We start from the raw sequence: 72,089 nt of genomic DNA, 5'->3' as shown, positions 1-72,089 counted from the left end.
GGTGTTGAGACCAGGTCCTATTGTCTCCCTTGTGTTATTGTAGTAGGTGTTGAGACCAGGTCCTATTGTCTCCCCTGTGTTATTGTAGTAGGTGTTGAGACCAGGTCCTATTGTCTCCCCTGTGTTATTGTAGTAGGTGTTGAGACCAGGTCCTATTGTCTCCCCTGTGTTATTGTAGTAGGTGCTGAGACCAGGTCCTATTGTCTCCCCTGTGTTATTGTAGTAGGTGTTGAGACCAGGTCCTATTGTCTCCCCTGTGTTATTGTAGTAGGTGTTGAGACCAGGTCCTATTGTCTCCCCAGTGTTATTGTAGTAGGTGTTGAGACCAGGTCCTATTGCCTCCCCTGTGTTATTGTAGTAGGTGTTGAGACCAGGTCCTATTGCCTCCCCTGTGTTATTGTAGTAGGTGTTGAGACCAGGTCCTATTGTCTCCCCTGTGTTATTGTAGTAGTTGTTTAGACCAGGTCCTATTGTCTCCCCTGTGTTATTGTAGTAGGTGTTGAGACCAGGTCCTCTTGCCTCCCCTGTGTTATTGTAGTAGGTGTTGAGACCAGGTCCTATTGCCACCCCTGTGTTATTGTAGTAGGTGTTGAGACCAGGTCCTATTGTCTCCCCTGTGTTATTGTAGTAGGTGTTGAGACCAGGTCCTATTGCCTCCCCTGTGTTATTGTAGTAGGTGTTGAGACCAAGCCCAACGAACAGTCAGACAGCGGTGATTGGCTTAGCAACGAACAGTCAGACAGCTGTGATCGGCTTAGCAACGAACAGTCAGACAGCTGTGATCGGCTTAGCAACGAGCAGTCAGACAGCGGTGATCGGCTTAGCAACGAGCAGTCAGACAGTGGTGATTGGCTTAGCAACGAGCAGTCAGACAGCAGTGATCTGCTTAGCAACGAGCAGTCAGACAGCGGTGATTGGCTTAGCAACGAGCAGTCAGACAGGTGTGATTGGCTTAGCAATGAGCAGTCAGACAGCGGTGATTGGCTTAGCAACGAGCAGTCAGACAGCTGTGATCGGCTTAGCAACGAGCAGTCAGACAGCGGTGATTGGCTTAGCAACGAGCAGTCAGACAGCTGTGATCGGCTTAGCAACGAGCAGTCAGACAGCGGTGATCGGCTTAGCAACGAGCAGTCAGACAGCTGTGATCGGCTTAGCAACGAGCAGTCAGACAGCGGTGATTGGCTTAGCAACGAGCAGTCAGACAGCTGTGATCGGCTTAGCAACGAGCAGTCAGACAGCGGTGATCGGCTTAGCAACGAGCAGTCAGACAGCTGTGATCGGCTTAGCAACGAGTAGTCAGACAGTGGTGATCGGCTTAGCAACGAGCATACAGGCAGTGGTGATCGGCTTAGCAACGAGCAGTCAGACAGCTGTGATCGGCTTAGCAACGAGCAGTCAGACAGCGGTGATTGCCTTAGCAACGAGCATTCAGACAGCGGTGATTGGCTTAGCAACGAGCATTCACAGCTGTGATTGCCTTAGCAACGAGCATTCAGACAGCAGTGATTGGCTTAGCAACGAGCAGTCAGACAGCTGTGATTGGCTTAGCAACGAGCAGTCAGACAGCTGTGATCGGCTTAGCAACGAGCAGTCAGACAGCTGTGATTGGCTTAGCAACGAGTAGTCAGACAGTGGTGATCGGCTTAGCAACGAGCAGTCAGACAGCTGTGATCGGCTTAGCAACGAGCAGTCAGACAGCTGTGATTGGCTTAGCAACGAGCATTCAGACAGCGGTGATTGCCTTAGCAACGAGCAGTCAGACAGCGGTGATTGCCTTAGCAACGAGCAGTCAGACAGCGGTGATTGCCTTAGCAATGAGCATTCAGACAGCGGTGATTGGCTTAGCAACGAGCATTCAGACAGCTGTGATTGGCTTAGCAACGAGCAGTCAGACAGCGGTGATTGGCTTAGCAACGAGCATTCAGACAGCTGTGATTGGCTTAGCAACGAGCAGTCAGACAGCGGTGATCTGCTTAGCAACGAGCATTCAGACAGCGGTGATTGCCTTAGCAACGAGCAGTCAGACAGCGGTGATTGCCTTAGCAACGAGCAGTCAGACAGCGGTGATTGCCTTAGCAATGAGCATTCAGACAGCGGTGATTGGCTTAGCAACGAGCATTCAGACAGCTGTGATTGGCTTAGCAACGAGCAGTCAGACAGCGGTGATCTGCTTAGCAACGAGCAGTCAGACAGCGGTGATTGCCTTAGCAACGAGCAGTCAGACAGCGGTGATTGCCTTAGCAACGAGCAGTCAGACAGCTGTGATCGGCTTAGCAACGAGCAGTCAGACAGCGGTGATTGGCTTAGCAACGAGTAGTCAGACAGCTGTGATCGGCTTAGCAACGAGCAGTCAGACAGCTGTGATCGGCTTAGCAACGAGTAGTCAGACAGCTGTGATCGGCTTAGCAACGAGCAGTCAGACAGCGGTGATTGCCTTAGCAACGAGCAGTCAGACAGCGGTGATCTGCTTAGCAACGAGCAGTCAGACAGCGGTGATTGGCTTAGCAACGAGCAGTCAGACAGCGGTGATTGGCTTAGCAACGAGCAGTCAGACAGCTGTGATTGCCTTTGCAACGAGCAGTCAGGCAGCGGTGATTGGCTTAGCAACGAGTAGTCAGACAGTGGTGATCGGCTTAGCAACGAGCAGTCAGACAGCTGTGATCGGCTTAGCAACGAGCATTCAGACAGCTGTGATTGGCTTAGCAACGAGCAGTCAGACAGCGGTGATTGGCTTAGCAACGAGCAGTCAGACAGCTGTGATCTGCTTAGCAACGAGCAGTCAGACAGCGGTGATTGCCTTAGCAACGAGCAGTCAGACAGCGGTGATTGCCTTAGCAACGAGCAGTCAGACAGCTGTGATCGGCTTAGCAACGAGCAGTCAGACAGCTGTGATCGGCTTAGCAACGAGCAGTCAGACAGCTGTGATCGGCTTAGCAACGAGCAGTCAGACAGCTGTGATCGGCTTAGCAACGAGCAGTCAGACAGCGGTGATCGGCTTAGCAACGAGCAGTCAGACAGCGGTGATTGGCTTAGCAACGAGTAGTCAGACAGCTGTGATCGGCTTAGCAACGAGCAGTCAGACAGCTGTGATCGGCTTAGCAACGAGCAGTCAGACAGCTGTGATCGGCTTAGCAACGAGCAGTCAGACAGCTGTGATCGGCTTAGCAACGAGCAGTCAGACAGCGGTGATCGGCTTAGCAACGAGCAGTCAGACAGCGGTGATTGGCTTAGCAACGAGTAGTCAGACAGCTGTGATCGGCTTAGCAACGAGCAGTCAGACAGCTGTGATCGGCTTAGCAACGAGTAGTCAGACAGCTGTGATCGGCTTAGCAACGAGCAGTCAGACAGCGGTGATTGCCTTAGCAACGAGCAGTCAGACAGCGGTGATCTGCTTAGCAACGAGCAGTCAGACAGCGGTGATTGGCTTAGCAACGAGCAGTCAGACAGCGGTGATTGGCTTAGCAACGAGCAGTCAGACAGCTGTGATTGCCTTTGCAACGAGCAGTCAGGCAGCGGTGATTGGCTTAGCAACGAGTAGTCAGACAGTGGTGATCGGCTTAGCAACGAGCAGTCAGACAGCTGTGATCGGCTTAGCAACGAGCATTCAGACAGCTGTGATTGGCTTAGCAACGAGCAGTCAGACAGCGGTGATTGGCTTAGCAACGAGCAGTCAGACAGCTGTGATTGGCTTAGCAACGAGCAGTCAGACAGCTGCGATTGGTTTATATCTTACACTCTTTACTTCCCATTTGAACATTGTTATTACACAATATGAACACTGCTTTCTCTCAGTATCAGACATCCATCTGCCTTATAAATGCATGAACAGAAGGTTTTAGTCACTGAACTCTGAACTCTGAACTCTGAACTCGGCTTGGAGCTGTCTGCTGTAGTGTTGTTGCAAATCAATTTATAACATTTTTGACATGTGTTTTTCTGGATTTTTTTGATGTTATTCTGTCTCTCACTGTTCAAATAAACCTACTATTAAAATTATATACTGATAATTTCTTTGTCAGTGGGCAAACGCACAAAATCAGCAGGGGATCAAATACTTTCTTCCCTCACTGTAGAAGGTTTTAGTCACTGAACTCTGAACTCTGAACTCTGAACTCAGCCTTGAGCTGTCTGCTGTAGTGTTGTTCTTCATTCCTATCAGGATCCTCCTTTAACAGTAGTGTACTATGTAGGGAATAGGGTGCATGGGTCCTGGTCAACAGTAGTGTACTATGTAGGGAATAGGGTGCAAGGGCCCTGGTCGACAGTAGTGTACTATGTAGGGAATAGGGTGCATGGGCCCTGGTCAACAGTAGTGTACTATATAGGGAATAGGGTGCAAGGGCCCTGGTCAACAGTAGTGTACTATGTAGGGAATAGGGTGCATGGGTCCTGGTCAACAGTAGTGTACTATGTAGGGAATAGGGTGCAAGGGCCCTGGTCGACAGTAGTGTACTATGTAGGGAATAGGGTGCATGGGCCCTGGTCAACAGTAGTGTACTATATAGGGAATAGGGTGCAAGGGCCCTGGTCAACAGTAGTGTACTATGTAGGGAATAGGGTGCAAGGGCCCTGGTCAACAGTAGTGTACTATGTAGGGAATAGGGTGCATGGGCCCTGGTCAACAGTAGTGTACCATGTAGGGAATAGGGTGCATGGGCCCTGGTCAACAGTAGTGTACTATGTAGGGAATAGGGTGCATGGGCCCTGGTCAACAGTAGTGTACCATGTAGGGAATAGGGTGCATGGGCCCTGGTCAACAGTAGTGTACTATATAGGGAATAGGGTGCAAGGGCCCTGGTCAACAGTAGTGTACTATGTAGGGAATAGGGTGCATGGGTCCTGGTCAACAGTAGTGTACTATGTAGGGAATAGGGTGCATGGGCCCTGGTCAACAGTAGTGTACTATGTAGGGAATAGGGTGCATGGACCCTGGTCAACAGTAGTGTACTATGTAGGGAATAGGGTGCAAAGGCCCTGGTCAACAGTAGTGTACTATGTAGGGAATAGGGTGCATGGACCCTGGTCAACAGTAGTGTACTATGTAGGGAATAGGGTGCAAGGGCCCTGGTCAACAGTAGTGTACTATGTAGGGAATAGGGTGCATGGGCCCTGGTCAACAGTAGTGTACTATGTAGGGAATAGGGTGCATGGGCCCTGGTCAACAGTAGTGTACTATGTAGGGAATAGGGTGCAAGGGCCCTGGTCAACAGTAGTGTACTATGTAGGGAATAGGGTGCAAGGGCCCTGGTCAACAGTAGTGTACTATGTAGGGAACAGGGTATCATCTGGTGTGTGGTCCCCAGTACTACACAGTATACAGTACAGTACTACACCACACAGTATACAGTACAGTACTACACCACACAGTATACAGTACTACACTACACCACACAGTATACAGTACTACACCACACAGTATACAGTACTACACCACACAGTATACAGTACTACACCACACAGTATACAGTACAGTACTACACCACACAGTATACAGTACTACACCACACAGTATACAGTACTACACCACACAGTATACAGTACTACACCACACAGTATATAGTACAGTACTACACCACACAGTATACAGTACAGTACTACACCACACAGTATACAGTACATCACTACACAGTATATAGTACAGTACTACACCACACAGTATACAGTACATCACTACACCACACAGTATACAGTACTACACCACACAGTATACAGTACTACACCACACAGTATACAGTACAGTATGACACCACACAGTATACAGTACAGTACTACACCACACAGTATACAGTACTACACCACACAGTATACAGTACTACACCACACAGTATACAGTACTACACCACACAGTATACATCACTACACCACACAGTATACAGTACTACACCACACAGTATACAGTACAGTATGACACCACACAGTATACAGTACAGTACTACACCACACAGTATACAGTACAGCACTACACCACACAGTATACAGTACAGTACTACACCACACAGTATACAGTACAGTACTACACCACACAGTATACAGTACAGTATGACACCACACAGTATACAGTACAGTACTATACCACACAGTATACAGTACAGCACTACACAGTATACAGTACAGTACTACACCACACAGTATACAGTACAGCACTACACCACACAGTATACAGTACAGTACTACACCACACAGTATACAGTACTACACCACACAGTATACAGTACTACACCACACAGTATACAGTACAGTACTACACCACACAGTATACAGTACAGTACTACACCACACAGTATACAGTACTACACCACACAGTATACAGTACTACACCACACAGTATACAGTACAGTATGACACCACACAGTATACAGTACAGCACTGCACCACACAGTATACAGTACAGTACTACACAGTATACAGTACAGCACTACACCACACAGTATACAGTACTACATCACACAGTATACAGTACAGTACTACACAGTATACAGTACTACACCACACAGTATACAGTACAGTACGACACCACACAGTATACAGTACAGTACTACACCACACAGTATACAGTACAGTACTACACCACACAGTATACAGTACAGTACTACACAGTATACAGTACAGTATTTCACCACACAGTATACAGTACTACACCACACAGTATACAGTACTACACCACACAGTATACAGTACTACACCACACAGTATACAGTACAGTACCACACAGTATACAGTACAGTATTTCACCACACAGTATACAGCACTACACCACACAGTATACAGTACAGTACTACACAGTATACAGTACTACACCACACAGTATACAGTACTACACCACACAGTATATAGTACAGTACTACACCACACAGTATACAGTACAGTACTACACCACACAGTATATAGTACAGTACTACACCACACAGTATACAGTACTACACCACACAGTATACAGTACTACACCACACAGTATACAGTACAGTACTACACCACACAGTATACAGTACAGTACTACACCACACAGTATACAGTACTACACTACACAGTATACAGTACAGCACTACACCACACAGTATACAGTACTACACCACACAGTATATAGTACAGTACTACACCACACAGTATACAGTACTACACCACACAGTATACAGTACTACACCACACAGTATACAGTACTACACCACACAGTATACAGTACAGTACTACACCACACAGTATACAGTACTACACCACACAGTATACAGTACAGTACTACACCACACAGTATACAGTACTACACCACACAGTATACAGTACAGTATTTCACCACACATCACAAGATGCAGAGCCAAGCACATATCATTCACTGCTCGTGATTGGCCAGGGACTTAAACGCAAGGAAACTGAAATACTTTTAACTTCATTTCTACCAGCATGTTACATTTGCAACCAGACGGGGGAAAAAAAACCTCTAGACCACCTTTACTCCAGACACAGAGACGCGTACAAAGCTCTCCCTCGCCCTCCATTTGGCACATCTGACCATAATTATATCCTCCTGATTCCTGCTTACAAGCAAAAAACTAAAGCAGGAAGCTCCGGTGACTAAGTCAATAAAAAAGTGGTCAGATGAAGCAGATGCTAAACTACAGGACTGTTTTGCTAGCACAGACTGAAATATGTTCCGGGATTCTTCCGATGGCATTGAGGAGTACACCACATTAGTCACTGGCTTCATCAATAAGTGCATCGATGACGTTGTCCCCACAGTGACTGTACGTACATACCCCAACCAGAAGCCATGGATTACAGGCAACATCCGCACTGTGCTAAAGGGTAAAGCTGCCGCTTTCAAGGAGTGGGGCTGTAATCCGGAAGCTTATAAGAAATCCCGCTATGCCCTTGGATGAACCATCAAACAGGCAAAGCGTCAATACAGGACTAAGATTGAATCGTACTACACCGTCTCTGACGCTCGTCGGATGTGGCAGGGCTTGAAAAATATTACTGTCTACAAAGGGAAGCATAGCTGAGAGCTGCCCAGTGCCACGAGCCTACCAGACGAGCTAAATTACTTATGTTCTCGCTTCGAGGCAAGCAACACTGAAACATGCATGAGAGCATCAGCTGTTCCGGACGAGTGTGTGATCACGCTCTCCGTAGCCGATGTGTGTAAGACCTTTAAACAGGTCAACATTCACAAGGCCGCTGGGCCAGACGGATTACCAGGACGTGTACTCCGAGCATGTGCTGACCGACTGGCAAGGGTCTTCACTGACATTTTCAACCTGTCCCTGACTAACTCTGTAACATGTTTCACGCAGACCACCATAGTCCCTGTGCCCAAGAACACCAAGGTAACCTGCCTAAATGACTACCGACCCGCAGCACTCATGTCTGTGGCCATGAAGTGCTTTTAAAGGCTGGCCATGGCTCACATCAACACCATCATCCCAGAAACCTATACCCCCTCAGGCTGAAAAGATTTGTCATGGGTCCTTAGATCCTCAAAAAGTTCTACAGCTGCAACCTCGAGAGAATCCTGACTGGTTGCATCACTGCCTGGTATGGCAACTGCTCGGGCTCCGACCGCAAGGCACTACAGATGGTAGTGCGTACGGCCCAGTACACCACTGGGGCCAAGCTTCCTGCCATCCAGGACCTCTATACCAGGCGGTGTCAGAGGAAGGCCCTAAGAATTGTCAAAGACTCCAGCCATCCCAGTCATAGACTGTTCTCTCTGCTACCGCACAGCAAGCGTTTACCGGAGCGCAAGTCTAGGTCGAAAAGGCTGCTTAACAGCTTCTAACCCCAACCCATAAGACTCCTGAACAGCTAATCAAATGACTGCCCAGACTATTTGCTTTGCCCCCCCCCCCTTTTACGCTGCTGCTGCTCTCTGTTATTATCTATGCATAGTCATTATGCATGTTATTATCTATGCATAACTCTACCTACACATACATATTACCTCAATAACCTCGACTAACCGGTGCCCCTGCACATTGACCAGTACTCCCTGTATAAAGCCTCAATAACCTCCACTAACCGGTGCCCCTGCACATTGACCAGTACTCCCTGTATAAAGCCTCAATAACCTCCACTAACCGGTGCCCCTGCACATTGACCAGTACTCCCTGTATATAGCCTCAATAACCTCGACTAACCGGTGCCCCTGCACATTGACCAGTACTCCCTGTATAAAGCCTCAATAACCTCGACTAACCGGTGCCCCTGCACATTGACCAGTACTCCCTGTATATAGCCTCAATAACCTCGACTAACCGGTGCCCCTGCACATTGACCAGTACTCCCTGTATAAAGCCTCAATAACCTCGACTAACCGGTGCCCCTGCACATTGACCAGTACTCCCTGTATATAGCCTCAATAACCTCGACTAACCGGTGCCCCTGCACATTGACCAGTACTCCCTGTATAAAGCCTCAATAACCTCCACTAACCGGTGCCCCTGCACATTGACCAGTACTCCCTGTATAAAGCCTCAATAACCTCCACTAACCGGTGCCCCTGCACATTGACCAGTACTCCCTGTATAAAGCCTCGCTATTGTTATTTAACTGCTGCGCTTTAATTATTTCTTACTTACATTTCTTACTTGACACTTATTTCTCTTAAAACTGCATTGTTGGTTAAGGGCTTGTAAGTAAGCATTTCACTGTAAGGTTGTTGTCGACCTCCCGAGTGACGCAGTAGTCTAAGGCACTGCATCGCAGTTGCTAGCTGTGCCACTAGAGATCCTGGTTCGAGTCCAGGCTCTGTCGCAGACGGCCGCGACCGGGAGACCCACGGGCCGGCACACAATTGGCCCAGCGTCGTCTGGATTAGGGGAGGGTTTGGCCGGCAGGGATGTCCTTGTCCCATCGCGCTCTAGCGACTCCTGTGGCGGGCCGGGCGCATGCACACTGACACAGTCGCCAGGTGTACGACGTTTCCTCTGACACATTGGAGTGGCTGGCTTCCGGGTTAAGCGGGCATTATGTCAAGAAGCAGCGCGGCTTGGTTGGGTTGTTTTTCGGTGGACGCATGGCTCTCAACTGTCGCCTCTCCTGAGTCCGTACGGGAGTTGCAGCGATGAGACAAGACTGTAACTACCAATTGGATACCATGAAAAAGGGGTAAAAATAAATAAACAGTTGTCACGTGTTGTAATCGGCGCATGTGACAAATAAAATTTGATTTCATTAAGAGATACTGCATCACTCTATCCCTGGTCCTTTAGGAAACCTCTGAACAAGAGCAGAGATACTGCTTCACTCTATCCCTGCTCCTTAGGAAACCTCTTGACTAGAGCAGAGATACTGCTTCAATCTATCCCTGGTCCTTTAGGAAACCTCTGGACTAGAGCAGAGATACTGCTTCAATCTATCCCTGTTCCTTTAGGAAACCTCTTGACTAGAGCAAAGATACAGCATCACTCTATCCAAGACTTTCCTCTATCCCTCTTGATTTGTTTTTCAGCTTTACATTAGCTGATGGCGTATCACTATCCAGATAGACAACTTCTTCTCAATGTGAAAGAGAGTGTTTGTTAGTGGTGTTCCACTTCAACAAGGCAGCCATCTTGTCCATGGTGGTCCACTTCCACCAGGCAGCCATCTTGTCAGTGGTGGTCCACTTCAACCAGGCAGCCATCTTGTCCATGGTGGCCCACTTCAACCAGGCAGCCATCTTGTCCATGGTGGACCACTTCAACCAGGCAGCCATCTTGTCCATGGTGGACCACTTCAACCAGGCAGCCATCTTGTCCATGGTGGTCCACTTCAACCAGGCAGCCATCTTGTCCATAGTGGTCCACTTCCACCTGGCAGCCATCTTGTCAGTGGTGGTCCACTTCCACCTGGCAGCCATCTTGTCAGTGGTGGTCCACTTCCACCAGGCAGCCATCTTGTCCATGGTGGTCCACTTCCACCAGGCAGCCATCTTGTCAGTGGTGGTCCACTTCCACCAGGCAGCCATCTTGTCAGTGGTGGTCCACTTCCACCTGGCAGCCATCTTGTCCATGGTGGTCCACTTCAACCAGGCAGCCATCTTGTCCATGGTGGTCCACTTCAACCAGGCAGCCATCTTGTCAGTGGTGGTCCACTTCCACCTGGCAGCCATCTTGTCCATGGTGGCCCACTTCAACCAGGCAGCCATCTTGTCCATGGTGGTCCACTTCAACCAGGCAGCCATCTTGTCCATGGTGGTCCACTTCAACCAGGCAGCCATCTTGTCCATGGTGGTCCACTTCAACCAGGCAGCCATCTTGTCCATGGTGGTCCACTTCCACCAGGCAGCCATCTTGTCAGTGGTGGTCCACTTCCACCAGGCAGCCATCTTGTCAGTGGTGGTCCACTCCACCTGGCAGCCATCTTGTCCATGGTGGTCCACTTCAACCAGGCAGCCATCTTGTCCATGGTGGTCCACTTCAACCAGGCAGCCATCTTGTCAGTGGTGGTCCACTTCCACCTGGCAGCCATCTTGTCCATGGTGGCCCACTTCAACCAGGCAGCCATCTTGTCCATGGTGGTCCACTTCAACCAGGCAGCCATCTTGTCCATGGTGGTCCACTTCAACCAGGCAGCCATCTTGTCCATGGTGGTCCACTTCAACCAGGTAGCCATCTTGTCCATGGTGGTCCACTTCAACCAGGCAGCCATCTTGTCCATGGTGGTCCACTTCAACCAGGCAGCCATCTTGTCCATGGTGGTCCACTTCCACCAGGCAGCCATCTTGTCCATGGTGGTCCACTTCAACCAGGCAGCCATCTTGTCCATGGTGGTCCACTTCAACCAGGCAGCCATCTTGTCCATGGTGGTCCACTTCAACCAGGCAGCCATCTTGTCCATGGTGGTCCACTTCAACCAGGCAGCCATCTTGTCCATGGTGGTCCACTTCAACCAGGCAGCCATCTTGTCCATGGTGGTCCACTTCAACCAGGCAGCCATCTGGTGATGCCAAGAAGAAAAAGATTCACATCTTCTGCATCCCGTTTGGCACCCTAAATTGCACCCTAAATGGCACCCTATTCCCTATGACACCCTAAACGGCACCCTATTCCCAATGGCACCCTAAATGGCACCCTAACCGGCACCCTATTCCCTATGACACCTTAAACGGCACCCTATTCCCTATGACACCTTAAACGGCACCCTATTCCCTATGACACCCTAATCGGCACTCTAAACAGCACCCTATTCCCTATGACACCCTAAACGGCACCCTAAACGGCACCCTATTCCCTATGACACCCTAAATGGCACCCTAAATAGCACCCTAACTGGCACCCTATTCTCTATGGCACCCTAAATGGCACCCTAAACGGCACCCTATTCCCTATGACACCCTAAATGGCACCCTAAATGGCACCCTATTCCATATGACACCCTAAATGGCACCCTATTCCCTATGACACCCTAAATGGCACCCTAAATGGCACCCTATTCCATACGACACCCTAAATGGCACCCTAAACGGCACCCTATTCCCTATGACACCCTAAACGGCACCCTATTCCCTATGACACCCTAAATGGCACCCTAAATGGCACCCTATTCCATATGACACCCTAATCGGCACCCTAAACGGCACCCTATTCCCTATGGCACCCTAAACGGCACCCTAAATGGCACCCTATTCCCTATATTCCAAATAGGGCTCTTGTCAAAAGTAGTGTACTATATAGGGAATAGAATACCATTTGGGACATAAGTGTCCACTTTAGCTTTAACTGTATCCAAGATAAACAGACCTGCTAAGTACTGTTTCTCCTGTCTCTGTTTGTTTAAAGATCTGCTTGATGAGAGAAGGGCATTTACAAAGACAGTAAGGAAGTGAACAGCTTATCTCTCGATGCTGCAGTCCCCTGGGAAGTAAATACTGGATACATCCCAAGGCAGCAGCTACTCTTCCTGGGGGTCCAACAAAATTAAGGCAGTTTATACCATTTTAAAAACATTACAATACATTCACAACACACTGTGTGCCCTCAGGCCCCCTACTCCACCACTACCACATATCTACACTACTAAATCCATGTGTGTATAGTGTGTATAGTGCGTATGCTAGTGTGTGTGTGTGTGTGTGTGTGTGTGTGTGTGTGTGTGTGTGTGTGTGTGTGTGTGTGTGTGTGTGTGTGTGTGTGTGTGTGTGTGTGTGTGTTTGTATTGCTTCACAGTCCTCGCTATTCCATAAGGTGTATTTTTAATCTGTTTTTTAAATCTGATTCTCCTGCTGTCATCAGTTACCTGATGTGGAATAGAGTTCCATGTAGTCATGGCTCTATGTAGTACTGTGCACCTCCCATAGTCTGTTCTGGACTTGGGGACTGTGAAGAGACCTCTGGTGGCATGTCTTGTGGGGTATGGATGGGTGTCTGAGCTGTGTGCCAGTAGTTTAAACAGACCTCTGGTGGCATGTCTTGTGGGGTATGGATGGGTGTCTGAGCTGTGTGCCAGTAGTTTAGACAGACCTCTGGTGGCATGTCTTGTGGGGTATGGATGGGGTGTCTGAGCTGTGTGCCAGTAGTTTAAACAGACCTCTGGTGGCATGTCTTGTGGGGTATGGATGGGTGTCTGAGCTGTGTGCCAGTAGTTTAAACAGACCTCTGGTGGCATGTCTTGTGGGGTATGGATGGGTGTCTGAGCTGTGTACCAGTAGTTTAAACAGACCTCTGGTGGCATGTCTTGTTGGGGTATGGATGGGTGTCTGAGCTGTGTGCCAGTAGTTTAAACAGACCTCTGGTGGCATGTCTTGTGGGGTATGGATGGGTGTCTGAGCTGTGTGCCAGTAGTTTAAACAGACCTCTGGTGGCATGTCTTGTTGGGGTATGGATGGGTGTCTGAGCTGTGTGCCAGTAGTTTAAACAGACCTCTGGTGGCATGTCTTGTGGGGTATGGATGGGTGTCTGAGCTGTGTGCCAGTAGTTTAGACAGACCTCTGGTGGCATGTCTTGTGGGGTATGGATGGGTGTCCGAGCTGTGTGCCAGTAGTTTAGACAGACCTCTGGTGGCATGTCTTGTGGGGTATGGATGGGTGTCTGAGCTGTGTGCCAGTAGTTTAGACAGACCTCTGGTGGCATGTCTTGTGGGGTATGGATGGATGTCTGAGCTGTGTGCCAGTAGTTTAGACAGACAGCCCTGTTCTGAGCCAGCCGTGCTGCCCTGTTCTGAGCCAGCCGTGCTGCCCTGTTCTGAGCCAGCCGTGCTGCCCTGTTCTGAGCCAGCCGTGCTGCCCTGTTCTGAGCCAGCCGTGCTGCCCTGTTCTGAGCCAGCCGTGCTGCCCTGTTCTGAGCCAGCCGTGCTGCCCTGTTCTGAGCCAGCCGTGCTGCCCTGTTCTGAGCCAGCCGTGCTGCCCTGTTCTGAACCAGCCGTGCTGCCCTGTTCTGAGCCAGCCGTGCTGCCCTGTTCTGAGCCAGCCGTGCTGCCCTGTTCTGAGCCAGCCGTGCTGCCCTGTTCTGAGCCAGCCGTGCTGCCCTGTTCTGAGCCAGCCGTGCTGCCCTGTTCTGAGCCAGCCGTGCTGCCCTGTTCTGAGCCAGCCGTGCTGCCCTGTTCTGAGCCAGCCTTGCTGCCCTGTTCTGAGCCAGCCGTGCTGCCCTGTTCTGAGACAATTGCAATTTTCCTTAAGCCCTTTTTTTGTGGCACCTGACCACACGACTGAACAGTAGTCCAGGTGTGACAAAACTAGAGCCTGTAGGACCTGCCTTGTTGATAGTGTTGTTAAGAAGGTAGAAACTAGGGCCTGTAGGACCTGCCTTGTTGATAGTGTTGTTAAGAAGGTAGAAACTAGGGCCTGTAGGACCTGCCTTGTTGATAGTGTTGTTAAGAAGGTAGAAACTAGGGCCTGTAGGACCTGCCTTGTTGATAGTGCTGTTAAGAAGGTAGAAACTAGAGCCTGTAGGACCTGCCTTGTTGATAGTGTTGTTGAGAAGGTAGAAACTAGGGCCTGTAGGACCTGCCTTGTTGATAGTGTTGTTAAGGTAGAAACTAGGGCCTGTAGGACCTGCCTTGTTGATAGTGTTGTTAAGAAGGTAGAAACTAGGGCCTGTAGGACCTGCCTTGTTGATAGTGTTGTTAAGAAGGTAGAAACTAGGGCCTGTAGGACCTGCCTTGTTGATAGTGTTGTTAAGAAGGCAGAGCAGTGCTTTATTATGGACAGACTTCTCCCCATCTTAGCTACTGTTGTATCAATATGTTTTGACCATGACAGTTTACAATCCAGGGATACTCCAAGCAGTTTAGTCACTTCAACTTGCTCAAGGGTTTAGTGAATGATTTGTCCCAAATACAATGCTTTTAGTTGTAGAAATATTTAGGGCTAATTTATTCCTTGCCACCCACTCTGAAACTAACTGCAGCTCTTTGTTAAGTGTTGCAGTCATTTCAGTCGCTGTAGTAGCTGACATATATAGTGTTGAGTCATCACAATACATAGACACTCTGTGTCACGTCCTGACCATAGAAAGATGTTATTTTCTATTTTCCGCGTTTGCCGGGCGAAAGTAAGCATCCAGCCAGGACGGGTTGTGCCAGCTATACGCTTGAGACCTCCGGTGCGCCTCCACGGCCCCAGTATATCCTGTGCCTGCCCCACGTACCCGGCCTCCAGTGAGTCTATCCAGCCTGGTACGTCCTGTGCCTGCTCCTCGCACTCGCCCTGAGGTGCGTGTTACCAGTCTGGCGCCACCTGTGCCAGCCCCACGCATCAGGCCTCCAGTGCGCATTCCCAGTCCAGCGCTTCCGGCGACAGTTCCCAGTCCGGAGCTTCCGGCGACAGTTCCCAATCCGAAGCTTCCGGAGACGGCCTACAGCCTGCAACCTCCGGCGGCGGCCTGCAGCCCGGAGCCTCCGATGACGATCCACGGTCCGGTGGTACTGAAGTAGAGGGATCAGCGGGCGGAGCGGTGGTTACGCCCCGAACCGGAGCTGCCTCCTCTGTGGGAGGATCCGCTGGATGATAGGGTTCTGGGTACTGCACCAGAGCCGCCATAGTCAAGTTACCCACCCTGCCCTTCCTTTTTTTGGGGGGGGGGGGGTTGTTGTTGTTTTGTCTAGGTGCGGTTGAAGTCTGCACCTTTAGGGGGGGGGGGGTACTGTCACGTCCTGACTATAGAAAGATGTTATTTTCTATGGTAGAGTAGGTCAGGGTGTGACAGGTTTTTTTTCTCTCTCTATGTTTTCTATTTCTATGTTTAGGTTCTAGTTTTGTATTTCTATGTTGGTGTTTTGTTTGGGATGATCTCCAATTAGAGGCAGCTGGTCCTCGTTGTCTCTAATTGGAGATCATACTTAAGTAGGGGTTTTTCCACCTGGGTTTTGTGGGTGATTTATTTTGAGTTGTGTATGTGTTCATCTCTGCGTCACGGTTTGTTGTTTTTTCATTCAGTATATTTATGTATTGCGTAGTTTCACAGTATAAATAAAATGTGGAACGAGACACACACGCTGCCCTTTGGTCCGCTCATTTCTACGACAACCGTGACACTCTGGCTTTACTCAAAGCCAATGGCAATTCATTAGTAAAGATGGAACAAAGTGATGAGCCTAAACAGCTGCCCTGGGGAATGCCTGATTCTACCTGGATTATGTTGGAGAGGCTTCCAATTAAATAACCCCCCTCTGTGTTCTGTCAGACAGGTAACTCTTTATCCACATTATAGGGGGGATGCAAAGTCATAACATATACGTTTTTCCAGCGGCAAACTAAGCCCAATAAATGTCCAAATCCACACGGAAGTCTAACAAAACAGCCCCTCACAATTTTTATTTTTTTAATCATCAATTTCTCTCAGCCAATCATCAGTCATTTGTGTAAGTGCTGTGCTTGTTGAATACTGTCGAACCCTACTGTTAGTGGTCAGAAGAAATGCACTGTGGGAATCGGTGCCATTTAGCTAGCATCCAGAGTGTAATTGTATCACTATGGAAATGGTTTTGGCTTTGTCCACAAAATTACATTCGCCTCTAAAAATAAACAATTGTGGTTCGTTGAATCTCAGCACTCTCATTGTAAAAACCTTGTATTGTTCAGTCCTGGTGAGAAAAAAATCGCATGTGGAGATATACTGAATCTTGGTTTTTACTGTGTCCCCAAAATGGTGCCCTATTCCCTATATAGTGCACTACTTTTGACCCGGACCCATAAGGCTCGTGTCAAAAGTAGTGCACTATATAGGGAATGTGTTGCCATTTGGGACTGATCCTTTCTAGTGACTCACTGTTATTCTGAACTTCAAGAACAATTTATGAAGGAAAAATCTCCTGCTGTCTGTTTATTGTCTGTGACTCTGCTCTCTTTTTTTTGCCTAGCTGGGGAGAGAGAGGAACGCCGATGTTTTCTCTTCTCAGCACACAAAGGGAAGTGAATTAAATTCTTATCAGGGAAAACAACAAACCCTCCTGCATAGAGGCAAATGTTTTGTGGATAACGTTTTAGTCTCATCAAGTACAAAACACAAACTCAACTAACAACACCACGCTCATCAGGAACAGGCTGCGTCTGAAATGACAACTCGTTCCCTATATAGTGCACTACTTTTAACCATAGGACTCTGGACAAAAGACACTAATTAAGGGGACTAGGAAGCCATTTCAGACTCAACCCAGGTGATTAGTATGTAAAGAGTTTTTTTTTTTAAAGACAACCAGGAATGTTAATTATCAAACTTCATAGAAGTTTGTGTTAGTATCATAACTATGGACCTTTAAATAACAAGTCATGTCCATTTGTAAACCCCGTGGTTGGTGTAATGTATGCATAATCTGGATGGATGAGGAAACAGGAAGTACCACTGTCATAATGTAATGTATGTTTAATCTGGATGGATGAGGAAACAGGAAGTACCGCTGTCATAATGTAATGTATGTATAATCTGGATGGATGAGGAAACTGTCACGACTGATTTGGACTGGCGGATAGGCGGAATCAAATGCAGGAGACAGAGGTGCTGGAGGTGAGTGTCTTTTAATATAACTGACACAAACGCCGAAAAACACAGGGCGCTATACAAAGTTCCAGTATTTTGAACTGCGCCCATAAAACACAAACTATAATTACAATGCGCAAGGAGCGCAGCCGGTAAGTCGCTCGACAAAACTGTCGGTAACACAATGTAGACAATAAACAATCCCGCACAAAATCCCAACTGAAAAACACACATTAAATAAGTCCCCACTAATGACATACACAAAACAGGTGCGGAACAGACAGACAAAACTAAACGACACAGAAACAATGATCGGTGGCAGCTAATAGGCCGGCGACGACGACCGCCGAGCGCCGCCCGACCGAGGAGGGGCGCCACTCTCGTTGGAACCTGTGACAGTACCCCTCCCCTGACGCGCGGCTCCAGCCGCGCGCCGACGCCGGCCTCGGGGACGGCCCGGAGGGCGAGGCGCCGGCCGATCCGGTCGGCGACGGTGGAAGTCCAGCAGCATAGAGGGGTCCAGAACGTCCGCCGCCGGAACCCAGCACCTCTCCTCCGGACCGTACCCCTCCCAGTCCACGAGGTACTGCAGGCCCCCTATCCGACGTCGGGAGTCCAGGATGGCTCGGACTGTGTACGCCGGGCTCCCCCCGATGTCCAGGGGGGGCGGGGGGGCCTCCAGCACCTCACTGTCCTGCAGCGGACCAGCTACCACCGGCCTGAGGAGAGACACATGAAACGAGGGGTTAATACGGTAATACGAAGGAAGTTGTAACCTGTAACACACCTCGTTTATCCTCCTCAGGACTTTGAACGGCCCCACAAACCGCGGACCCAGCTTCCGGCAGGGCAGGCGGAGAGGCAGGTTCCGGGTCGAGAGCCAGACTCTATCCCCCGGGTTAAACACGGGGGCGTCACTGCGGTGGCGGTCAGCGCTCTCCTTGTGCCGTTCGCTCGCCCTCCTTAAACATTCCTGGACCGTGCTCCAGGTCTCCTGAGAGCGCTTCACCCATGCCTCCACCGCAGGAGCCTCTGTCTGGCTCTGTTGCCATGGCACCAGGACCGGCTGATAACCCAGCACCACCTGGAAGGGTGACAGATTAGTGGAGGAGTGGCGCTGAGAGTTCTGGGCCATCTCAGCCCATGGCACGAACTGCGCCCACTCCCCTGGCCGGTCCTGGCAATACGACCGCAGGAACCTGCCCACATCCTGGTTGATGCGCTCTACCTGCCCATTACTCTCGGGGTGGAACCCCGAGGTCAGGCTGACCGAGACCCCCAGCCTCTCCATAAACGATTTCCATACCCTGGATGTAAACTGGGGACCCCGATCAGATACGATGTCCTCGGGCACCCCATAGTGCCGGAAGACGTGAGTGAACAGGGCCTCCGCGGTCTGCAGGGCCGTAGGAAGACCGGGCAAAGGGAGCAGACGGCAGGACTTAGAGAACCTGTCCACAACGACCAGGATCGCCGTGTTCCCCTGAGACGGCGGGAGATCCGTAAGGAAATCCACCGAGAGGTGAGTCCATGGCCGCTGTGGAACAGGGAGGGGCTGTAATTTCCCTCGAGGTAGGTGCCTAGGAGCCTTACACTGAGCGCATACTGAACAGGACGAGACATAACGCCGGACATCCTCAGCCAAGGTGGGCCACCAGTACCTCCCCTTCAGGCCCCGCACTGTCCGTTCCACCCCAGGATGACCCGAGGAGGGTAGAGTATGGGACCATCGGATCAGGCGATCGCGAACACCAAGCGGAACGTATTTCAGGCCCACGGGACACTGCGGTGGAGTAGGTTCTGACCGACCCGCCCGCTCGATGTCCGCATCCACCTCCCATACCACCGGTGCCACCAGACAGGAGGCGGGAAGTATGGGAGTAGGATCGATGGTCCGCTCCTCGGTGTCGTAGAGACGCGACAGTGCGTCAGCCTTCCGGTTCCGGGAACCTGGAATGTACGAGAGAGTGAAGTTAAACCTCGTGAAAAACATGGCCCACCTTGCCTGACGGGGATTAAGCCTCCTCGCTGCCCGAATATACTCCAGGTTACGGTGGTCGGTCCAGATGAGAAAAGGGTGACGTGCCCCCTCAAGCCAATGTCTCCACACCGTCAAAGCCCTGACCACGGCTAACAGCTCCCGGTCCCCCACATCATAATTGCGCTCCGCCGGGCTCAGCTTCTTAGAAAAGAACGCGCATGGGCGGAGCTTCGGTGGAACGCCCGAACGCTGCGAAAGCACAGCTCCTACCCCAGCCTCGGACGCGTCCACCTCCACTATAAATGGCAAAGAGGGGTCCGGATGCGCCAGGACAGGTGCATTGGTGAACAGAACCTTCAGACGATGGAAGGCTCTGTCCGCCTCTGCTGACCATCGTAGCCGCACCGGCCCCCCTTTCATCAGTGAGGTAATGGGAGCTGCCACCTGGCCAAAACCCCGGATAAACCTCCGATAATAATTAGCGAACCCCAAGAACCGCTGCACCTCCTTCACAGTGGCTGGGGTTGGCCAATTACGCACAGCCGTCACGCGGTCACACTCCACCTCCACCCCCGAGGTGGAAATGCGATATCCTAGAAATGAGACGGCTCTTTTGAAGAACTCACATTTCTCAGCCTTGACGTATAGGTTATGCTCCAGCAGCCGCCCAAGCACTCTACGCACCAGGGACACATGCTCGGCGCGTGTGGCGGAGCAGATCAGGATGTCATCGATGTACACCACCACACCCTGCCCGAGCATGTCCCTAAGGACCTCGTCCACAAAGGATTGGAAGACAGCGGGAGCATTCTTTAACCCATACGGCATGACGAGGTACTCATAATGGCCCGATGTGGTACTAAATGCGGTTTTCCACTCGTCTCCATCTCGGATACGCACCAAGTTATACGCACTCCTGAGATCCAATTTCGTGAAGAAGCGCGCCCCGTGAAATGACTCCACTGCCGTAGCAATGAGAGGTAGCGGGTAACTGAAACCCACTGTGATAGCATTTAGACCTCTATAGTCAATGCACGGGCGCAGACCTCCCTCCTTCTTCTTCACGAAAAAGAAGCTCGAGGAGACGGGGGATTTAGAGGGCCGAATGTATCCCTGTCTCAAGGACTCAGTGACGTATGTATCCATAGCCACTGTCTCCTCCTGAGACAGAGGATACACGTGACTCCTCGGAAGGGTCGCGTCGGCCTGGAGGTTTATCGCACAATCCCCTCGTCGATGGGGTGGTAATAGAGTCGCCTTCGTCTTACTGAAGGCGATAGCCAAATCGGCATACTCTGAGGGAATGTGCACGGTGGAGACTTGGTCTGGACTCTCCACCGTAGTCGCACCGATGGAAACTCCTATGCACCTACCTGAGCACTCCCTCGACCACCCCGTAAGAGCCCTCTGTCTCCACGAAATCTGGGGGTTGTGTGTGGCTAGCCAGGGGATTCCCAGTACCACTGGGAACGCTGGGGAGTCAATGATGAACAGGCTGATACGCTCCACATGACCCCCCCACGTCTGCATAACCAGTGGCACGGTGACCTCCCCTACTTGGCCTGACCCTAGCGGTCGACTATCTAGGGCGTGCACAGGGAAGGGGTGGTCCAGCTGAACCCGGGGAATCCCTAACCTCTCAGCTAACCCATGGTCCATAAAACTCCCAGCTGCACCTGAATCGACTAGCGCCTTATACTGGAAGTGAGGGGAAAAATTAGGAAAACAAACGGAGGTGTACAAGTGGTCGACAGGGGGCTCTGGGTGTGGTTGGTGCGGACTCACCTGGGGGGCCGAAGCAGTGCTCTGCCTGCCCTCCGAACTCCCGGAGGGACCTCTCCAGCACCGGTCCACAGTGTGTCCTCTGCGTCCACATCGGGTGCAGGAGAGACCCCCACCTCCGGTCCTCCTCGGTGCAGCCCCCCCTATCTCCATGGGCTGTGGAGCGGGAGGACTGGTAGGTGGAACGAACAGGCCCCGACTGGAACGTCCCCGGGCAGCCAGCAGGTTGTCCAATCTAATGGACAAATCCACCAGTTGGTCCAGAGTGGAGGTGTTGTCCCTACATGCCAGCTCCCGGCGGACGTCCTCACGAAGGCTGCACCTATAGTGGTCTATTAGGGCCCGCTCGTTCCACCCCGATCCAGCGGCGAGAGTCCGGAATTCCAACGCGAAATCCTGAGCGGTCCTCGTCTCCTGTCTCAAATGGAATAGGAGCTCACCCGCCGCCCTGCCCTCCGGGGGATGATCGAAAACCGCCCGGAAGCGGCGGGTGAACTCAGGGTAGTCACCCCGGGCCGAGTCTGGACCATCCCAGACCGCATTGGCCCATTCCAGGGCTCGACCCGTGAGACACGAGACGAGGACGCTCACCCTCTCTTCGTCGGAGGGAGGTGGGCGGACGGTCGCCAGGTACAGTTCCAATTGGAGGAGGAACCCCTTGCACCCAGCGGCCGTCCCATCGAACTCCCTGGGAGGTGAAATCCGGATCCCGCTGGCACCCGCTTCAGTGGATGTAGGTAGGGGCGCAGGGTGAGGGACCGGAACTGGTCCTGCTGGGGAGGCACTTCTCTCCCATCTCTCCAACCGGGCCAACACCTGATCCATGGCCGAGCCTAGGCGGTGGAGGAGGCCGGCATGCTGGGAGACCTGCTCAGCCATGGATGGCGCTTCTGCTCCTGCTGACTCCATCAGTTTTTGGTGCGGGATTCTGTCACGACTGATTTGGACTGGCGGATAGGCGGAATCAAATGCAGGAGACAGAGGTGCTGGAGGTGAGTGTCTTTTAATATAACTGACACAAACGCCGAAAAACACAGGGCGCTATACAAAGTTCCAGTATTTTGAACTGCGCCCATAAAACACAAACTATAATTACAATGCGCAAGGAGCGCAGCCGGTAAGTCGCTCGACAAAACTGTCGGTAACACAATGTAGACAATAAACAATCCCGCACAAAATCCCAACTGAAAAACACACATTAAATAAGTCCCCACTAATGACATACACAAAACAGGTGCGGAACAGACAGACAAAACTAAACGACACAGAAACAATGATCGGTGGCAGCTAATAGGCCGGCGACGACGACCGCCGAGCGCCGCCCGACCGAGGAGGGGCGCCACTCTCGTTGGAACCTGTGACAGAAACAGGAAGTACCGCTGTCATAATGTAATGTATGTTTAATCTGGATGGTTGAGGAAACAGGAAGTACCGCTGTCATAATGTAATGTATGTATAATCTGTATGGTTGAGGAAACAGGAAGTGACAGAGGTCTATAATGTAACCCTGTACAGTAGGTGGTCTATACCGCTGTCATAATGTCGTTGAGGCAGTGGCCAAATGAAATTCCCATCATGCCTTTCAGCAGCGTTCTCCAGTCTAGCTGTTGTACTCATTCATGTTTGCCAGAGAATAATGATAGCAGCTTAAGGCTGTGTGTCTAAACAGTTGAGGGACAGGCAAACCGTATGTTGAAGTCAGAGGGGGCGGGGGGGTCCCAAATAGCACCCTATTCCCTATATAGTGCATTTATTCTGACCAGGGCCCCTAGGGTTTTGATCAACAGGAGTGCACTATGTAGGGAATAGGGTGCCAGAGTCCTACTGACCCTGGTCTAAAGTAGTGCACTATGTAGGGAATAGGGTGCCACAGTCCTACTGACCCTGGTCTAAAGTAGTGCACTATGTAGGGAATAGGGTGCCACAGTCCTACTGACCCTGGTCTAAAGTAGTGCACTATGTAGGGAATAGGGTGCAGGTTGGGATGCAGACAGAAAACCATGAGAAGAATCAACAGTGATGCTTAATGTGATTATTTTTAATTAAAATGGTAAAAGAGAAACACAAATAGCTTCTTAGCAAAAAGCAATTTCTCAAGCAAGTATTTTCCTAGGACTGTCTCTGGGAGTGGTCTGAGTGGGGAGGGGAAAACTAAAAACTAGCTGTTATTGGCAGAGAGGTTTGGAACTCTCTTTCTTATTGGTCTATTAACTAACGAACCAAAACAGGCTGACATTTCAGGCAGTCTTTCCAAACAGCTCTTATACTAAAACAGCATTATCATCATTTTTCACAGTATTATTCCAACCTCATAGTGTGGAAATATATATATATAAAACATAAGAAAATCATGTTTTTGAGTGCACTGGGCCTTTAATACTGCAGGACCTGAGATGTTGTGGGGGAGTTAATAAGAGAGACTCGTGTTGATTGTCTCTTTCATGAGAGGAAACAAAGATCCCTGGTTTCATTTCTGCTTCTATTTTTCATTTAATTTCCTTTTACTCCTTTCCAACCCACATGGTTTGGTACACAGTGATATCAGGCTTGGTACACAGTGATATCAGGTTTAGTACACAGTGATATCAGGCTTGGTACTCAGTGATATCAGGCTTGGAACACAGTGATATCAGGCTTGGTCCACAGTGATATCAGGCTTGGTCCACAGTGATATCAGGTTTGGTACACAGTGATATCAGGTTTGGTACACAGTGATATCAGGTTTGGTACACAGTGATATCAGGTTTGGTACACAGTGATATCAGGCTTGGTACTCAGTGATATCAGGCTTGGAACACAGTGATATCAGGCTTGGTCCACAGTGATATCAGGCTTGGTCCACAGTGATATCAGGTTTGGTACACAGTGATATCAGGTTTGGTACACAGTGATATCAGGTTTGGTACACAGTGATATCAGGTTTGGTACACAGTGATATCAGGCTTGGTACACAGTGATATCAGGCTTGGTACTCAGTGATATCAGGCTTGGTACACAGTGATATCAGGTTTGGTACACAGTGATATCGGGCTTGGTACACAGTGATATCAGGTTTGGTACACAGTGATATCAGGTTTGGTACACAGTGATATCAGGTTTGATACACAGTGATATCAGGTTAGGGTACACAGTGATATCAGGTTAGGGTACACAGTGATATCAGGTTTAGTACACAGTGATATCAGGTTTAGTACACAGTGATATCAGGCTTGGTCCACAGTGATATCAGGCTTGGAACACAGTGATATCAGGTTAGGGTACACAGTGATATCAAGCTTGGTACACAGTGATATCGGGCTTGGTACACAGTGATATCAGGCTTGGTGCACAGTGATATCAGGCTTGGTACACAGTGATATCGGGCTTGGTACACAGTGATATCAGGTTTGGTACACAGTGATATCAGGCTTGGTACTCAGTGATATCAGGCTTGGTACACAGTGATATCAGGCTTGGTACACAGTGATATCAGGCTTGGTACACAGTGATATCAGGCTTGGTACACAGTGATATCAGGTTTGGTACACAGTGATATCAGGTTTGGTACACAGTGATATCGGGCTTGGTACACAGTGATATCGGGCTTGGTACACAGTGATATCAGGTTTGGTACACAGTGATATCAGGCTTGGTACACAGTGATATCAGGCTTGGTACACAGTGATATCAAGCTTGGTACACAGTGATATCAGGTTTGGTACACAGTGATATCAGGTTTGGTACACAGTGATATCAGGCTTGGTACACAGTGATATCAGGCTTGGTACACAGTGATATCAGGTTTAGTACACAGTGATATCAGGCTTGAGGATACATTTGACTTTCATTTAACATCAGAGTATAGGAATATATAACTTTTTTAAACATTTAATTTGTCATTTCTATAAAGCCATATACCACTAAAAGATTTTCTTCTGTACCCTCCCTAACAGCCAATAGGACACAGCTTTCTGCATCCTCCCCTGTCACTAGTTAGTACCCTTCCCAGTCACTAGTTAGTACCCTTCCCTGCCACTAGTTAGTACCCTCCCCTGTCACTAGTTAGTACCCTCCCCTGCCACTAGTTAGTACCCTTCCCTGTCACTAGTTAGTACCCTCCCCAGTCACTAGTTAGTACCCTTCCCTGTCACTAGTTAGTACCCTCCCCTGTCACTAGTTAGTACCCTTCCCTGCCACTAGTTAGTACCCTTCCCTGTCACTAGTTAGTACCCTCCCCTGCCACTAGTTAGTACCCTTCCCTGTCACTAGTTAGTACCCTTCCCAGTCACTAGTTAGTACCCTGTAACTATTACTAGGAGAGAAATACACATTAATTCCACAGTTAGCGTTTATATTCCTAGGGGAGAAATACACATTAATTCCACAGTTAGCGTTTATATTCCTAGGAGAGAAATACACATTAATTCCACAGTTAGCATTGTAGTTCTCGTTTCTTTTGATATTGGTGATTGTGTTGAATCATGAAATTAATTTGTCACTCTACTAATTACTGTGTAACGCCGCCAAACTAATTGGGTGTAATTCTACTTCAGCGATTTGCATAGCGCCTGATTGACATTTAAATATGGCACGCGCGTCCCAAACGGAACCCTGCTATTCGCTACGGAAGTGCACTGACGTTAACAACCAGAGCCCTGTGAGCCCTGGTCCAAAGTAGTGCACTAGATAGTGAATAAGGAGGCCATTTTGGATGTGGTTAATGTCATGATGAGAACAGACCAGCTATTAGAGATGGCTGCTGTAGGAATTATGATTAAGACCTCTGGATATTAATTCCAGAACATCACTAAAAGAGATGGGGATGTTTTCTATGAGACAGATAGCGAGTGTGTTATAAAGCATAGAGATGCTACAGTTCACTCTCGTTCATTAAGACCTCTGGATATTAATTCCAGAACATCACTAAAAGAGATGGGGATGTTTTCTATGAGACAGATAGCGAGTGTTTTATAAAGCATAGAGATGCTACAGTTCACTCTAGTTCATTAAGACCTCTGGATATAATTCCAGAACATCACTTAAAGAGATGGGGATGTTTTCTATGAGACCAATAGCGAGTGTGTTATAAAGCATAGAGATGCTATAGTTATATGGAATTATATGGTTTAAAGAAGCTGTTTATATCTTTAAAATATTGTACCGGATTTATCTGTGTATCCAATTTCAATTCTTTGCTCTGAACGAAGCTCTGAAATAACAAACTTGTGGTTGAACATGTATTGTCCTTGTCCTGATGTACTGACGCCGTGTTAGAATCAGAAACCCATCGGCAATAATCACTGGGGGTCTGACATCCTCTCATAGTGACTAAAACAGTCTCTGTGTGTCCAGGGAATAACAAGCCTGTGATTCTAACCAGTCTCTGTCTGTCCAGGGAAATAACAAGCCTGTGATTCTAACCAGTCTCTGTCTGTCCAGGGAATAACAAGCCTGTGATTCTAACCAGTCTCTGTCTGTCCAGGGAAATAACAAGCCTGTGATTCTAACCAGTCTCTGTCTGTCCAGGGAAATAACAAGCCTGTGATTCTAACCAGTCTCTGTCTGTCCAGGGAAATAACAAGCCTGTGATTCTAACCAGTCTCTGTCTGTCCAGGGAAATAACAAGCCTGTGATTCTAACCAGTCTCTGTCTGTCCAGGGAATAACAAGCCTGTGATTCTAACCAGTCTCTGTCTGTCCAGGGAATAACAAGCCTGTGATTCTAACCAGTCTCTGTCTGTCCAGGGAATAACAAGCCTGTGATTCTAACCAGTCTCTGTCTGTCCAGGGAATAACAAGCCTGTGATTCTAACCAGTCTCTGTCTGTCCAGGGAATAACAAGCCTGTGATTCTAACCAGTCTCTGTCTGTCCAGGGAAATAACAAGCCTGTGATTCTAACCAGTCTCTGTCTGTCCAGGGAAATAACAAGCCTGTGATTCTAACCAGTCTCTGTCTGTCCAGGGAAATAACAAGCCTGTGATTCTAACCAGTCTCTGTCTGTCCAGGGAAATAACAAGCCTGTGATTCTAACCAGTCTCTGTCTGTCCAGGGAATAACAAGCCTGTGATTCTAACCAGTCTCTGTCTGTCCAGGGAAATAACAAGCCTGTGATTCTAACCAGTCTCTGTCTGTCCAGGGAATAACAAGCCTGTGATTCTAACCAGTCTCTGTCTGTCCAGGGAAATAACAAGCCTGTGATTCTAACCAGTCTCTGTCTGTCCAGGGAAATAACAAGTCTGTGATTCTAACAGTTGGTGTGTGTGGTGTGTGTGGTGTGTGTGTGTGTGTGTGTGTGTGTGTGTGTGTGTGTAACTCTTAACCTGTCTATGGAAGTGCTTCCCCCCATAGTGCCCAGTAGGGCTCCTCCATTTTGTCAGCCTGGCTGGTAATCTCCTCCACCCAGCAGGCAGGCAGAGGGCCTCCTTTTGTTACCCCATCTACGCCCCTTCTCCCTGGGCTGGAGAATAGCCTACCAAGGCCCTCTATGGATGACTGAACCTAATGCACTTCACTGGTGCTCTGAATACCAGTAAGACAAATGAATATCATTATCAAGTTGAAAAGTAAACAGTCAATTTAAAAAACAATACAGCAAGCTAGATGGCTTCCCAGCATGCATTTCACTCCACTGACCCATGGTAGATGGCTTCCCAGCATGCATTTCACTCCACTGACCCATGGTAGAAGGCTTCCCCAGCATGCATTTCACTCCACTGGCCCATGGTAGATGGCTTCCCAGCATGCATTTCACTCCACTAACCCATGGTAGATGGCTTCCCAGCATGCATTTCACTCCACTGACCCATGGTAGATGGCTTCCCAGCATGCATTTCACTCCACTGACCCATGGTAGTTGGCTTCCCAGCATGCATTTCACTCCACTCACCCATGGTAGTTGGCTTCCCCAGCATGCATTTCACTCCACTGACCCATGGTAGTTGGCTTCCCAGCATGCATTTCACTCCACTGACCCATGGTAGCTGGCTTCCCAACATGCATTTCACTCGACTGACCCATGGTAGTTGGCTTCCCAGCATGCATTTCACTCCACTGACCCATGGTAGTTGGCTTCCCCAGCATGCATTTCACTCCACTGATCCATGGTAGTTGGCTTCCCAGCATGCATTTCACTCCACTGATCCATGGTAGTTGGCTTCCCCAGCATGCATTTCACTCCACTGACCCATGGTAGATGGCTACCCCAGCATGCCTTTCACCCCAATGACCCATGGTAGTTGGCTACCCAGCATGCATTTCACTCCACTGGCCCATGGTAGTTGGCTTCCCCAGCATGCATTTCACTCCACTGACCCATGGTAGTTGGCTTCCCCAGCATGCATTTCACTCCACTGATCCATGGTAGTTGGCTACCCCAGCATGCATTTCACTCCACTGACCCATGGTAGTTGGCTTCCCAGCATGCATTTCACTCCACTGACCCATGGTAGTTGGCTTCCCAACATGCATTTCACTCCACTGACCCATGGTAGTTGGCTTCCCAGCATGCATTTCACTCCACTGACCCATGGTAGTTGGCTTCCCAACATGCATTTCACTCCACTGACCCATGGTAGTTGGCTTCCCAGCATGCATTTCACTCCACTGACCCATGGTAGCTGGCTTCCCCAGCATGCATTTCACTCCACTGACCCATGGTAGTTGGCTTCCCAGCATGCATTTCACTCCACTGACCCATGGTAGTTGGCTTCCCAGCATGCATTTCACTCCACTGATCCATGGTAGTTGGCTTCCCAGCATGCATTTCACTCCACTGATCCATGGTAGTTGGCTTCCCCAGCATGCATTTCACTCCACTGACCCATGGTAGTTGGCTTCCCCAGCATGCATTTCACTCCACTGACCCATGGTAGTTGGCTTCCCCAGCATGCATTTCACTCCACTGACCCATGGGAGTTGGCTACCCCAGCATGCATTTCACTCCACTGACCCATGGTAGTTGGCTTCCCCAGCATGCATTTCACTCCACTGACCCATGGGAGTTGGCTACCCCAGCATGCATTTCACTCCACTGACCCATGGTAGAAGGCTTCCCCAGCATGCATTTCACTCCACTGGCCCATGGTAGCTGGCTTCCCAGCATGCATTTCAATGATTTTATAGGTCCTCTTTGCTTCATGCAACTTACATTTATATTCACCTTGAATTCTCCTCAATGACCTTTTGTTGTCCCTGCTCTCTCCACGTTGGAACAGCCTTCTCTTTCTAGCAGTGCCCAACCAACCCAAGGCTCCCCGGCCTACTGTATTCTCCTCCTGGTCAGACCAGCTGCTCCGGGCTGAAGTTTCCCCTGGTCAAGGGCCTCTAGAGCCCCCAGCTCACTTTCTCCTTTTCTCCAGCACCTGTTCCTGCCTTGTCAAGACCCTGGCACTGGACTGGAGAATCCTGGGAGCTTGGAGACCAGCCATCTGCTCTGCTTCCCAACTCTACACTATTCTATAGTTCTACCTCCCTAGTCCCTGGAGCCTCTGTAGTCTGCAATCAGACCTACTGCAGCCAGATCTACTGCAGTACTGGAGCCATTCTACCTCCCAGTCCCTGGAGCCTCTCTAGTCTGCAGCCTGGTCTACTGCAGCCTGGTCTACTGCAGCCTGGTCTACTGCAGCCATGGCCTACTGCAGCCATGGCCTACTGCAGCCATGGCCTACTGCAGCCTATCCTACTGCAGCCTGGTCTACTGCAGCCATAGCCTACTGCAGCCATGGCCTACTGCAGCCTATCCTACTGCAGCCTGGTCTACTGCAGCCATGGCCTACTGCAGCCATGGCCTACTGCAGCCTGGTCTACTGCAGCCTGGCCTACTGCAGCCTGGTCTACTGCAGCCTGGCCTACTGCAGCCATGGTCTACTGCAGCCATGGTCTACTGCAGCCTGGTCTACTGCAGCCTGGCCTACTGCAGCCATGGCCTACCGCAGCCTGATCTACTGCAGCCTGATCTACTGCAGCCATGGTCTACTGCAGCCATGGCCTACTGCAGCCTGGTCTACTGCAGCCAGGGCCTACTGCAGCCTGGTCTACTGCAGCCATGGCCTACTGCAGCCTGGTCTACTGCAGCCATGGCCTACTGCAGCCTGGTCTACTGCAGCCTGGCCTACTGCAGCCATGGTCTACTGCAGCCTGGTCTACTGCAGCCTTGTCTACTGCAGCCTGGTCTACTGCAGCCATGGTCTACTGCAGCCTGGTCTACTGCAGCCATTGTCTACTGCAGCCTGGTCTACTGCAGCCATGGCCTACTGCAGCCTGGTCTACTGCAGCCTGGCCTACTGCAGCCTGGTCTACTGCAGCCTGGCCTACTGCAGCCTGGTCTACTGCAGCCATGGCCTACTCCAGCCTTGTCTACTGCAGCCTGGCCTACTGCAGCCATGGTCTACTGCAGCCATGGTCTACTGCAGCCTGGTCTACTGCAGCCTGGCCTACTGCAGCCATGGCCTACCGCAGCCTGATCTACCGCAGCCTGATCTACTGCAGCCATGGTCTACTGCAGCCATGGCCTACTCCAGCCTGGTCTACTGCAGCCAGGGCCTACTGCAGCCTGGTCTACTGCAGCCATGGCCTACTGCAGCCTGGTCTACTGCAGCCATGGCCTACTGCAGCCTGGTCTACTGCAGCCTGGTCTACTGCAGCCATGGCCTACTGCAGCCTGGTCTACTGCAGCCATGGCCTACTGCAGCCTGGTCTACTGCAGCCATGGTCTACTGCAGCCTGGTCTACTGCAGCCTGGTCTACTGCAGCCATGGTCTACTGCAGCCTGGTCTACTGCAGCCATGGTCTACTGCAGCCATGGTCTACTGCAGCCATGGTCTACTGCAGCCTGGTCTACTGCAGCCTGGTCTACTGCAGCCTGGTCTACTGCAGCCAGGGCCTACTGCAGCCTGGTCTACTGCAGCCTGGCCTACTGCAGCCTGATCTACTGCAGCCTGGTCTACTGCAGCCTGGTCTACTGCAGCCTGGCCTACTGCAGCCTGGTCTACTGCAGCCTGGCCTACTGCAGCCTGGTCTACTGCTGCTCTGGAGCCCAGATATTTTCATTTTGTATTATTTTTATTTAACCTTTATTTAACTTGGCAAGTCAGTTAAGAACAAATTCTTATTTACAATGATGGCATACCAAAAGGCAAAAGACCTCCTGCGGGGACGGGGGCCTGGGATAAAATATAAATATAGGACAAAACACACATCACGACAAGAGAGACACCACAACACTACATAAAGAGAGACAACACTACATAAAGAGAGACAACACAACACTACATAAAGAGAGACAACACTACATAAAGAGAGACAACACAACACTACATAAAGAGAGACAACACTACATAAAGAGAGACAACACAACACTACATAAAGAGAGACAACACTACATAAAGAGAGACAACACAACACTACATAAAGAGAGACACCACAACACTACATAAAGAGAGACAACACAACACTACATAAAGAGAGACAACACTACACTACATAGAGACACCACAACACTACATAAAGAGAGATGACACAACACTACATAAAGAGAGACAACACAACACTACATAAAGATAGACAACACTACATAAAGAGAGACAACACAACACTACATAAAGAGAGACAACACTACATAAAGAGAGACACCACAACACTACATAAAGAGAGACGACACAACACTACATAAAGAGAGACAACACAACACTACATGAAGAGAGACAACACAACACTACATAAAGAGAGACACCACAACACTACATAAAGAGAGACACCACAACACTACATAAAGAGAGACAACACAGCACTACATAAAGAGAGACAACACTACACTACATAAAGAGAGACACCACAACACTACATAAAGAGAGACACCACAACACTACACTACATAGAGACAACACAACACTACATAAAGAGAGACAACACTACATAAAGAGAGACAACACAACACTACATAGAGAGAGACACCACAACACTACATAAAGAGAGACACCACAACACTACATAAAGAGAGACACCACTACACTACATAAAGAGAGACACCACAACACTACATAAAGAGAGACAACACAACACTACATAAAGAGAGACAACACAACACTACATAAAGAGAGACACCACAACACTACATAAAGAGAGACACCACAACACTACATAAAGAGAGACAACACTACATAAAGAGAGACAACACTACATAAAGAGAGACACCACAACACTACATAAAGAGAGACACCACTACATAAAGAGAGACAACACAACACTACATAAAGAGAGACACCACAACACTACATAAAGAGAGACAACACAACACTACATAAAGAGAGACACCACTACACTACATAAAGAGAGACAACACAACACTACATAAAGAGAGAGACCACAACACTACATAAAGAGAAACAACACAACACTACATAAAGAGAGACAACACAACACTACATAAAGAGAGACAACACTACATAAAGAGAGACAACACTACATAAAGAGAGACAACACAACACTACATAAAGAGAGACAACACAACACTACATAAAGAGAGACAACACAACACTACATAAAGAGAGACACCACAACACTACATAAAGAGAGACACCACTACATAAAGAGAGACAACACTACATAAAGAGAGACAACACAACACTACATAAAGAGAGACAACACAACACTACATAAAGAGAGACATCACAACACTACATAAAGAGAGACAACACAACACAACACTACATAAAGAGAGACAACACTACATAAAGAGAGACAACACTACATAAAGAGAGACAACACAACACTACATAAAGAGAGACAACACAACACTACATAAAGAGAGACACCACAACACTACATAAAGAGAGACAACACAACACTACATAAAGAGAGACAACACAACACTACATAAAGAGAGACACCACAACACTACATAAAGAGAGACACCACTACATAAAGAGAGACAACACTACATAAAGAGAGACAACACAACACTACATAAAGAGAGACAACACAACACTACATAAAGAGAGACATCACAACACTACATAAAGAGAGACAACACAACACAACACTACATAAAGAGAGACAACACTACATAAAGAGAGACAACACTACATAAAGAGAAACCTAAGACAACAACACAACATGGCAGCAACACAACATGGTAGCAACACAGCATGGTAGAAACACAACATGGTAGCAACACAGCATGGTAGAAACACATGACAACACAGCATGGTAGCAACACAACATGGTAGCAACACAACATGGTAGAAACACAACATGGTAGCAACACAGCATGGTAGAAACACAGCATGGTAGCAACACAACATGGTAGCAGCACAAAAACAGGGTACAAACATTGTTGGACACAGACAACAGCACAAAGGGCAAGAAGGTAGAGACAACAATACATCATGCGAAGCAGCCACAACTGTCAGTAAGAGTGTCCATGATTGAGTCTTTGAATGAAGAGATTTGAGATAAAACTGTCCAGTTTGAGTGTTTGTTGCAGCTCGTTCCAGTCGCCGGCTGCAGCGAATGGAAAAGAGGAGCGACCCAGGGATGTGTGTGCTTTGGGGACCTTTAACAGAATGTGACTGGCAGAACGGGTGTTGTATGTGGAGGATGAGGGCTGCAGTAGGTATCTCAGATAGGGGGGAGTGAGGCCTAAGAGGGTTTTTTATAAATAAGCATCAACCAGTGGGTCTTGCGACGGGTATACAGAGATGACCAGTTTACAGAGGAGTATAGAGTGCAGTGATGTGTCCTTTAAGGAACATTGGTGGCAAATCTGATGGCCGAATGGTAAAGAACATCTAGCCGTTCGAGAGAGCACCCTTACCTGTCGATCTATAAATTACGTCTCCGTAATCTAGCATGGGGTGGAGCCATAATGAGTTGAAGAAAGACACCATCTCATGCCATAAGTATCACAAGCACATTCTGTGTCTATTTTGAATCATACAGTATGAATATTGTACACGCCTCAAAAGCCTCACTGGCAAGATATATAGTGTGGCACAAGTCTAAGAGGGTGTGTGTGTGTGTGTGTGTGTGTGTGTGTGCGTGTGTGTGCGTGCGTGCGTGCGTGTAAATCTCCTCATCACAAGGCTCTTGAGGAAGTGAGTTTTAGGGATATTTTTTTTTGGGGGGGGGGCATTTCAGTAGAAATATTTTAAAACATCCAAGACAAACAGACACCGAGCTCAGAAGGAATCTCAAACTCTGCTACAGGACTACAACTCCCATGAATGGTCCATATATTTCGCACTTGCGCATTGGGCCATCGGAGACGAGACGCGCGGAGATTCCGTTTTGTGAAATGGCGGCGTGAAAAAGGCCTGGAGAATTTGACTAAACTAAACCGAAGACTTTCTATTATAGTGACAAGATAATCAAGTGACCGCTCTAACGATGGAAATACATGTTGTCAAAGATGAAATGCAGGCAGGAAGTAGAGACATTACTGAGCACGGTTACATGCACACTATAATGCGATTATTGTAGACAGGTTAATATAATAGTTAATTTAAAAACGTTTACATGCTTTGCAAGAAGAACGATTTCCCTAATAATCCTGTTTACATGGACACGTCTGAAATCAAGCTACCTGATGGGACTTTTGACAAATCCCCCCAAAAAAACATTCTTACCACAGTGACTGTTATTTTTGCCAAGACTATTTGATTCTGAGTTCGGACATATACAGTTTGTATGTTAAAACTATTTATAAGATACACACTTTCAGTTTTTCCAAACTCATATATACCCGTTCAAAAGAGAAAGGCTTGCTTTACCAAGTGCTGAATTTGGTCAGTTTAATATCAAATTATTATTGTACTCAGTATGTTTCCATGCACACTAATACTTTGATATTAAATGGATTATGGCAGTAGTCTGATTATGCAATAGTCATGTAAACACCTTCGTCTGTTTATCTTAATAATCGGCGTACGGTCAAAATCATAAGCCGATTAAAACATCTGTTTTTCTGATTAGGACGTGTAAACACAATCGTCATTCCAGAAGTGTATTTGACCTCAGCATGAGCTAGTGAACACCCCTCTTTAGCAGGAGTCAGTTTGGAACGGATTCTATACTTCTTATAAGTAATTCTTTTCACATACAAACTCAGAATCAAATATTCTTCCCCCCCAAAAACAATACCATGTTGGCTGTGTTGGTAGAACGTTTCTTTTTGATTGCGTTTATCAGTTCCAACAGATATACTTTTCAGATGTGTCCATGTCAACAGGATTATTAGACAAATCGTTCTTCTTTCAAAGCATGTAAACGTTTTTAATCGGAACTATTATATGAATCCGACTGTCCATAATAACCTCATTATTGTGTGCGTGTAAACGCAGTCTGAGGTCTGAGAGGGAAGATACACATATAAATAACATAAAGTCGTTGTTTTTTTTAATTTATTTTTAATTAATCAAGTTCACGAAATATTAAATCCGTCCACTTTTATCAGTGCATCCGTTACAGCCTAACCATTACGAAACGTATATTCGGCCAAAATAAATAAAAGCTCATGTAGCAAATTAGCAATTACATTTTAATACGTTTATTAAACCCAAATTCTACACCTCTCTCTCATTGACCCCCATAACAACAAAATAAATCACTATTTCCGTGGGTGGAGTAAAACCTCTCGCTTTGCTTCTTCCTCGCTGATCGGACACCCAGCGACAATTCAAAGTTTAATAGCAATTCGGACTTGTTTTTACTATCAAGGGGGTTGTTTTACCGAAAACATTTTAATTAATTAGGGGAAAGGTATGTTAACTTTTATATGTAATGATATCGGAGCAGTAGTTAGCCTATCAAACACAGCTAGCAGGAGACTTCATGGTTGTTCATGTTATTGACGGTGATGCTACAGTAGCTAGCATGGAATAATATGTTGTTTATAAGGCCATGCTAAAACACACAAAGTACACTTTTTTTAAACGTTACTCTACACGACGGTGCCTAAAAGATACCGATCTATAATGCTAAAAAAAAACTAGCTAAATTGCTAAATTGGTTAGCGAACTAGCTAGTTAGCTTGCTAGCTAAATGCTACCGGCAGTTGATGTTCGCCAACTTTAGTCGGCTAGCTACTTTTGTCTTTTGAAATTGACACACGTTTTTATTACAGTTTGCTAACATTAGGGAAAGGAAATCCACCCACAGATGGTTGGTCAAATAATCCTTAAAAACCAAAAAGAGAAAATACGTACTGTATTATATGTAACGTTAGTTAGCTAACTAGTAGTACATCTAGCTAGCTGGAGCTAGTTTCAGCATTTAGCCATAGTAATGGTACAAGCTAAAGTTACCTGTGGTGATATTTCAGAATTAGCAGCTCATAACTATTCACTAAACGAGAACATATACGTGCTCTTTATGTCCTCAACTTTCACTCTCTTGTACAACAATTTGTGTGATTTTTAAATCAGTATCAACGCTAGTTAGTTACTAGTAACTAGCTACATTAACTCAGTCTTAACAGGACATGGGGGGGGGGGGGGAAATCACTCACCTTAATTAACTAGTTACTGTAGTTAACTTTAGTTTACTGTAGTTCACTAGTTCATCCAGGTCCCTGATGTTGAAATATTGTTATTGACATTCTCTAGTGTTTTATTGTATTTTGTTTTATAGTATAGTTGTATCATGTACCACTAGAACTCACTTAAATAACTCTACATTTTTTTAAAGTGTACATGTTAATAATCACAGTTGGATTAATGTGTGTGTGTGTGTGTGTGTTGACTATCTCTTGTGTTGTCTTCCAGAGAGCAGCGTTGTCATGGCGAAGAGGATTGCTGATAAAGAACTGACTGACCGGAACTGGGACCAGGAAGATGATGGAGAGGAAGTGGGTTGTTTCACTGTGTTTCTACTGCCTCACTGATTTATTTATTTCACCTTTATTTAACCAGGTAGGCTAGTAGAGAACAAGTCCTTTATTTAACCAGGTAGGCTAGTAGAGAACAAGTCCTTTATTTAACCAGGTAGGCTAGTAGAGAACAAGTCCTTTATTTAACCAGGTAGGCTAGTTGAGAACAAGTCCTTTATTTAACCAGGTAGGCTAGTTGAGAACAAGTCCTTTATTTAACCTGGTAGGTTAGTAGAGAACAAGTCCTTTATTTAACCAGGTAGGCTAGTAGAGAACAAGTCCTTTATTTAACCAGGTAGGCTAGTTGAGAACAAGTCCTTTATTTAACCAGGTAGGCTAGTAGAGAACAAGTCCTTTATTTAACCAGGTAGGCTAGTTGAGAACAAGTCCTTTATTTAACCAGGTAGGCTAGTAGAGAACAAGTCCTTTATTTAACCAGGTAGGCTAGTTGAGAACAAGTCCTCATTTACAACTGCGACCTGGCCAAGATAAAGCAAAGCAGTTTGACAACATACAACAACACAGAGTTACACATGGAGTAAAACAAACATACAGTCAATAATACAGTAGAAAAACAAGTCTATATACAATGTGAGCAAATGAGGTGAGATAAGGGAGGTAAAGGCAATAAAAAGGCCATGGTGGCAAAGTAAATACAATATAGCAAGTAAAACACTGGAATGGTAGATTTGTAGTGGAAGTGCAAAGTAGAAATATAAATAATATGGTGCAAAGGAGCAAAATAAAATAAATAAATGCAGTAGGGGAAAAGGTAGTAGTTTGGGCTAAATTATAGATGGGCTATGTACAGGTGCAGTGATCTGTGAGCTGCTCTGACAGCTAGTGAGGGAGATAAGTGTTTCCAGTTTGAGATTTTTGTAGATTTTTTTTCTGATAATACTATACAGACTGTATAATAATACACAGCCTGCAGGCACATGTCCCAGGGGTTTAGGCTTTTAACACATCTGCCAAGTAACTAGTATAAAGGTATTAGTCTCCCTTTCTGTTGTTGGCTGTTTTCAATAGTTTCAGCATCCCCACTAAATTATAATCAATAGACAACTGCATGTGGTGTAAAAACAGTTATCTGATTTAGTATGGAGGGGCTTGGATAGGTCTTCAGTGATTGGTATGGAGGGGGTTGGATAGGCCTTCAGTGATTTAGTATGGAGGGAGTTGGATAGGTCTTCAGTGATTGGTATGGAGGGAGTTGGATAGGCCTTCAGTGATTGGTATGGAGGGGGTTGGATAGGCCTTCAGTGATTGGTATGGAGGGGGTTGGATAGGCCTTCAGTGATTGGTATGGAGGGGGTTGGATAGGTCTTCAGTGATTTAGTATGGAGGGGGTTGGATAGGCCTTCAGTGATTGGTATGGAGGGGGTTGGATAGGCCTTCAGTGATTGGTATGGAGGGGGTTGGATAGGTCTTCAGTGATTGGTATGGAGGGGGTTGGATAGGCCTTCAGTGATTGGTATGGAGGGGGTTGGATAGGCCTTCAGTGATTGGTGTGGAGGGGGTTGGATAGGCCTTCAGTGATTGGTATGGAGGGGGTTGGATAGGCCTTCAGTGATTGGTATGGAGGGGGTTGGATAGGCCTTCAGTGATTGGTATGGAGGGGGTTGATAGACCTTCAGTGATTTAGTATGGAGGGGGTTGATAGACCTTCAGTGATTTAGTATGGAGGGGGTTGGATAGGCCTTCAGTGATTGGTATGGAGGGGGTTGGATAGGCCTTCAGTGATTGGTGTGGAGGGGGTTGGATAGGCCTTCAGTGATTGGTATGCAAGGGGTTGGATAGGCCTTCAGTGATTGGTATGGAGGGGGTTGGATAGGCCTTCAGTGATTGGTGTGGAGGGGGTTGGATAGGCCTTCAGTGATTGGTATGCAAGGGGTTGGATAGGCCTTCAGTGATTGGTATGGAGGGGGTTGGATAGGCCTTCAGTGATTGGTGTGGAGGGGGTTGGATAGGCCTTCAGTGATTGGTATGGAGGAGGTTGGATAGGCCTTCAGTGATTGGTTTGGAGGGGGTTGGATAGGCCTTCAGTGATTGGTGTGGAGGGGGTTGGATAGGCCTTCAGTGATTGGTGTGGAGGGGGTTGGATAGACCTTCAGTGATTGGTGTGGAGGGGGTTGGATAGGCCTTCAGTGATTGGTGTGGAGGGGGTTGGATAGGCCTTCAGTGATTGGTGTGGAGGGGGTTGGATAGGGCTTCAGTGATTTAGTATGGAGGGGGTTGGATAGGCCTTCAGTGATTGGTGTGGAGGGGGTTGGATAGGCCTTCAGTGATTGGTGTGGAGGGGGTTGGATAGGCCTTCAGTGATTGGTGTGGAGGGGGTTGGATAGGTCTTCAGTGATTGGTGTGGAGGGGGTTGGATAGGCCTTCAGTGATTGGTGTAGAGGTTTGGATGATGGCCAAATGACAGCGGTCTACGTATGAGTTTTATTTTTTAAACACATTTTCTCTCCTCTGCTCCTGACTGCATGTGCTGCCATAGAAATAGAATGACTAGAACGGATGGTGGCATAATGGGAGGACTGGCGGCCATGTTGAGTGTCCCCCCCCCATAGGAGCAAAGCTATGTTATAAAATGGGAAGGTTAAAGACATCGGCTTCACAGTAATGTTTGAGGTTCTACCTCTCTGAATCAACCATGGGACCAGCTCCAGTATTGGAGCTACGCTGCCTCGGCAGAAGGCAAGCTCTCTGAAACAGATCAGGAGGTTGGTAAGGAAATAAAATAGTTTAGTTTATCGGTTAGCCCCGAGTCACTGCGGTTACAAAGAAGCTTGTCAAAACAACATGTTGATTCAATGTTGTAGAACCCCCCTCTTCAAAGGGGGGGGACACTCTAGACCCAAACTGTTACAGACCTATATCCATCCTGCCCTGCCTTTCTAAAGTCTTCGAAAGCCAAGTTAATAAACAGATCACCGACCATTTCGAATCCCACCGTACCTTCTCCGCTGTGCAATCTGGTTTCTGAGCTGGTCATGGGTGCACCTCAGCCACGCTCAAGGTCCTAAACAATATCATAACCCGCCATCGATAAAAGACATTACTGTGCAGCCGTCTTCATCGATCTGGCCAAGTCTTTCGACTCTGTCAATCACCGTATTCTTATCTGCAGACTCAATAGCCTTGGTTTTTCTAATGATTGCCTCGCCTGGTTCACCAACAACTTCTCAGATAGAGTTCAGTGTGTCAAATCGGAGGGCCTGTTGTCCGGACCTCTGGCAGTCTCTATGGGGGTGCCACAGGGTTCAATTCTCAGGACGACTCTTTTCTCTGTATATATCAACGATGTCGCTCTTGCTGCGGGTGATTCCCTGATCCACCTCTATGCAGACGACACCAATCTGTATACATCTGGCCCTTCTTTGGACACTGTGTTAACTAACCTCCAAACAAGCTTCAATGCCATACAACTCTCCTTCCGTGGCCTCCAACTGCTCTTAAAACGCAAGTAAAACCAAATGCATGCTCTTAAACCGATCGCTGCCCGCACCTGCTCGCCCGTCCAGCATCACTACTCTGGACGGTTCTGACTTAGAATATGTGGACAACTACAAATACCTGGGTGTCTGGATAGACTGTAAACTCTCCTTCCAGACTCATATTAAACATCTCCAATCCAAAATCAAATCTAGAATTGGCTTTCTATTTCGCAACAAAGCCTCCTTCACTCACGCCGCCAAACTTACCCTCGTAAAACTGACCATCCTACCGATCCTCGACTTCGGCGATGTCATCTACAAAATAGCCTCCAACACTCTAGTCAGCAAACTGGATGCAGTCTAGCACAGTGCCATCCGTTTTGTCACCAAAGCCCCATATACTACCTACCACTGCGACCTGTATGCACTCGTCGGCTGGCCCTCGCTACATATTCGTCGCCAAACCCACTGGCTCCAGGTAATCTATAAGTCTCTGCTAGGTAAAGCCCCGCCTTATCTCAGCTCACTGGTCACGATAACAACACCCACCTGTAGCACGCGCTCCAGCAGGTATATCTCACTGGTCACCATAGCAACACCCACCTGTAGCACGCGCTCCAGCAGGTATATCTCACTGGTCATCCCCAAAGCCAACACCTCCTTTGGCCGTCTTTCCTTCCAGTTCTCTGCTGCCAGTGACTGGAACGAATTGCAAAAATCGCTGAAACTGGAGACTTATATTTCCCTCACTAACTTTAAACATCAGCTATCTGAGCAGCTAACCGATCGCTGCAGCTGTACATAGTCCATCTGTAAATAGCCCACCCACCCAATCTACCTACCTCATCCCCATATTGTTTTTATTGACTTTTCTGCTCTTTTGCACACCAGTATCTCTCCTTGCACATCATCATCTGCTCATCTATCACTCCAATGTTAATCTGCTAAATTGTAATTACTTCGCTACTACGGCCTATTTATTGCCGTACCTCCTCACACCATTTACACCCACTGTATATAGACTTTCTTTTTTTTCTCTATTGTGTTATTGACTGTACGTTTGTTTATTCCATGTGTAACTCTGTGTTGTTGTATGTTGTCGAACTGCTTTGCTTTATCTTGGCCAGGTCGCAGTTGTAAATGAGAACTTGTTCTCAACTAACCTACCTGGTTAAATAAAGGACTTGTTCTCAACTGGCCTACCTGGTTAAACAAAGGACTTGTTCTCAACTAACCTACCTGGTTAAATAAAGGACTTGTTCTCTACTAGCCTACCTGGTTAAATAAAGGACTTGTTCTCAACTAGCCTACCTGGTTAAATAAAGGACTTGTTCTCAGCTGGCCTACCTGGTTAAATAAAGGACTTGTTCTCAACTAGCCTACCTGGTTAAATAAAGGACTTGTTCTCTACTAACCTACCTGGTTAAATAAAGGACTTGTTCTCAACTAGCCTACCTGGTTAAATAAAGGACTTGTTCTCAACTAGCCTACCTGGTTAAATAAAGGACTTGTTCTCTACTAACCTACCTGGTTAAATAAAGGACTTGTTCTCAACTAGCCTACCTGGTTAAATAAAGGTGAATCACAGTAAGGATGGACTATATTACACAGTGAGGATGGACTATATTACACAGTGAGGATGGACTATATTACACAGTGAGGATGGACTATATTACACAGTGAGGATGGACTATATTACACAGTGAGGATGGACTATATTACACAGTGAGGATGGACTATATTACACAGTGAGGATGGACTATATTACACAGTGAGGATGGACTATATTACACAGTGAGGATGGACTATATTACACAGTAAGGATGGACTATATTACACAGTGAGGATGGACTATATTACACAGTAAGGATGGACTATATTACACAGTGAGGATGGACTATTACACAGTGAGGATGGACTATATTACACAGTGAGGATGGACTATATTACACAGTGAGGATGGACTATATTACACAGTGAGGATGGACTATATTACACAGTGAGGATGGACTATATTACACAGTGAGGATGGACTATATTACACAGTGAGGATGGACTATATACACAGTGAGGATGGACTATATTACACAGTGAGGATGGACTTACACGTGAGATGGACTATATTACACAGTGAGGATGGACTATATTACACAGTGAGGATGGACTATATTACACAGTGAGGATGGACTATATTACACAGTGAGGATGGACTATATTACACAGTGAGGATGGACTATATTACACAGTGAGGATGGACTATATTACACAGTGAGGATGGACTATATTACACAGTGAGGATGGACTATATTACACAGTGAGGATGGACTATAATACACAGTGAGGATGGACTATATTACACAGTGAGGATGGACTATAATACACAGTGAGGATGGACTATATTACACAGTGAGGATGTATTGTACATATTTGATCCTATTTCTAATAGTTTTCTGATGGTGTTCATCAGGCGGGGACGTTTTCCATCGCTAGTGACGATGTGATGAAGAGCAGGCCCATCAAGAAGGCCAAGCGTCGTGCTGCTGGTTCAGAGGTAGGCTTCCTGACTGACTAACCAACAGGAACTAGCTCACTGCATGCTGTCTTAGTCTGTCAGGGGGGGGGGAACCTGGGTCATGTTCATTAGATGAAGGAACAAGCGTTTCTTATTGCATAAGTTCAGGTGGTAACTGCATCCCTGTTTTCACGTTTTCGTCAGTTTTAGTGGCTACTGAACACAACCCAGCTTGACTTTAACCCAATTCAGCAGTCCTTCCTTCCTTCCTTCCTTCCTTCCTTCCTTCCTTCCTTCCTTCCTTCCTTCCTTCCTTCCTTCCTTCCTTCCTTCCTCCCAGCTTGACTTTAACCCAATTCAGCAGTCCCTTCCTTCCTTCCTTCCTTCCTTCCTTCCTTCCTTCCTTCCTTCCTTCCTTCCTTCCTTCCTTCCTTCCTCCCAGCTTGACTTTAACCCAATTCAGCAGTGCTTCCTTCCTTCCTTCCTTCCTTCCTTCCTTCCTCCCAGCTTGACTTTAACCCAATTCAGCAGTGCTTCCTTCCTTCCTTCCTTCCTCCCAGCTTGACTTTAACCCAATTCAGCAGTGCTTCCTTCCTTCCTTCCTTCCTCCCAGCTTGACTTTAACCCAATTCAGCAGTGCTTCCTTCCTTCCTTCCTTCCTTCCTTCCTTCCTTCCTTCCTTCCTTCCTTCCTTCCTTCCTTCCTTCCTTCCTTCCTCCCCGCTTTACTTTAACCCAATTCAGCAGTCCTTCCTTCCTTCCTTCCTTCCTTCCTTCCTTCCTTCCTTCCTTCCTTCCTTCCTTCCTTCCTTGGATGCCAGAAGTCCTTTTTAAAGCGCCCCCCTCCGGTGATGTTTTAGCCTAATGGAGGGAGATGGGAGCATCCAGTTCCCTAGTGAATCATTTGCTTCCTTCCTGTCTTTTCTGCCTACAGGGGCAGAGTGGAGGAGCGTTCAAAGTGTTTAAAGGTTTCTCCCTGGCCCCTACGTCTGGAACCGGGCCAGCCGCTGGGGGGGTCGCGACCTTCTCCGGGTTCGGGAACGGGGTAGGGTTTAAACCCCTGTCTGGACTGTCCAATGGGAACAGCGTCAAACCCGTCACTCCAGCCTTCACTGGGTTCACCTCGTCTACTGCCACCAAGACCACCACCACACCAGGTAAGAGACTGATTGATTGTTTTGTGCAGTTAATGTGCAAGTCCGATAGCATAACTTTTGAAAATCCTCCATTGTTGAGCGGGATCTGGTATTACAGGATAATGGAGCTGAATCAGTGGGGTTCCCTCTGTGGATCTGGTATTACAGGATAATGGAGCTGAATCAGTGGGGTTCCCTCTGTGGATTTGGTATGAGGATAATGGAGCTGAATCAGTGGGGTTCCCTCTGTGGATCTGGTATTACAGGATAATGGAGCTGAATCAGTGGGGTTCCCTCTGTGGATCTGGTATTACAGGATAATGGAGCTGAATCAGTGGGGTTCCCTCTGTGGATCTGGTATGAGGATAATGGAGCTGAATCAGTGGGGTTCCCTCTGTGGATCTGGTATTACAGGATAATGAAGCTGAATCAGTGGGGTTCCCTCTGTGGATCTGGTATTACAGGATAATGGAGCTGAATCAGTGGGGTTCCCTCTGTGGATGTGGTATTACAGGATAATGGAGCTGAATCAGTGGGGTTCTCTCTGCGGATCTGGTATTACAGGATAATGGAGCTGAATCAGTGGGGTTCCCTATGTGGATCTGGTATTACAGGATAATGGAGCTGAATCAGTGGGGTTCCCTCTGTGGATCTGGTATTACAGGATAATGGAGCTGAATCAGTGGGGTTCTCTCTGCGGATCTGGTATTACAGGATAATGGAGCTGAATCAGTGGGGTTCCCTCTGTGGATCTGGTATTACAGGATAATGGAGCTGAATCAGTGGGGTTCCCTATGTGGATCTGGTATTACAGGATAATGGAGCTGAATCAGTGGGGTTCCCTCTGTGGATCTGGTATTACAGGATAATGGAGCTGAATCAGTGGGGTTCCCTCTGTGGATCTGGTATTACAGGATAATGGAGCTGAATCAGTGGGGTTCCCTCTGTGGATCTGGTATTACAGGATAATGGAGCTGAATCAGTGGGGTTCCCTCTGTGGATCTGGTATTACAGGATAATGGAGCTGAATCAGTGGGGTTCCCTCTGTGGATCTGGTATTACAGGATAATGGAGCTGAATCAGTGGGGTTCCCTCTGTGGATCTGGTATTACAGGATAATGGAGCTGAATCAGTGGGGTTCCCTCTGTGGATGTGGTATTACAGGATAATGGAGCTGAATCAGTGGGGTTCTCTCTGCGGATCTGGTATTACAGGATAATGGAGCTGAATCAGTGGGGTTCCCTATGTGGATCTGGTATTACAGGATAATGGAGCTGAATCAGTGGGGTTCCCTCTGTGGATCTGGTATTACAGGATAATGGAGCTGAATCAGTGGGGTTCCCTCTGTGGATCTGGTATGAGGATAATGGAGCTGAATCAGTGGGGTTCTCTCTGTGGATCTGGTATTACAGGATAATGGAGCTGAATCAGTGGGGTTCCCTCTGTGGATCTGGTATTACAGGATAATGGAGCTGAATCAGTGGGGTTCCCTCTGTGGATCTGGTATTACAGGATAATGGAGCTGAATCAGTGGGGTTCCCTCTGTGGATCTGGTATTACAGGATAATGGAGCTGAATCAGTGGGGTTCCCTCTGTGGGTCTGGTATGAGGATAATGAAGCTGAATCAGTGGGGTTCCCTCTGTGGATCTGGTATTACAGGATAATGGAGCTGAATCAGTGGGGTTCCCTCTGTGGATCTGGTATTACAGGATAATGGAGCTGAATCAGTGGGGTTCCCTCTGTGGATCTGGTATTACAGGATAATGGAGCTGAATCAGTGGGGTTCCCTCTGTGGATCTGGTATTACAGGATAATGGAGCTGAATCAGTGGGGTTCCCTCTGTGGGTCTGGTATGAGGATAATGAAGCTGAATCAGTGGGGTTCCCTCTGTGGATCTGGTATTACAGGATAATGGAGCTGAATCAGTGGGGTTCCCTCTGTGGATCTGGTATTACAGGATAATGGAGCTGAATCAGTGGGGTTCCCTCTGTGGATCTGGTATGAGGATAATGGAGCTGAATCAGTGGGCTTCGCTGTGTGTGTCTTCTCCTCTCCCAGTGTGGTGCCTGAGGGCAGAATGACAGAACAGAGATGCTCCAGTAGTCAGTCAGTCTAGGACGTGCTCGTTCTCCGTCTCTCGCTGTCCGTCTCTCTCTCTCCGTCTCTCGCTGTCCGTCTCTCTCTCTCCGTCTCTCGCTGTCCGTCTCTCGCTGTCCGTCTCTCGCTGTCCGTCTCTCGCTGTCCGTCTCTCTCTCTCCGCCTCTCGCTCTCCGTCTCTCGCTCTCCGCCTCTCGCTCTCCGCCTCTCGCTGTCCGTCTCTCGCTGTCCGTCTCTCGCTGTCCGTCTCTCTCTCTCCGCCTCTCGCTGTCCGTCTCTCGCTCTCCGCCTCTCGCTGTCCGTCTCTCGCTGTCCGTCTCTCTCTCTCCGCCTCTCGCTCTCCGTCTCTCGCTCTCCGCCTCTCGCTCTCCGCCTCTCGCTCTCCGCCTCTCGCTCTCCGCCTCTCGCTCTCCGTCTCTCGCTCTCCGTCTCTCGCTCTCCGTCTCTCGCTCTCCGTCTCTCGCTCTCCGTCTCTCGCTGTCCGTCTCTCGCTGTCCGTCTCTCGCTGTCCGTCTCTCGCTCTCCGCCTCTCGCTCTCCGCCTCTCGCTCTCCGCCTCTCGCTCTCCGCCTCTCGCTCTCCGCCTCTCGCTCTCCGCCTCTCGCTCTCCGCCTCTCGCTCTCCGCCTCTCGCTCTCCGCCTCTCGCTCTCCGCCTCTCGCTCTCCGCCTCTCGTTCTCCGTCTCTCGCTGTCCGCCTCTCGTTCTCCGTCTCTCGCTGTCCGTCTCTCTCTCTCCGTCTCTCGCTGTCCGTCTCTCTCTCTCCGTCTCTCGCTCTCCGCCTCTCGCTCTCCGCCTCTCGCTCTCCGCCTCTCGCTGTCCGCCTCTCGCTGTCCGTCTCTCGCTGTCCGCCTCTCGCTGTCCGTCTCTCGCTGTCCGTCTCTCGCTGTCCGTCTCTCGCTGTCCGTCTCTCGCTGTCCGTCTCTCGCTCTCCGTCTCTCGCTCTCCGCCTCTCGCTCTCCGCCTCTCGCTCTCCGCCTCTCGCTCTCCGCCTCTCGCTGTCCGTCTCTCGCTGTCCGTCTCTCTCCGTCTCTCGCTCTCCGTCTCTCGCTCTCCGCCTCTCGCTCTCCGCCTCTCGCTCTCCGTCTCTCGCTGTCCGTCTCTCTCTCTCCGTCTCTCGCTGTCCGTCTCTCTCCGTCTCTCGCTCTCCGTCTCTCGTTCTCCGTCTCTCGCTCTGGGTGGTGCTGTCACTGCCACATAGCTCTCCTTCTCTACCGTCAAACACAGGGCATACTGAGGGCGTCCGCGTGCTTCCCATCTGAAACACAGGGCATACTGAGGGCGTCCGCAGGCTTCCCATCTGAAACACAGGGCATACTGAGGGCGTCCGCAGGCTTCCCATCTGAAACACCAGGGCATACTGAGGGCGTCCGCAGGCTTCCCATCTGAAACACCAGGGCATACTGAGGGCGTCCCCAGGCTTCCCATCTGAAACACAGGGCATACTGAGGGCGTCCGCAGGCTTCCCATCTGAAACACAGGGCATACTGAGGGCGTCCGCAGGCTTCCCATCTGAAACACAGGGCATACTGAGGGCGTCCGCAGGCTTCCCATCTGAAACACAGGGCATACTGAGGGCGTCCGCAGGCTTCCCATCTGAAACACAGGGCATACTGAGGGCGTCCGCAGGCTTCCCATCTGAAACACCAGGGCATACTGAGGGCGTCCGCAGGCTTCCCATCTGAAACACCAGGGCATACTGAGGGCGTCCGCAGGCTTCCCATCTGAAACACAGGGCATACTGTGGGCGTGAGTGTGCTTCCCTTCTGAAACACAGGGCATACTGAGGGCGTCCGCAGGCTTCCCATCTGAAACACCAGGGCATACTGAGGGCGTCCGCAGGCTTCCCATCTGAAACACCAGGGCATACTGAGGGCGTCCGCAGGCTTCCCATCTGAAACACCAGGGCATACTGAGGGCGTCCGCAGGCTTCCCATCTGAAACACAGGGCATACTGAGGGCGTCCGCAGGCTTCCCATCTGAAACACCAGGGCATACTGAGGGCGTCCGCAGGCTTCCCATCTGAAACACCAGGGCATACTGAGGGCGTCCGCAGGCTTCCCATCTGAAACACAGGGCATACTGAGGGCGTCCGCAGGCTTCCCATCTGAAACACAGGGCATACTGAGGGCGTCCGCAGGCTTCCCATCTGAAACACAGGGCATACTGAGGGCGTCCGCAGGCTTCCCATCTGAAACACCAGGGCATACTGAGGGCGTCCGCAGGCTTCCCATCTGAAACACAGGGCATACTGAGGGCGTCCGCAGGCTTCCCATCTGAAACAGTTTGTCCATATATGGATGCCGCCATTTTGTGATGTTTTGGGCTTCGGCATGATTCTTCACAGATCTGTTTGTCACTCGGTGACAGGCTAGTTTTCATCCAAATCTTTTCACTTGAGAAATTCTGCACCAAACATCCTAGTCAGATGTAGAAATATATGGTATGTCTTGAGTTATCTTAGATGAAATCTGGACTGTTTTTTGAGGAAGTGTTTACAGGCTACAGCGTCTCAAAATGGACAAACGGTGCTATTGCCTTTTCTTCCTTGTTTTGTGAAGCGAAGGAGGAAGGTATTGGAACACAGTCGTTGTGTTCGCTAGATGCCAGCCGACGTGACTCGTGCTGAAGCCTTAAGGCTCTACTCTGAGGTATCACTGCTTCTCTCTCTGCTGTAACGTTTACATTCTGGTTCTCTCTTCACCTCCTCCTCCTCTCTATCCCACCTCCTCCTCTCCTCTATCCCTCCTCCTCCTCTCCTCTATCCCCTCTCCTCTATCCCCTCTCCTCTATCCCTCCCCCTCCTCTCCTCTATCCCTCCCCTCCTCTATCTCCTCTCCTCTATCCCTCCCCTCCTCTATCTCCTCTCCTCTATCCCCTCTCCTCTATCCCTCCCCCTCCTCTATCCCCTCTCCTCTATCCCTATCCCCTCTCCTCTATCCCTCCCCCTCCTCTATCCCCTCTCCTCTATCCCTCCCCCTCCTCTCCTCTATCCCTCCCCTCCTCTATCTCCTCTCCTCTATCCCCATCTCCTCCTCTCCTCTGTCCCCCTCCTCTCCTCTCCTCTATCCCCCCTCCTCCTCTCCTCTATCCCCCTCCTCTCCTCTATCCCCCTCCTCTCCTCTATCCCCCTCCTCTCCTCTATCCCCCTCCTCTCCTCTATCCCCCTCCTCTCCTCTATCCCCCCTCCTCCTCTCTATCCCCCCTCCTCCTCTCTATCTCCTCACCCCCCCTCCTCTCCTCTCCTCTATCCCCCCTCCTCCTCTCCTCTCTATCCCCCCTCCTCCTCTCCTCCTCCTCCTCTCCTCTATCCCCCCTCCTCCTCTCCTCCTCTCCTCTATCCCCCCCTCCTCCTCTCCTCCTCTCCTCTATCCCCCCTCCTCCTCTCCTCCTCTCCTCTATCCCCCCTCCCCCTCCTCTCCTCTATCCCCCCTCCCCCTCCTCTCCTCTATCCCTCCTCTCCTAGGTTCATTAACATTCAGCGGTCCCTCCTCCAGTGCTGTCATCGCGGGGCAGCGGTCTAATGGTTCCTCCCCCGTGGTTTCCAGTCAGTCTCTCATCTCCAGCTCCCCTCTCTCCTCTAACAGCGGTAACAACCAGGAATACAGTAGGCAGCTCACAGCTCTCAACTGCTCCGTCAGGGACTGGATCACCAAGCACGTTAACGGAAACCCCCTCTGTGACCTGAACCCCATCTTCAGGGACTATGAAAAGCACCTGGCCAGCATCGATAAGAAATACGGAGGGAGTGGAGCTGTGATAGGAGCTGCGGTGGCGGTGGCGGACGAGAGCTCAGAGAGCCGTAGCGGCGCAGGGGGACCAGAGGAGAAGCCACCACCCTCCTCCTCCGGTACCGCTGGCTCGACAGCCACGGCGCCGCTGTTCTCCTTCAGTAAGGACGAGGACGGCAGCGCCGCGGCCCCGGTGGAAAGCTCAGCCGTCGCTCTCGCTCCGATCCCCGCTGGCATCAGCTTCAACTTGGGCCAGAAGGGGAGCAGCTCAGCGTTGGGGTCTCGGAGCTCCGGAGAAGCTCCCAGTGTCTTCTCCACCTCTCTGTTCGGAGGTGCTGCACCTCCTGCCTTCTCCTTCAGTGGGGCCAAAGCTGAGGCTGCCCCCACCCAGACAACAGGTACAATATAAATATTATACTTTACTGTCCTGACAGCTGTGATATCATGTGGCAAGATATTATATATGGTGCTGCCAGACAACACACCCAGAATGTTACCTGGTGATATGGTGCTGCTAGACAACACACCCAGAATGTTACCTGGTGATATGGTGCTGTTAGACAACACACCCAGAATGTTACCTGGTGATATGGCGCTGCTAGACAACACACCCAGAATGTTACCTGGTGATATGGTGCTGCCAGACAACACACCCAGAATGTTACCTGGTGATATGGTGCTGTTAGACAACACACCCAGAATGTTACCTGGTGATATGGTGCTGGTAGACAACACACCCAGAATGTTACCTGGTGATATGGTGCTGGTAGACAACACACCCAGAATGTTACCTGGTGATATGGTGCTGCTAGACAACACACCCAGAATGTTACCTGGTGATATGGCGCTGCTAGACAACACACCCAGAATGTTACCTGGTGATATGGTGCTGGTAGACAACACACCCAGAATGTTACCTGGTGATATGGTGCTGGTAGACAACACACCCAGAATGTTACCTGGTGATATGGCGCTGCTAGACAACACACCCAGAATGTTACCTGGTGATATGGCGCTGCTAGACAACACACCCAGAATGTTACCTGGTGATATGGCGCTGCTAGACAACACACCCAGAATGTTACCTGGTGATATGGTGCTGTTAGACAACACACCCAGAATGTTACCTGGTGATATGGTGCTGTTAGACAACACACCCAGAATGTTACCTGGTGATATGGCGCTGCTAGACAACACACCCAGAATGTTACCTGGTGATATGGCGCTGCTAGACAACACACCCAGAATGTTACCTGGTGATATGATGCTGCTAGACAACACACCCAGAATGTTACCTGGTGATATGGTGCTGCTAGACAACACACCCAGAATGTTACCTGGTGATATGGTGCTGCTAGACAACACACCCAGAATGTTACCTGGTGATATGGTGCTGGTAGACAACACACCCAGAATGTTACCTGGTGATATGGCGCTGCTAGACAACACACCCAGAATGTTACCTGGTGATATGGTGCTGGTAGACAACACACCCAGAATGTTACCTGGTGATATGGTGCTGCTAGACAACACACCCAGAATGTTACCTGGTGATATGGTGCTGCTAGACAACACACCCAGAATGTTACCTGGTGATATGGTGCTGCTAGACAACACACCCAGAATGTTACCTGGTGATATGGTGCTGTTAGACAACACACCCAGAATGTTACCTGGTGATATGGTGCTGCTAGACAACACACCCAGAATGTTACCTGGTGATATGGCGCTGCTAGACAACACACCCAGAATGTTACCTGGTGATATGGTGATGCTAGTGATGGACAACACAACTTCTATTAGATCTCACATTCAGGTTTTTAATCCCAGATTAAACCTCTATTAGATCTCACATTCAGGTTTTTAATCCTAGAGATTAAACCTCTATTAGATCTCACATTCAGGTTTTTAACCCCAGATTAAACCTCTCTTAGATCTCACATTCAGGTTTTTAATCCTAGAGATTAAACCTCTATTAGATCTCACATTCAGGTTTTTAATCCTAGAGATTAAACCTCTATTAGATCTCACATTCAGGTTTTTAATTCCAGATTAAAACTCTATTAGATCTCACATTCAGGTTTTTAACCCCAGATTAAACCTCTATTAGATCTCACATTCAGGTTTTTAATCCTAGAGATTAAACCTCTATTAGATCTCACATTCAGGTTTTTAATCCTAGAGATTAAACCTCTATTAGATCTCACATTCAGGTTTTTAATCCTAGTGATTAAACCTCTATTAGATCTCACATTCAGGTTTTTAACCCCAGATTAAACCTCTCTTAGATCTCACATTCAGGTTTTTAATCCCAGATTAAACCTCTATTAGATCTCACATTCAGGTTTTTAATCCCAGATTAAACCTCTATTAGATCTCACATTCAGGTTTTTAATCCCAGATTAAACCTCTATTAGATCTCACATTCAGGTTTTTAATCCTAGAGATTAAACCTCTATTAGATCTCACATTCAGGTTTTTAACCCCAGATTAAACCTCTCTTAGATCTCACATTCAGGTTTTTAATCCTAGAGATTAAACCTCTATTAGATCTCACATTCAGGTTTTTAATCCTAGAGATTAAACCTCTATTAGATCTCACATTCAGGTTTTTAATCCTAGAGATTAAACCTCTATTAGATCTCACATTCAGGTTTTTAATCCTAGAGATTAAACCTCTATTAGTCTCACATTCAGGTTTTTAGTCCTAGAGATTAAACCTCTATTAGATCTCACATTCAGGTTTTTAATCCCAGATTAAACCTCTATTAGATCTCACATTCAGGTTTTTAACCCCAGATTAAACCTCTCTTAGATCTCACATTCAGGTTTTTAATCCTAGAGATTAAACCTCTATTAGATCTCACATTCAGGTTTTTAATCCTAGAGATTAAACCTCTATTAGATCTCACATTCAGGTTTTTAATCCTAGAGATTAAACCTCTATTAGATCTCACATTCAGGTTTTTAATCCTAGAGATTAAACCTCTATTAGTCTCACATTCAGGTTTTTAGTCCTAGAGATTAAACCTCTATTAGATCTCACATTCAGGTTTTTAATCCCAGATTAAACCTCTATTAGATCTCACATTCAGGTTTTTAATTCCAGATTAAATCTCTTTTTATTAGATCTCACATTCAACGGTCTGAGCTCACATGTAAGGTCATTGTGGAAAATAAATAGTGAATATTCTCAGTGTAAAGGGGATTTAAGCCGTATGTTTGTTTCATCTGTACATTTGCTTATCAGACACTTTTTTTCATTAATGAAATAATGTTTCGTGCTCTTCATAACGTCTGTCCGTCTCTTCCTTGTCGCCCCGTAGATGAAAACGGGGAGGAATCGGACGAACCACCCAAAGTGGAAGTCCAGGAGATCAAGGAGACTGACGCCTTCTACTCCAAAAAGTAGGTCTTCGTTTACAGAAACATTTAAAAAAATAAATATAATAATAATAATAATAATAAATATGGCTCTAATACATCTGTAGGATCTGCTTTATACGTGTTAGACATTTCCAATGGAATGTATTATGGGTCACATTTACCAAAACGTTTTACAATGTTATATTTTACCAGTGCGTCGCTTCAAAAACCTTTTCAACTCGCTGGAAAAGACTGACTATATTAGATAACATAACGAAAGTTTACAGTTATTCTATGCTTACGAAACAGTCCATTATTCTACGCTTTTTTTTGTATTTGTTACACATGTCCGGTATTTTTCAGAAATGTGTTTGTTCCAAAACGAGGAGATTGACGTTATAGGTGTGTTCCAGGTGTAAACTCTTCTATAAGAAGGAGACGGAGTTCAAGGAGAAGGGAGTCGGGACGCTGCATCTGAAAACGACGTCGGACGGAAAGACACAGCTGTTGGTCCGCGCTGACACCAACCTGGGTATGTTTTTAAAATATTAACCCTTATTAAACCTTATTAAACCTTATTAAACCTTTCCTTATTAAAAATGTCCTTATTAAACCTTATTAACCCTTTCCTTATTAAACCTTATTAAACCTTATTAACCCTTATTAAACCTTATTAACCCTTATTAAACCTTATTAACCCTTTCCTTATTAAATCTTTCCTTATTAAACCTTATCTAGAGACCTAGACTGTACTCAGTGGTGTGAAAGATACCAACCTGGGTATGTTATTAAAATATAGAACTTTACCTTATTAAACCTTACCGCATTAAGCCTTATTAAACCTTACCACATTAAGCCTTATTAAACCTTACCGCATGAAGCCTTATTAAACCTTACTGCATTAAGTCTTATTAAGCCTTATTAAACCTGACCCTTTACCTTATTAAACCTTATCGCATTAAGCCTTATTAAACCTTACAGCATTAAGCCTTATTAAACCTTACCACATTAAGCCTTATTAAACCTTACAGCATTAAGCCTTATTAAACCTTACCGCATTAAGCCTTATTAAACCTTATCGCATTAAGCCTTATTAAACCTTACCGCATGAAGCCTTATTAAACCTTACCACATGAAGCCTTATTAAACCTTACTGCATTAAGTCTTATTAAGCCTTATTAAACCTTACCGCATTAAACCTTACCCTTTACCTTATTAAACCTTACAGCATTAAGCCTTATTAAACCTTACCGCATTAAGCCTTATTAAACCTTACCACATTAAGCCTTATTAAACCTTACCACATTAAGCCTTATTAAACCTTACCCTTTACCTTATTAAACCTGACCACATTAAGCCTTATTAAACCTTACCCTTTACCTTATTAAACCTTACCACATTAAGCCTTATTAAACCTTACAGCATTAAGCCTTATTAAACCTTACCACATTAAGCCTTATTAAACCTTACCCTTTACCTTATTAAACCTGACCACATTAAGCCTTATTAAACCTTACCCTTTACCTTATTAAACCTTATCGCATTAAGCCTTATTAAACCTTACCGCATTAAGCCTTATTAAACCTTACCACATTGAGCATACTTTTAAGGCTGTGTTGAAGATGGCTTTAGGCCTCCTGTTTGGCTGCTGTGGAACTATAGAGCTGTAGCCAACATGAGGAATTTACTGAACTCATCTCCTCCCTCTAGTGGCCAGACTGAGGTATTACTGTGGATATCTGAGGTATTACTGTGGATATCTGAGGTATTACTGTGGATATCTGAGGTATTACTGTGGATATCTGAGGTATTACTGTGGATATCTGAGGTATTACTGTGGATATCTGAGGTATTACTGTGCATATCTGAGGTATTACTGTGCATATCTGAGGTATTACTGTGGATATCTGTAGTCTCGCCCCTCTAGTGGCCATACTAAGGTATTACTGTGGATATCGGAGGTACTACTGTGGATATCGGAGGTAGTACTGTGGATATCGGAGGTAGTACTGTGGATATCGGAGGTAGTACTGTGGATATCGGAGGTAGTACTGTGGATATCGGAGGTAGTACTGTGGATATCGGAGGTAGTACTGTGGATATCGGAGGTAGTACTGTGGATATCTGCAGTCTCATCCCTCTAGTGGCCATCTGAGGTATTACTGTGATACCTGCAGTCTCATTCCTCTAGTGGCCATACTGAGGTAGTACTGTGGATATCTGAGGTAGTACTGTGGATATCTGAGGTAGTACTGTGGATATCTGAGGTAGTACTGTGGATATCTGAGGTAGTACTGTGGATATCTGAGGTAGTACTGTGGATATCTGAGGTAGTACTGTGGATATCTGAGGTAGTACTGTGGATATCTGAGGTAGTACTGTGGATATCTGAGGTATTACTGTGGATATCTGAGGTAGTACTGTGGATATCTGTAGTATCGTCCCTCTAGTGGCCATACTAAGGTATTACTGTGGATATCTGAGGTACTACTGTGGATATCGGAGGTACTACTGTGGATATCGGAGGTACTACTGTGGATATCGGAGGTACTACTGTGGATATCGGAGGTACTACTGTGGATATCGGAGGTACTACTGTGGATATCGGAGGTAGTACTGTGGATATCGGAGGTAGTACTGTGGATATCGGAGGTAGTACTGTGGATATCGGAGGTAGTACTGTGGATATCGGAGGTAGTACTGTGGATATCGGAGGTAGTACTGTGGATATCGGAGGTAGTACTGTGGATATCGGAGGTAGTACTGTGGATATCTGCAGTCTCATCCCTCTAGTGGCCATACTGAGGTATTACTGTGGATATCTGAGGTATTACTGTGGATATCTGAGGTATTACTGTGGATATCTGAGGTAGTACTGTGGATATCTGAGGTAGTACTGTGGATATCTGAGGTATTACTGTGGATATCTGAGGTATTACTGTGGATATCTGAGGTATTACTGTGGATATATGCAGTCTCATCCCTCTAGTGGCCATACTGAGGTATTACTGTGGATATCTGAGGTATTACTGTGGATATCTGAGGTATTACTGTGGATATATGCAGTCTCATCCCTCCTCCTCTCTCTCTCTCCTCCAGGTAACATCCTGGTCCAGACCTCATCAATAACAACTCTCTCTCTCTCTCCCTCCCTCTCTCTCTCTCTCTCTCCTCCCCCCCCTCTCTCTCCTCCAGGTAACATCCTGTTGAACATCCTGGTCCAGCCCTCCATACCCTGTTCCAGGATGGGGAAGAACAACGTGATGGTGATTTGTGTTCCTAACCCTGTCGTGGACCACAACAACCCTAGCAACCCTGTCGCCATGCTCATCAGGGTCAAAACAGCAGAGGATGCTGATGAACTGCACAACATACTGGAGGAGAAGAAAGCTTAGATAACTAACCCCAGTCCTGTGCCCCTCCGCCCCAGGTCCAGTCCTGTGCCCCTCCGCCCCAGGTCCAGTCCTGTGCCCCTCCACCCAAGGTCCAGTCCTGTGCCCCTCCGCCCAAGGTCCAGTCCTGTGCCCCTCCGCCCCAGGTCCAGTCCTGTGCCCCTCCGCCCCAGGTCCAGTCCTGTGCCCCAGGTCCAGTCCTGTGCCCCTCCGCCCCAGGTCCAGTCCTGTGCCCCTCCGCCCCAGGTCCAGTCCTGTGCCCCTCCGCCCCAGGTCCAGTCCTGTGCCCCTCCGCCCCAGGTCCAGTCCTGTGCCCCTCCGCCCCAGGTCCAGTCCTGTGCCCCTCCGCCCCAGGTCCAGTCCTGTGCCCCAGGTCCAGTCCTGTGCCCCAGGTCCAGTCCTGTGCCCCAGGTCCAGTCCTGTGCCCCTCCGCCCCAGGTCCAGTCCTGTGCCCCTCCGCCCCAGGTCCAGTCCTGTGCCCCTCCGCCCCAGGTCCAGTCCTGTGCCCCTCCGCCCCAGGTCCAGTCCTGTGCCCCTCCGCCCCAGGTCCAGTCCTGTGCCCCTCCGCCCCAGGTCCAGTCCTGTGCCCCCCAGGTCCAGTCCTGTGCCCCTCCGCCCAGGTCCAGTCCTGTGCCCCTCCGCCCCAGGTCCAGTCCTGTGCCCCTCCGCCCCAGGTCCAGTCCTGTGCCCCTCCGCCCCAGGTCCAGTCCTGTGCCCCTCCGCCCCAGGTCCAGTCCTGTGCCCCTCCGCCCCAGGTCCAGTCCTGTGCCCCTCCGCCCCAGGTCCAGTCCTGTGCCCCTCCGCCCCAGGTCCAGTCCTGTGCCCCTCCGCCCCAGGTCCAGTCCTGTGCCCCCAGGTCCAGTCCTGTGCCCCTCCGACCCAGGTCCAGTCCTGTGCCCCAGGTCCAGTCCTGTGCCCCCAGGTCCAGTCCTGTGCCCAGGTCCAGTCCTGTGCCCCAGGTCCAGTCCTGTGCCCCTCCGCCCCAGGTCCAGTCCTGTGCCCTCCGCCCCAGGTCCAGTCCTGTTCCCCAGGTCCAGTCCTGTGCCCCTCCGCCCCAGGTCCAGTCCTGTGCCCCTCCGCCCCAGGTCCAGTCCTGTTCCCCCCGTCCAGTCCTGTGCCCCTCCGCCCCAGGTCCAGTCCCTTTCCCCAGGTCCAGTCCTGTGCCCCTCCGCCCCAGGTCCAGTCCTGTGCCCCTCCGCCCCAGGTCCAGTCCTGTGCCCCTCCGCCCCAGGTCCAGTCCTGTGCCCCTCCGCCCCAGGTCCAGTCCTGTGCCCCTCCGCCCCAGGTCCAGTCCTGTGCCCCTCCGCCCCAGGTCCAGTCCTGTGCCCCAGGTCCAGTCCTGTGCCCCAGGTCCAGTCCTGTGCCCCTCCGCCCCAGGTCCAGTCCTGTGCCCCTCCGCCCCAGGTCCAGTCCTGTGCCCCTCCGCCCCAGGTCCAGTCCTGTTCCCCAGGTCCAGTCCTGTGCCCCTCCGCCCCAGGTCCAGTCCCTTTCCCCAGGTCCAGTCCTGTGCCCCTCCGCCCCAGGTCCAGTCCTGTGCCCCTCCGCCCCAGGTCCAGTCCTGTGCCCCTCCGCCCCAGGTCCAGTCCTGTGCCCCTCCACCCCAGGTCCAGTCCTGTGCCCCTCCACCCCAGTCCCAGGCCCCTAGCTCCTGTGTACTCAAGGTCATGTTTATTTGAACCCTCTTTATCCTTGCCTGTCTCGCTGACAGCTCTCCAATCTGGAATGGCCCCTGTTCCCTATCTAGTGCACTACTTTAGACCAGGCCCCTATTCCCTACCTAGTGCACTACCTTGACCAGCTTGATGGTCTGAACTAGTGAACTAGAAAGGGAATAGGAGGACATTTTGTCATGTGATGCCAGAGGGGTCGTCTACAACGAGGTTTATCTTCACACACCTGGACTAGACACACACCTGGACTAGACACACACCTGGACTAGACACACCTGGACTAGACACACTGTAACAGAGACACACCTGGACTAGACATGCAGTAACAGAGACACACCTGGACTAGACACACCTGGACTAGACACACTGTAACAGAGACACACCTGGACTAGACACACCTGGACTAGACACACTAACAGAGACACACTGTAACAGAGACACACCTGGACTAGACATGCAGTAACAGAGACACACCTGGACTAGACACACCTGGACTAGACACACCTGGACTAGACACACCTGGACTAGACACACTGTAACAGAGACACACCTGGACTAGACATGCAGTAACAGAGACACACCAGGACTAGACACACCAGGACTAGACACACTGTAACAGAGACACACCTGGACTAGACACACCTGGACTAGACACACTAACAGAGACACACTGTAACAGAGACACACCTGGACTAGACACTGTAACAGAGACACACCTGGACTAGACACACCTGGACTAGACACACTGTAACAGAGACACACCTGGACTAGACTCACCTGGACTAGACACACCTGGACTAGACACGCCTGTAACAGAGACACGTGACAGTTGAAATGAAATGTTTTATTTTGCCTGCGTTGCGTAGCAACACATTTTTAGTTATAAAACATGGTTCATTTGTGATTTTATTTTGTATTACTGTGAAAGTTCAACAGGCTCCGCTGTCTCTTTGCTCCTAACAGGCGTGAGACTCGTTGAATGACCCCCCCATATTCACCTTCCTGTGTGGATTCAGTAACATTCCGTCTAGATTGAATACTACTGCTGCTATAGTTTTAATTAAACATGAGAAGCAGGCTGATCTTTTTAACGGTTAGCGATCCTGTTACGATGTGGTTCTTCTGGTTGTGGACGAGAGAAGACATTTTTAAAGTGTTGGTAGATCTAGTTATGAAGAGGGTGTGTTTTTCTCCCTGCTCTGTCCAGCTCTCTGAGGAACAAACATGAAGAACAAATATTGTTTTTGAAAAGGGTGTGTTGAGGATTCATTTCAAATGGCTCCCTATTCCCTATCTAGTGCTCTACGTAGGGAATAGGGTCCCCCATAGGGGCTTTGGTTAAAAGTAGTGGTCCTGTCTGTCTGTGTGTTTCTACTGAATGTGTGTTCACAATCTTTTTGCTTTGTAAGACTGTATTTATTGTAAAAGATAAATGGAAAATATGTTGTGCTTGAGTGAGATTAATTATTTTACCCGTCTTGAGTAAATGGGACTCCAATTCCCTTCTCCCCCCCCCCTCGTGGAATTACACTCACTCAATATGGCCGCCGGGTTCACCCATAACTGTGTACCTGTCTGAGTAAATGGACTCACACTCACTCAACATGGCCGCCGGGTTCACCCATAACTGTCTCATTGAGTTGAAAGGGAACGTCTGCTTCAGTAATTGTCTTTCTATGGGAATATGTCTCCCTTCTCACAGCCTCTCAGACATTATAGATATATCTCTTTCTAGCGCCGGTCAAAAGTAGCGCACCATTTTTGGATGCAGGGAGAAGGTCCTGTTAGTCGGGTCACAGTCTGTTTCCCACAAGGCATCAGTTGGTGTGAAAGGAGGCTCTTTTCATTCATCTCTCGGTTTGGTTGTTGTCCAAGTGTCCTTTTTGTCTGTCGCTGAGGTGAAGCACTGCAGCCAATCGCCTGTCTGATACATCTGTAGTCGTTTTGATTCAAATGGGGAATAAATTCATCAACAATTCAACGGGTAACACTTGTTTTTCTTGTCACTGGTGGTCGGTACCGTCTGGGGGGGGGCGGTCGGTACCGTCTGGGGGGGGCCCGGTCGGTACCGTCTGGGGGGGGTCGGTACCGTCTGGGGCCGGTCGGTACCGTTTGGGGGGGGGCGGTCGGTACCGTCTGGGGGGGGGGCGGTCGGTACCGTCTGGGGGGGGGGGCGGTCGGTACCGTCTGGGGGGGGCGGTACCGTCTGGGGGGGGGGCGGTCGGTACCGTCTGGGGGGGGGCGGTCGGTAACCGTCTGGGGGGGGTCGGTCGGTACCGTCTGGGGGGGGGGGCGGTCGGTACCGTCTGGGGGGGGGCGGTACCGTCTGGGTGGGGTCGGTCAGTACGTCTGTGGGGGGGGCGGTACCGTCTGGGTGGGGTCGGTCAGTACCGTCTGGGGGGGGGCGGGTACCGTCTGGGTGGGGTCGGTCAGTACCGTCTGGGGGGGGGCGGTACCGTCTGGGTGGGGTCGGTCAGTACCGTCTGTGGGAGGGGGGGCCCGGTCGGTACCGTCCATCTGGGGGGGGGGGGGGGGGTCGGTACCGTCTGGGGGGGGGGGGCGGTCGGTACCGTAGTGCACTATATAGGGAATAGGGCTCTGGTCTATAGTAGTGTACTATATAGGGAATAGGGCTCTGGTCTATAGTAGTACCACTATATAGGGAATAGGGCTCTGGTCTATAGTAGTGCACTATATAGGGAATAGGGCTCTGGTCTATAGTAGTGCACTATATAGGGAATAGGGCTCTGGTCTAAAGTAGTGCACTATATAGGGAATAGGGCTCTGGTCTATAGTAGTGCACTATATAGGGAATAGGGCTCTGGTCTATAGTAGTGCACTATATAGGGAATAGGGCTCTGGTCTATAGTAGTGCACTATATAGGGAATAGGGCTCTGGTCTAAAGTAGTGCACTATATAGGGAATAGGGCTCTGGTCTATAGTAGTACCACTATATAGGGAATAGGGCTCTGGTCTATAGTAGTGCACTATATAGGGAATAGGGCTCTGGTCTATAGTAGTGTACTATATAGGGAATAGGGTGCCATTTGTCCAGAATGAGAACATGGTGTTTCTCTGGTGACGAAATGGGCCTGAGGTGAATAAGACTCCCACTGTATTTTCCTGCTGCTGTGTATTTATCCGTACAGGAACATGTACATACAGAAGTATGGTCCTCACATGCACATTGTACTGTCTGTTTTGAAGCATTGGGAACTGTGTCGATACCACAGCAGTCGGACAGAGATGGGGTCTCTAGTGCCAACAGAAGCATAACAGACTAAATAAAGTTACAAAATATTATAAAATCTGATGGGATGTAAATCCCAAATGGCACTCTATTCCCTACATAGTGCACTACCTTTTTTTAACAAATGCACTATATAGGGAATAGAGAGCCATTTTGTGACGAGACTATTTTGAACAGAGCGGATATATTCAGCCCTCGTTTCAACGACACAGCAGTTATAACACTGAGACGATGGGGGGGGGGGGGGAAGAGAGACTTCTCTCTACAGCTTTGGGCCAGAGACCCTGCTGGACTTCACTCAGACCCCCCCTCCTGACAGTACTGCCCCGTCTGTTTCTGGGAGAGTCTCAACTCTCCGTCATCTAACAACGAAGAAGTGGGGCATCTTTAACTAAATCAACGTTGACTAAAAGCTTTTAATGTTACATTTGAAAGGGTCTTTATTAAGGCGTGAGGGAACAGAGAGGAGCCCCGTTGAAATACGGAAAGAAAATGTGTCCTTTCGTTTCTGGTTTCCTTGGAGATAATCACAGATCTATGTGATTGGATAGGTGTCAGCCAGCGTTGTCCAATCCTGGCCCCCTTGCGGGATCCCAAAACGGTGCACTTTTTTTGTTTGTTTTTGTTTGTTGTTGACTTACAAACACACGATTTCAAATCATCAAAAGACAGATAACCCAAGACTGAGTTGTGAGGCTGACACCTATCCAACTCAAATCTGTGATCACTTCAAGGACGCATGTCTAAAGTATTCCAACGGGGCCCAGGGAGAGAACTCAGGAAGGAGGGCTCCAGTTCGTTAGCTAATTGGTTACATGTCTAAAGTATTCCAACGGGGCCCAGGGAGAGAACTCAGGAAGGAGGGCTCCAGTTCGTTAGCTAATTGGTTACATGTCTAAAGTATTCCAACGGGGCCCAGGGAGAGAACTCAGGAAGGAGGGCTCCAGTTCGTTAGCTAATAGGTTACATGTCTAAAGTATTCCAACGGGGCCCAGGGAGAGAACTCAGGAAGGAGGGCTCCAGTTCGTTAGCTAATTGGTTACAACACCGTTTCCTCATTCACACATTGGCCCTGTTTATACCCGGTGGTAACTTGCGTCCCCTGTCACATTTTAGCCATTTACATTTATACGTGATGTTTAAATATAGATCTCGTATCTGTCAACTGTGTCCGCATTGTGCCCAGATCCACTTCCTGGTCCCATGCCTCTATGCACCAGGTGTAATCTCATCCGCATTGTGCCCAGATCCTCTTCCTGGTCCCATGCCTCTATGCACCAGGTGTAATCTCATCCGCATTGTGACCAGATCCACTTCCTGGTCCCATGCCTCTATGCACCAGGTGTAACCTCATCCGCATTGTGCCCAGATCCACTTCCTGGTCCCATGCCTCTATGCACCAGGTGTAATCTCATCCGCATTGTGCCCAGATCCACTTCCTGGTCCCATGCCTCTATGCACCAGGTGTAATCTCATCCGCATTGTGACCAGATCCACTTCCTGGTCCCATGCCTCTATGCACCAGGTGTAATCTCATCCGCATTGTGCCCAGATCCACTTCCTGGTCCCATGCCTCTATGCACCAGGTGTAACCTCATCCGCATTGTGCCCAGATCCATTTCCTGGTCCCATGCCTCTATGCACCAGGTGTAATCTCATCCGCATTGTGACCAGATCCACTTCCTGGTCCCATGCCTCTATGCACCAGGTGTAATCTCATCCGCATTGTGCCCAGATCCACTTCCTGGTCCCATGCCTCTATGCACCAGGTGTAATCTCATCTATCAGCCGTGTCTCTCTGTTGAACCGTCTGCTTTCACAGCGTCTCAGAACGGGAGTCCAATGGCAGGAAACGGTGCAGACAGCCGCCGGGTTTTAATTGGTTGATCTCTCAGTCCATCACCATCTAGCCCAACTCTTAGAACCTCCCCTTACATCCTGGACTTCAGATCGCTGAATGATCCTTGGTATGACCGTCTTAAAACAATTCCCTGTGTTAGCTTGGTAGAGACCCAGCCCCCTGTGTTAGCTTGGTAGAGACCCAGCCCCCTATGTTAGCTTGGTAGAGACCCAGCCCCCTGTGTTAGCTTAGTAGAGACCCAGCCCCCTGTGTTAGCTTAGTAGAGACCCAGCCCCCTATGTTAGCTTGGTAGAGACCCAGCCCCCTGTGTTAGCTTGGTAGAGACCCAGCCCCCTGTGTTAGCTTGGTAGAGACCCAGCCCCCTGTGTTAGCTTGGTAGAGACCCAGCCCCCTGTGTTAGCTTGGTAGAGACCCAGCCCCCTGTGTTAGCTTGGTAGAGACCCAGCCCCCTGTGTTAGCTTGGTAGAGACCCAGCCCCCTATGTTAGCTTGGTAGAGACCCAGCCCCCTGTGTTAGTAGAGACCCAGCCCCCTGTGTTAGCTTGGTAGAGACCCAGCCCCCTGTGTTAGCTTGGTAGAGACCCAGCCCCCTGTGTTAGCTTGGTAGAGACCCAGCCCCCTGTGTTAGCTTGGTAGAGACCCAGCCCCCTATGTTAGCTTGGTAGAGACCCAGCCCCCTGTGTTAGTAGAGACCCAGCCCCCTGTGTTAGCTTGGTAGAGACCCAGCCCCTGTGTTAGCTTGGTAGAGACCCAGCCCCCTGTGTTAGCTTGGTAGAGACCCAGCCCCCTGTGTTAGCTTGGTAGAGACCCAGCCCCCTGTGTTAGCTTGGAAGAGACCCAGCCCCCTGTGTTAGCTTGGTAGAGACCCAGCCCCCTGTGTTAGCTTGGTAGAGACCCAGCCCCCTGTGTTAGCTTGGTAGAGACCCAGCCCCCTGTGTTAGCTTGGTAGAGACCCAGCCCCCTGTGTTAGCTTGGTAGAGACCCAGCCCCCTGTGTTAGCTTGGTAGAAACCCAGCCCCCTGTGTTAGCTTGGTAGAGACCCAGCCCCCTGTGTTAGCTTGGTAGAGACCCAGCCCCCTGTGTTAGCTTGGTAGAGACCCAGCCCCCTGTGTTAGCTTGGTAGAGACCCAGCCCCCTGTGTTAGCTTGGAAGAGACCCAGCCCCCTGTGTTAGCTTGGTAGAGACCCAGCCCCCTGTGTTAGCTTGGTAGAGACCCAGCCCCCTGTGTTAGCTTGGTAGAGACCCAGCCCCCTGTGTTAGCTTGGTAGAGACCCAGCCCCCTGTGTTAGCTTGGTAGAGACCCAGCCCCCTGTGTTAGCTTGGTAGAAACCCAGCCCCCTGTGTTAGCTTGGTAGAGACCCAGCCCCCTGTGTTAGCTTGGTAGAGACCCAGCCCCCTGTGTTAGCTTGGTAGAGACCCAGCCCCCTGTGTTAGCTTGGTAGAGACCCAGCCCCCTGTGTTAGCGTGGTAGAGACCCAGCCCCCTGTGTTAGCGTGGTAGAGACCCAGCCCCCTGTGTTAGCGTGGTAGAGACCCAGCCCCCTGTGTTAGCTTGGTAGAGACCCAGCCCCCTGTGTTAGCTTGGTAGAGACCCAGCCCCCTGTGTTAGCTTGGTAGAGACCCAGCCCCCTGTGTTAGCTTGGTAGAGACCCAGCCCCCTGTGTTAGCTTGGTAGAGACCCAGCCCCCTGTGTTAGCTTGGTAGAGACCCAGCCCCCTGTGTTAGCTTGGTAGAGACCCAGCCCCCTGTGTTAGCTTGGTAGAGACCCAGCCCCCTGTGTTAGCGTGGTAGAGACCCAGCCCCCTGTGTTAGCGTGGTAGAGACCCAGCCCCCTGTGTTAGCGTGGTAGAGACCCAGCCCCCTGTGTTAGCTTGGTAGAGACCCAGCCCCCTGTGTTAGCTTGGTAGAGACCCAGCCCCCTGTGTTAGCTTGGTAGAGACCCAGCCCCCTGTGTTAGCTTGGTAGAGACCCAGCCCCCTGTGTTAGCTTCCCCCAAATAATATGGTTGTGATAAATGGTTTATTTTGATTGATGATTTTTTTGCCATTTTTCACATCTGATGGAAGCCCATTCCTGCCACCAAAATAAAATATCGATACTGTCTTAAAAACAAACTCCTGCAGCCCAGAGTATTTCCCTGATCTGGAAGGCTAAACTACCGTACATTCAGAAAGTATTCAGAGTTTCAGACCCCTGGACTTTTTCCACATGTTGTTACGTTACAGCCTTATTCTAAAATTGATTAAATTGTTTATTTTCCTCATCAAGCTACACACAATACCCCATAATGACATCACAATACCCCATTAATGACAAAGCAAAAACAGGTTAAAAATGTTTTGGCAAATAAAAGACAAAACATATCACATTTATATAAGTATTCAGACCCTTTACTCAGTACTTTGTTAAAGCACCTTTGGCAGCGATTACAACCTCGAGTCTTCTTGGGTATGACGCTACAAGCTTGGCACACCTGTATTTGGGGAGTTTCTCCCATTCTTCTCTGCAGATCCTCTCAGGCTCTGTCAGGTTGGATGGGGAGCGTCGCTGCACAGCTATTTTCAGGTCTCTCCAGAGATGTTTGATCGGGTTCAAGTCTGGACTCTGGCTGAGCCACTCAAGGACATTCAGAGGCTTGTCCTGAAGCCACTCCTGCGTTGTCTTGGCTGTGTCCATAGGGTCGTTGTCCTGTTGGAAGGTGAACCTTCACCCCAGTCTGAGGTCCTGAGCGTTTTCATCAAGGATCTCTCTGTACTTTACTCCGTTCATCTTACCTCAATCCTGACTAGTCTCCCAGTCCCTACCGCTGAAAAACAGCCCCACAACATGATGCTGCCACCACCATGCTTCACTGTAGGGATGCTGCCAGGTTTCCTCCAGACGTGACGCTTGGCATTCAGGCCGAAGAGTTCAATCTTGGTTTCATCAGACCAGTGAATCTTGTTTCTCATGTTCTGAGATTCCTTTAGGTGCCTTTTGCCAAACTCCAAGCGGGCTGTCATGTGCCTTTTACTGAGGAGTGGCTTCCGTCCAGCCACTCTACCATAAAGGCCTGATTGGTGGAGTGCTGCAGAGATGGTTGTCCTTCTGGAAGGTTCTCCCATCTCCACAGAGGAACTCTGGAGCTCTGTCAGAGTGACCATCAGGTTCTTGCTCAGTTTGGCCGGGCGGCCAGCTCTAGGAAGTCTTGGTGGTTCCAAACTTCTTCCATTTAAGAATGATGGAGGCCACTGTGTTCTTGGGGACCTACAATGGTGCAGAAATGTTTTGAACCCTTCCCCAGATCTGTGCCTCGACACAATCCTGTCTCGGAGCTCTACGGCCATTTCTCCAGACCCTAGTAGTATGGTATGACAGTAATAAACCAGGTAAAACTCCAGACCCTAGTAGTATGGTATGACAGTAATAAACCAGGTAAAACTCCAGACCCTAATAGTATAATATGACAGTAATAAACCAGGTAAAACTCCAGACCCTAGTAGTATAGTATGACAGTAATAAACCAGGTAAAACTCCAGACCCTAGTAGTATAGTATGACAGTAATAAACCAGGTAAAACTCCAGACCCTAGTAGTACAGTAATAAACCAGGTAAAACTCCAGACCCTAGTAGTATGGTATGACAGTAATAAACCAGGTAAAACTCCAGACCCTAGTAGTAAAGTAATAAACCAGGTAAAACTCCAGACCCTAGTAGTATAGTATGACAGTAATAAACCAGGTAAAACTCCAGACCCTAGTAGTATAGTATGACAGTAATAAACCAGGTAAAACTCCAGACCCTAGTAGTACAGTAATAAACCAGGTAAAACTCCAGACCCTAGTAGTATGGTATGACATAGTAATAACTTTATGTGGACTATGATGGGACCAGATATTTTCTAATCAGGTCATATGGTTTGAAATAAACACTGACAGTAGAATGACCAGGACTGAGACCAGGACTGAGACCAGGACTGAGACCAGGACTGAGACAGTAGAATGACCAGGACTGAGACCAGGACTGAGACCAGGACTGTGACAGTAGAATGACCAGGACTGTGACCAGGACTGTGACAGTAGAATGACCAGGACTGTGACAGTAGAATGACCAGGACTGTGACAGTAGAATGACCAGGACTGTGACCGTAGAATGACCAGGACTGTGACCAGGACTGTGACAGTAGAATGACCAGGCCTGTGACAGTAGAATGACCAGGCCTGTGACAGTAGAATGACCAGGACTGTGACCAGGACTGAGACAAGGACTGAGACAGTAGAGTCCTGAGACCAGGACTGTGACCAGGACTGTGACAGTAGAATGACCAGGACTGTGACCAGGACTGTGACTGTAGAATGACCAGGACTGAGACCAGGACTGTGACAGTAGAATGACCAGGACTGTGACAGTAGAATGACCAGGACTGAAACCAGGACTGTGACAGTAGAATGACCAGGACTGAGACCAGGACTGAGACCAGGACTGTGACAGTAGAATGACCAGGACTGAGACCAGGACTGACACCAGGACTGTGACAGTAGAATGACCAGGACTGAGACCAGGACTGAGACAGTAGAATGACCAGGACTGAGACCAGGACTGAGACCAGGACTGTGACAGTAGAATGACCAGGACCGAGACCAGGACTGTGACAGAATGACCAGGACTGTGACAGTAGAATGACCAGGACTGAGACCAGGACTGTGACAGTAGAATGACCAGGACTGTGACCAGGACTGTGACAGTAGAATGACCAGGACTGAGACCAGGACTGTGACAGTAGAATGACCAGGACTGAGACCAGGACTGAGACCAGGACTGAGACCAGGACTGTGACAGTAGAATGACCAGGACTGAGACCAGGACTGAGACCAGGACTGAGACAGTAGAATGACCAGGACTGAGACCAGGACTGAGACCAGGACTGAGACCAGGACTGAGCTGACTGTATGCAGGGTTGTATCATCTGGAATTAAACAGTTATAATGTCTAGGTAGCCAAACCACCCACACTTTCAATAGGAACCAAATGTGATCACATTCTCTCTTAACACACACAGTAAATAGTCCTATTTCAGACTGTAATACATGATGTTACCGCTTGGTTTCCCCTGGCCAGAAGAGATCTGGGAAGAGGCTTGTCTGGGCCACCTGCAGCTGGGGTAGTTATCAGTAGGCTGGGGTAGTTATCAGTAGGCTACTCTAGACCAGCTGTGGTAGTTATCAGTAGGCTACTCTAGACCAGCTGGGGTAGTTATCAGTAGAATGGGGTAGTTATCAGTAGGCTACTCTAGGCCAGCTGGGGTAGTTATCAGTAGGCTGGGGTAGTTATCAGTAGGCTACTCGACCAGCTGGGGTAGTTATCAGTAGGCTACTCTAGGCCAGCTGGGGTAGTTATCAGTAGCCTACTCTAGGCCAGCTGGGGTAGTTATCAGTAGGCTGGGGTAGTTATCAGTTGGCTACTCTTGGCCAGCTGGGGTAGTTATCAGTAGGCTACTCTTGGCCAGCTGGGGTAGTTATCAGTAGGCTACTCTTGGCCAGCTGGGGTAGTTATCAGTAGGCTACTCTAGGCCAGCTGGGGTAGTTATCAGTAGGCTACTATAGACCAGCTGGGGTAGTTATCAGTAGGCTACTCTAGACCAGCTGGGGTAGTTATCAGTAGGCTACTCTAGACCAGCTGGGGTAGTTATCAGTAGGCTACTCTAGACCAGCTGTGGTAGTTATCAGTAGGCTACTCTAGACCAGCTGGGGTAGTTATCAGTAGGCTACTCTAGACCAGCTGTGGTAGTTATCAGTAGGCTACTCTAGACCAGCTGGGGTAGTTATCAGTAGGCTACTCTAGACCAGCTGGGGTAGTTATCAGTAGGCTACTCTAGGCCAGCTGGGGTAGTTATCAGTAGGGTTAGGGTTAGGCCAGCTGGGGTAGTTATCAGCAGGCTACTCTAGGCCAGCTGGGGTAGTTATCAGTAGGCTACTCTAGGCCAGCTGGGGTAGTTATCAGTAGGCTACTCTAGGCCAGCTGGGGTAGTTATCAGTAGGCTACTCTAGACCAGCTGGGGTAGTTATCAGTGGGCTACTCTAGGCCAGCTGGGGTAGTTATCAGTAGGCTTTGGTAGTTATCAGTAGGCTGGGGTAGTTATCAGTAGGCTGGGGTAGTTATCAGTAGGCTGGGGTAGTTATCAGTAGGCTGGGGTAGTTATCAGTAGGCTGGGGTAGTTATCAGTAGGCTACTCTAGACCAGCTGGGGTAGTTATCAGTAGGCTGGGGTAGTTATCAGTAGGCTACTCTAGACCAGCTGGGGTAGTTATCAGTAGGCTACTCTAGACCAGCTGTGGTAGTTATCAGTAGGCTACTCTAGACCAGCTGGGGTAGTTATCAGTAGGCTACTCTAGGCCAGCTGGGGTAGTTATCAGTAGGGTTAGGGTTAGGCCAGCTGGGGTAGTTATCAGCAGGCTACTCTAGGCCAGCTGGGGTAGTTATCAGTAGGCTACTCTAGGCCAGCTGGGGTAGTTATCAGTAGGCTACTCTAGACCAGCTGGGGTAGTTATCAGTAGGCCAGCTGGGGTAGTTATCAGTAGGCTACTCTAGACCAGCTGGGGTAGTTATCAGTAGGGTTAGGGTTAGGCCAGCTGGGGTAGTTATCAGCAGGCTACTCTAGGCCAGCTGGGGTAGTTATCAGTAGGCTACTCTAGGCCAGCTGGGGTAGTTATCAGTAGGCTACTCTAGACCAGCTGGGGTAGTTATCAGTGGGCTACTCTAGGCCAGCTGGGGTAGTTATCAGTAGGCTGGGGTAGTTATCAGTAGGCTGGGGTAGTTATCAGTAGGCTGGGGTAGTTATCAGTAGGCTGGGGTAGTTATCAGTAGGCTGGGGTAGTTATCAGTAGGCTGGGGTAGTTATCAGTAGGCTGGGGTAGTTATCAGTAGGCTGGGGTAGTTATCAGTAGGCTGGGGTAGTTATCAGTAGGCTACAGTTGATAATTCATGAGGAGAATCAGTCTTAACAACAGCACTTTGTCCCTCTTTCAATGCTTTTGTGTCAATTATTTTATTAAACAATATAAAGTGTTCGGGCAAATGCCAGTTCAGCAATGGACTCTGCAACGTGGATAGATAGACATTACCACATAATGCTACAAATGACAAAACACAGAGTATACACACTATATATATACACACACACACAAAAGTAGGTGAACACCCCTTCAAATCAGTGGATTTGGTTATTTCAGCCACACCCGTTGTTGACAGATGTATAAAATCGAGCACACAGCCACGCAATCTCCATAGACAAACATTGGCAGTAGAATGGCCCCGTACTGAAGAGCTCAGTGATTTTTTTCAACGTGGCACTTTTCATAGGATGCCAACTTTCCAACAAGTCAGTTTGTCACATTTCTGCCCTGCTAGAGCTGCCCCCCCGGTCAGTGCTGTTATTGTGAAGTGGAAACGTCTAGGAGCAACAACGGCTCAGCCGTTTAGTGGTAGGCCACAGAACGGGACCGCCTAGTGCTGAAGGCCGTACAAATCATCCGTCTTCGGGTTGCAACACACACTACCGAGTTCCAAACTGCCTCTGGAAGCAGTTTGGGGAAGGCCCTTTCCTGTTTCAACATGACAATGCCCCCGTGCACAAAGCGAGGTCCATACAAAAGTGGTGTGTCGAGATCGGTGTGGAAGAACTTGACTGGCCTGCACAGAGCCCTGTCCTCAACCCCATCGAACACCTTTGGGATGAATTGGAACACAGACTGCGAGCCAGACCTAATCGCCCAACATCAGTGCCTGACCTCGTGGCTGAATGGAAGCAAGTCCCTGCAGCAATGTTCCAACATCTAGTGGAAAGCCTTCCCAGAAGAGTGGAGGCTGTTATAGCAGCAAAGAGGGGACCAACTCCATATTAATACCCATGATTATGGAATGAGATGTTGGACGACCAGGTGTCCACATACTTTTGTTCATGTATGTTCTGTCTAAATGGTTTTAGTATCTCAATGTCTAGTTAGAAGCTCAAAATGTTGACGCAGTATCGACATTTAATTGTATTTTGGGTGGCAGGAACGGGCTTCCATAAATCCAACTAACCCAGGCTCGCTCCCTCCCACTCCTCGATTTAAAGCCACGCCTCACAGTCATGTGATTCGCTCAGAATTTGAATTGATGAGCATGTCACTCAG

The 72,089-nt window shown here is 48.8% G+C and overlaps 2 protein-coding genes and 1 long non-coding RNA gene across 19 annotated transcripts; 1 reads left to right on the top strand and 2 right to left on the bottom strand.

The window, feature by feature from the left end:
- Positions 1–36,221: 36,221 nt before the first annotated feature.
- Positions 36,222–59,407, top strand: LOC115182290 (nuclear pore complex protein Nup50-like). 17 transcript variants are annotated; one of them, XM_029743909.1, is made up of 10 exons: positions 36,222–36,381; positions 37,386–37,468; positions 43,373–43,477; positions 44,372–44,594; positions 50,135–50,797; positions 53,726–53,807; positions 54,179–54,297; positions 56,961–57,349; positions 58,216–58,334; positions 58,589–58,612. In XM_029743909.1, the coding sequence occupies exons 2-8, from the start codon at positions 37,400–37,402 to the stop codon at positions 57,158–57,160; spliced, it is 1,461 nt and encodes a 486-aa protein (XP_029599769.1). In that variant the 5' UTR covers positions 36,222–36,381; positions 37,386–37,399; the 3' UTR covers positions 57,161–57,349; positions 58,216–58,334; positions 58,589–58,612. The 17 variants fall into 17 exon arrangements, with proteins under 17 accessions (XP_029599769.1, XP_029599768.1, XP_029599771.1 ...); XM_029743908.1 differs by lacking the exon at positions 58,589–58,612 and adding an exon at positions 58,470–58,505; XM_029743911.1 differs by lacking the exon at positions 58,589–58,612 and adding an exon at positions 58,335–58,376 and having other exon boundaries at positions 58,216–58,288.
- Positions 58,986–60,100, bottom strand: LOC115182292 (uncharacterized). Its single transcript, XR_003873708.1, has 4 exons — positions 59,605–60,100; positions 59,271–59,346; positions 59,103–59,210; positions 58,986–59,053 (listed from the first exon to the last, which is right to left on the bottom strand). It is a non-coding gene; the product is annotated as an uncharacterized LOC115182292 (long non-coding RNA).
- Positions 60,101–67,358: 7,258 nt separating this feature from the next.
- Positions 67,359–69,005, bottom strand: LOC115182275 (uncharacterized). Its single transcript, XM_029743892.1, has 4 exons — positions 68,996–69,005; positions 68,955–68,961; positions 67,959–68,861; positions 67,359–67,887 (listed from the first exon to the last, which is right to left on the bottom strand). The coding sequence occupies exons 1-4, from the start codon at positions 69,003–69,005 to the stop codon at positions 67,827–67,829; spliced, it is 981 nt and encodes a 326-aa protein (XP_029599752.1). The 3' UTR covers positions 67,359–67,826.
- Positions 69,006–72,089: the final 3,084 nt, after the last annotated feature.

Source organism: Salmo trutta, unplaced genomic scaffold (assembly GCF_901001165.1).
Source record: "Salmo trutta unplaced genomic scaffold, fSalTru1.1, whole genome shotgun sequence".
Taxonomy (NCBI): domain Eukaryota; kingdom Metazoa; phylum Chordata; class Actinopteri; order Salmoniformes; family Salmonidae; genus Salmo; species Salmo trutta.
Note: the sequence above shows the minus strand (reverse complement) of the source record. Positions and strands in the feature narration are given on the sequence as shown.

Bases quoted from the DNA above. Each gene is read 5' to 3' on its own strand.
- LOC115182290 (XM_029743913.1), top strand. From the start codon at position 37,400: ATGGCGAAGAGGATTGCTGATAAAGAACTGACTGACCGGAACTGGGAC. The intron at 44,595-50,134 runs GTAAGAGACTGA...CTCCTCTCCTAG, and splicing joins CAAGACCACCACCACACCAG to GTTCATTAACATTCAGCGGT. The intron at 53,808-54,178 runs GTAGGTCTTCGT...GGTGTGTTCCAG, and splicing joins GACGCCTTCTACTCCAAAAA to GTGTAAACTCTTCTATAAGA.
- LOC115182275 (XM_029743892.1), bottom strand. The intron at 67,888-67,958 runs GTCACAGTCCTG...GTCTCAGTCCTG, and splicing joins ACAGTCCTGGTCATTCTACT to GTCTCAGTCCTGGTCTCAGT.